Below are 72,089 nucleotides of genomic sequence, written 5' to 3'. Positions count from 1 at the left end.
CCTGCTGCACCGGGAGAAGCGGAACGAGGAGGTGTCGGACTCCCGGGCCGTGCAGGAGGAGGACGCGGACCTGGAGATAGAGATGGAGCCGGAGCTGGAGGTCGGGGACGACGGGCGCAACGTGTCCCGGGAGACTCCGATGGTTCCGTCCGACCACGACCCGTGGAACGTGTACACGGCCAGCCTAGGAAGCCCACGGAGCTCCGGGGTCATGGGCTGACGGTACCCGACCACAACCTCCCAGTCCCTCTTTTAGTGGGTCCAGTTTGCCACTGGTCCAACACCAGACTTCCCATTAGGAAGGTTTTCCTGATGCGGACTTTAAACTTCCATCATTAGAAATAGACTTGACTCACATTCCCTTTGCACAGAATCTGCTCCTAAAATCTTTTTAATCCACTTTTTAGGAAAAACTCACTGCACAAAAGGGAATAACTTAATTACAACTTCAGGGTTTATATGTGTTCTCCTTTTGGTTGTTCAAAGTGTAAAATATTATTTTCTTATTCTTTATTCGGGTTTTATACAGTTTGTAACTGTAAACGTAACTGTTTTGGAGATCATGAGCAACTATTGTAAATGCGCTTTAGTTTCAAATGTGTCACTCATCTGATATTGAACTGGAATTTAGGATCTTAAAGATACACAAACGTGACATCATCTTAATATCTAAACTTAGTGAGCTTTTTCCAGCTCAACTCTTTAAAAACCAGCCTGGAGAGTATTTATTTATTTAAATCCACATCTTTGTTGTTATTTATGGTATTTATGGATGTTACGCAGTAAAAAAATGTACATAAAGAAACAAAACAAGAGGATTGTCTATGAATGTACAGTATGTGCAGGAAGTCATTGCTTGAACTTGGGACCAAATAAAAGTGTAAATAGAAGAAGTTTCAGTGTTTGTATGTTAATAATCACCAACTGAAAAGGAGGCTTGGATCTCTTAATGTTTTATCTTGTAAAGACTTCAACTGATGGTGTTTTCAGACCATATGCTCCCTTAATGTGTACATGCTACATCTCTATATTTAATAACTAATATTTATTTTGGATATTGGAAACATGGGCACTTAAATTAAAACATTTAAAAGAAGTAAACGGTGCAGTAATTAGAGGGACAAAAAAAAACTTTTTTATATATATTTTTTAGGATCATTGAAGAAATCGAGGAGATTTGGGAGAAGTTGATGAGGAAGAATTTGTCTATTATTGTAAAAATGATCCATGTTTATCAACCCCAAAAAGTCAGGTCAGCTTAAAGACATTAGAAATGAATTATATCAACTAATTGAAGGCGCAGCAAGACAATAATAAGATAATTTAGTATTTTCATTCAGGCAGCACAGCATCGACTAATGTTTACTGGGATTATTATTCATTCCATCTTACCAACAACATCTAAAACATAAATTACTGTTAACCTACCACATAAATAACATTTTTTAAACTACATGATGGACAACTGAGTTTGGATTCATTTACTACATCAAAAACTCTGCGAAAGGGACATTTCTGCTGTTTTAATAGATCGAAACCCAAAAACCCAAAGTATAGATGAAGTGGCTTTTACGGAAACACTCGAAACACGCTGAAACTGAAGTGGTGTCATATTACGAGTCGAGGAAATCACTGACTTACTTGTTTGGTGAAGAAGAAAAAGAAATCATGATAAGAATGAAGTTAAAAAAAAAATCTCTTAAAAAAGCTTCTCCGGCATCTTTGCGTTCTTCTATGGGACTCCAACTCCCACAATGCAATGTGTGTGACTTTTCGTCAACAAACCCATTGATCTTGCGATGGAGTCATACTTTCAATTTCTACCTTCAGCTAGGCCTGGCCATTATATCAACATTCAAGATATACCGAGATTTCTTTTGGCAATATAGAAAATTTCAATATTGCATTTAATAATATATTTTTATATTATTGCTTATTTTGTATCAAAATACTTGTTTTAGGAGTCTCCACTGTAGTTACTTCTCAGAACAGCATAAAAATCACAGTTAGATGGATTTCTGAGTGCGACCTAAACCAAACCTACGCTAAATAAACTCACTAACACACGTTCCTTATAGGAGAACAAGAATAAACTGGCACATATTGTTCAGCTTCAGCAAATTGGACCCAAAATTGTCTTTCTGGTAAGATTTTATTGAGTAAAAAATATCGAAATCTATATCGTATATTGCCATTTTAAGAAAATATATTGAGACATGAGTTTTGGTTCATATTGTCCAGCCCTACCTTCAACATTTGTTTGCTGCATTTGTTCTGTATTTGGCATTATCTCTTCAAAGTTCTTAAAGAAATTACAACGCTGTGTCTATGAGCTAAAAGACAGAATCTCTGTTGTTAAACCCAACTTTGAAGTATAGTTTAACGCATTTATCGCACAGCATTTTGTAGACGACCACAATCTGTTAACATATGGTGAATTGACCCTCATTAGCTTCCATAGATTTGACTTTAATAGCAAACATTCAACGTTCACAATATTGAATTTTGAGTTCATTTTTTAAATTTAAACTATAATCTTGACATTTTGACTTTGATGATTTGCCCAAAATTATCGTCTCCATCAAATTTGGTCCCAATCCTTTTCCTTAGTTAAGTAAATTGGTATGCATCATCTTTTTCTGTCAAGAGACTGCAGATGAAATTGTATGATCTAATTAATTAAATAATATCTTTATAAAAGCAAGGAATCTCTCTCTGTGTGTGTGTGTGTGTGTTTTCCTCAAATATCTCTGCAGATCATGATCAGACTGACCTGAGAGTTTCAACATGGCTGCTGCTTGGTTCAAGGGTGTGAAACGTCAGATTTGTTTGGACGCCCCACCTCTTGAGTCGAAGGACTCAGTGATGATGTCATCAGTCCTACCTCTACAGTGATGATGTCATCAGTTAAAACATTAAAACATTGGTCCTACATCTACAGGGATGACATCATCAGTCCTACATCTACAGGGATGACATCATCAGTCCTACCTCTACAGCGATGACGTCATCAGTCCTACCTCTACAGCGATGACCTCAACAGTCCTACCTCTACAGCGATGACGTCATCAGTCCTACCTCTACAGCGATGACGTCATCAGTCCTACCTCTACAGCGATGACGTCATCAGTCCTACCGCTACAGCGATGACCTCAACAGTCCTACCTCTACAGCGATGACGTCATCAGTCCTACCTCTACAGTGATGAAGTCCCAACTTCAAACACAACCTCATTTGGCCTCCATGAAAAAGCTACTTACCCACCCACTTTTCTACAGCAATACATACCTCCTGCGGGCACTGCAATAGTTATATTAATAATAAAAACATAAAATCTCTAGAGGTGCAGCTCGTGTTTGACCTGATGTTGGTTTAGTGGAAAGGAGTGAGTTTGTAAAGCAGTTACAGGACAAAAAAGCAGGAACAGTTCAGGAATGTCCTGAGGAACAAAAACCAGTTTTAAGTATTGCCTCCGATCTCCTCCACTGCACCATCAGAGGTTAATAAATTTTATTTCAATGTTGACATGATGAAACATAAATAAAACCCTGTGACATGATCCAACCAATGACAGTTGGCTTTAAATCCAATCTAAACTCTACAGTCTCTGTGTTATATTGCACTGATCAAACAAGCAGCATCGCGGCTGTCATCAAACGTTTCAAGCTTTGGTTTGATGTGAAACAAACAGACGAAGGTTCTGACAGCAGGAAGGAGTTGGTACGATAAATACGAGTTAAAACGCCCGGCGTCTCACACTCAGGTTTCTGTGCTAGGTTTTCTATTCATTTCTTTAATGTTCCTGATCATGATTGAGGTTCTGTGGGATTTAAACTTCTTTCTCTGCGAGCTCTTCCAGGTGCTCCTTCCTGTTTGTAAACACACAGCGAGCGGCGGTGAGAGTGGCTCTGGACTCCGGTCCGCTGCGGCTGACGGTGAGGACGAAGCGGCTGATTCCCGTGTTGGGACACGGAGAGAAGAGCTGAGACGGCTTCAGCCCGGCAGGTAATGTGCACTTCAGGTCCTCCACCAGGTGTCTGACGGCCACGCGGATGTACGCGCCATGACTCACCACCAGGACGTGGATGGACGCGCCATGGAGGCCGTCATCAGGCGAGCCGGTGGCGGACGAGGAGTCGTCAAGTTTGGACGCATCGTGACTGTCCAACATCTGCTGGAAAAGGACTCTGAGGAACTGTTTGAAGCGGAGCCTCACCTGGAATCGAGGAAACAGCAAAGCCGAGCCGAGACGTTTAGACGACTCGTGCACTTCTACAGATCTCAGATCCTGAGTGAGTGTGCACGTGAAGGCCACAGTGAAGCCTACAGCTTCTGAAGTGGATTTACACCCTCATCTTTGTTTCACAAAGCCTTGACTTCAATAATCTCTTATCCTGTTCTAAAAGTCAATTGAAATTCAGCAAAAGAAAGTTGACCACATTGGATCAAATGTGTTCGCACTTACCGACAAAGTAACACTTTATTTTTTCTTAGTTGCATTAAATTATCTTTAAAAACGAAAAGCCTGAGTTCAGTGTTCACTCTTTTGAATAAAATGTATTGAATGGCTAAACCTTATACAGTGATTCTCAAACTTTTTTGCTCAAGTATATCTTTTCTCTTATTTCTTAATCCAAGTACCCCCATTTTGTCTGACTACAACATTTTTCTCAGAATAGAATGAATAACAGTGTTAACACACACTTAAAAAAATCCCATTATTTAAATAAGTGAAATAAAACAGCATTTAGTGCCTCCTGAATGGATTTATTTCTGTAGTTTTTGTCATTTCTGGACCTTGTATTTTCAGTTCATGTTCTAATCAAGACATTTTTCATCATCATTATTATAATTATCATTTTTAACTCAAAATAAACAATATAAAACCCATATTTTGAATGCTTTCAATTGTTAATTTCCCTCTCTCTCTCTCTAGTACCCCCTGTAGTGCCATCACATACTCCTAGTGGTACACATGGAGAGAAACTTTGATCTAACTCATTGGCAGTGGCTCTCAAACTTTTCAGCCCGCGACCCCCAAAATAAAGGTTCCAGAGAGTGGGACCCCCACTGTAGCTGAAGGTGGTTGAACACAGACATGAACATTGAAGAACAGTCATGTGGAGACAGGGCCATCTATAAGGGGGAATAAAGGGGAGAGATTTTTGGGGTCCATCCATAAAGTCAGCAAAAATGATGGTCCATTGTTCTATGAATCTGTGATAACCTCATTTATTTATTCATCTGAATAATATCCACTGTTATACAGGAAGTTTTTTAATATTTGTGCTCTATAGTATATATTCATTTTAAAGATGTAAATCCTTGTTTTAATCAGACTTAAAATGGGTTAAAAGTGACCAAAAATGGTGGAAACGGTGGTGAAATGAGACTTTAAAAACACAGAAACTGGTAAAAAGTAATAAAAAAGGGTTCAAAGTGTCAATATTGGAACAATAAGTTTAAACTGGCAAATGATGGGCATGAAAAAACGTGAATGTGGTTAAATTGGAAAAAATAACCATGAAATATGGTCAACATATGTGACATTAGGTGGAAAAGTGGTGGAAAGGGTTTATAAGTGCTGAAAACATCTTGAAGGTGGAAGAAAAGTGCAGAAAAGGCATTGAAATTTGATGGAGATATGGCAGAAATGGGAATAATGGAGAAAAAATGCATTAAAAGGAGCAAAAATATGGCAAGAAAAAGTGATGAAAATAGATTAAAATACGGCAAGTTTGGTGTAGTTGCAGAAAAAGGATAAAAATAAGCAAAAATTGTTCAAAAAATATTCTTAGTTTGTTAAACAGCATCTGGTGACCCCCTCCCAGTGTCTCATGACTCCAAATGGGGTCCTGACCCCAAGGTTGAGAAAGCCTGATCTAATAAACCTTTATTATTAGGGAATAGTAATATATGAATTAACCACTGAGTGGTGCTGTTCGACAGGATTCCAGCTGAATAGACTCCATGTGACTCACCTGGTCTAAGGTCTCCCCTCCTGGGGGTGTGTAGTCTCGACACGCCTGACCCGCAGCGTTGGCCATGTTCTTCAGATCCTCTTTGGGTCGACCCTCTGCCACACCAAACCCCTACAGGGTCAATAAGACCGCGTAAAGGATCAGATATTAGACTGTAGAGCCACAAACAGTGAAGGGGTGGAGTCTCACTCGTTCCCGTAGTAACGGCTCCAAAGCCATGTCCATGTGGGAGCAGTGAGCATTGTTCCTCAGGATGATTTCAGCCGTCTGAGCATGGAGGAGGTGAGAGAAGAACAAAATCCTTCAAAAGTCAGAGATCAAGACTGAGGACGGCTTTAAAACTGTTCTGACACAAAGAAACAGGAAGAGCTAAAACTAACAAAATAAAAGCACATGATTGACACAAGATTAGAATAAACAGCAGCGTTTAAACACTGACCTGAGGAACATGTGTATATAATGTTTTTGTATTTGTTATAACTGTTCCTTATCTCTGTTGATATTTATTTTAGATCCATAAGGACAACATAATCCTTAAAGGTTTAAACAAAAAACTAAATAAATACAAATAACAAACCTTTAACTTTATTATATGATAGGACACTGAAACATACAAAATTCTTGCCAAAATTAAGTACAATGCACAAATTATAGCACAATCTGCCCAGGAGTTATTGTTTATACATCATTAAACTAAGCAGACTGCAATGGTAAGGCTTTCAAAATAAAAATATAAAATGCACATAAACCCTGAAGACATACAGACGAAATTACATGTCTGTTTTTTAATTCACGTATGTTTATAAACTAAAAGAAAATCTAAATAAATCCCAAATAACTATATCTAAAATACTTTAAATAAATATACTATTCTTAAAAATCTACCATAGAAACTAGTTCAATAATCTGTTATAAAGATGAATATATAATGAAATTAACATTGAAAACCTTTGAATTATAAAAACAAGTGAAACTTGAGTTAAATTACAACCTGCCATGTTTTACCCGTTACAAAGATTTACTTTCATATACTAAGAATTTAGAGTAAAAATATCTTTAATCAAACCATTCGCAGAGCAGGAGAGATTAAACCATCAGCCCCTCCCCCATCTCACCTGTACAGCCCTCTGCAGGTTACTGACAAACACGTGACTGAAAGGAACGTCACTGAGACGCCGTCCAACCGCCTCACACTGATCTACGCCTGTGGGAGAGAGCAGAGTGTCCACGCCCTGACCTGAGAGCACAAAGTACACTCCACATTTAGATCAATAAATCATAGACAGATCAATAAATCACAGACAGATCAGTAAATCACGGGTAGCTCAATAAATAACTGATAGATCAGTAAAAATCAATAAATCACAACAGATAGATCAGTAAATCACACGTAGATCAATAAATAACAGATAGATCAGTAGAAATCAATAAATCACAACAGATAGATCAGTAAATCACAGACAGATCAATAAATCACAGATAGATCAGTAAATCACAGACAGATCAATAAATCACAGACAGATCAGTAAATCACAGATAGATCAGTAAATCACAGACAGATCAATAAATCACAGACAGATCAATAAATCACAGACAGATCAATAAATCACAGACAAATCAGTAAATCACAGACAGATCAGTAAATCACAGACAGATCAGTAAATCACAGACAGATCAATAAATCACAGACAGATCAATAAATCACAGACAGATCAGTAAATCACAGACAGATCAATAAATCACAGACAGATCAGTAAATCACAGACAGATCAATAAATCACAGACAGATCAATAAATCATAGACAGATCAATAAATCATAAACAGATCAATAAATCAGATGAGTCCAAAATGCTGAGGCTAAATGAATGAATCTGATTCATTAGTTTATGAGTGCTGCATACAGGAAACACCCACTTCTGCCTTAACTTTTCACAACAAAAGCCCAGAACTAAACACTAATAAACCTCGTAGAAAATGAGGACCAGAACCTACAATATATGACAAAGTTGTGATGTCACACAGACAGTGATCTGAGAATGAAATTTAAACTAATAATTGTATGTATATATTAGATTACAATTTTACTGAATTAAAGTTTCATACAAAAACCTGACATATATGCGTCTGTGTGTGTTACATAATATAATCAATTAGTTATAAAAAAAAAAAGTAGTATTAAAGATGGATTCATGTTATACTATGTTAAGAAACGTTATTTCTATGTAGATAATATTTATATATCCTTTGTTGTCAAACTGTGGGTCAGGACCCATTTTCCACAGGTCTTAGGCTAAAAAAACTACAAATATTCACAAATCTGACAGTGGAAGTTCAGTTTAACAAATTAATAAGAACAAAAATTGATTATACATTCTTCTCTTTGACTTTTTTTTTTTTTTTTTTTTTTAAATTTGAGATAAAAATCTGCCGTTTACTTATTAGATGTATTGCTTTTTTGGGGGGATGGGGTGTCATAGTTGTGAATCACAGCTTTATGTTGTTGTTGTCATCGTTTCTGCTTTTTGTTATTTCAGATGCATTTTTGAGATTGTTTTTATATATCAAGAAATATTATAATTAAATCATTCCAAGGCGAAAACTATTTATGGTTACGGCTCAACTTAAAGTCAAACGTTTATTAAATGTTGTGTGTCCACCTGAATATTTATTCTTCATTACTTTCAGTTTTATTTATGATGGGGATGTATTATAATTTATGAAACAACAAATATCAATATTTTATTTTATTTAATATTTTATTATTTTATAAGTACAATGAGATTGGAAACAACTGGAGTAAAAAAAAAATACACGATAACAACTTAGTGATCAACAGTATTTGTATATTACTGTTATAATGGCAGATAGATGACAGTAAACATGGAATATTAGTTAGCAGTAGTGTAATGTTGATGTTTACCTTGTAGCAGCTTGTCTCTGTTGTACTGCGTTTCTCCACTGAATGAAACACAAAGACACTGTGTCAGCAGCCATGACTTAACAAGCTAGTTTACCACCGGTTAAAATAGTAAAGTTAACATGCTCTTAACCGACAGCAGACATAAGGTCGAACCCTGTTTCAAAACACGACATTTAAACGCGAAAAAAGGTTCATTTTAAGGTTAAAATGTTGTAAAAACAGAAGGAAAAGATGCCATTAATGTAAACTTACTGTCGGACCAACGTTACACTGAACGTCAACATCTTCAATGACCGACACCGGGCACGAGCCACTTCCGCAAAGTGATGCAGCGTCATAGCCTGCGTCATATTTCAAAATAAGAGAATGAGCAAACGCACATAAAATAAAACATAACATAATTTCTCCTTGGAGTATTCATTGGTCATGATTTTTTTCTCAACAGAAGAGACTTCTTAAACCTGTTCCAGTGTAAATCCCAGATTAAAGGAAACAATTGATTCCTTTTATTTTGAAGAGGATTAGCATTATCAATCTGCGCCACAAACCTTCCTTTTTTTCCTCTCGGATCAAATCAATTTTTAGTATTAACCTTCTTTTTCTAACTTTGAATAAACACTGCTGTTCACATCAAGATAAATAAATTTTATAATAAATAAAATTTTAATAAAATATTTTCCAATGATCAATGATATCAAGTTTTATCCTTATATTAAGCCCTCCTGCAATATTCTGTAATATCTTACGTATGAACTGCAAACTGTGCGATGCTGTGTAATAAACAGAGATCAAACAAAAAAATACATTTTAACATTTAATTTGTAATGTAAATGCAGATTTTTTTTAATTATAGATAAGAAACAAAGAAATAAAACAATTCAAAGAATCTAATATCACAACAAAAATAAACCTCCGAAATATGGAGGAAAAAACCTACCAAATTTTTTTTTTTTTTTTTTAAAAAAAAAAAAATAAAAGTAAAGATTAAATCTTTGCATGTATGAAATATACAAAATAAAAATACATTATATTTGTATTTTCTTTTTTATTTATCAATCTATATTTATTTTTTGGACAATCTTTTTAATTTTTTTTAATGATGCACTTATATTTATTTTTATGTATTTAATTTTTTATTTTCCTTCTTTTTCACGTTTATTTATTCATTCATTTAAATTTAATTTTGGCAAGTTTGGTCCTCCATATACCAAACATGGGTGCAAATTGCCCTACATTATTGCCTGAAAGTATTATATGACGTGTGCTAATTACAGTACATAGTTGCAAAATATTGTACACCTCAAAATACCAGTAAGAGCTATTTAAAAAAAAAAAGTTTTTCTTTATCCTTGTTTTTGTCGCCGTCTGCTGGTAGGAAATGTAAGCACATTTCTAGAAAGAATAGAAAAGAAGCCACTTTTTGGTTTTAGCCAATTTATTGAAGACAATTTATTGAGGTACATTTTTCATTGTGGGGCACTGGGAAGTGAGAGAACAATCAACACATTCCTGTGGTTTAAACTGAATTATTGGTATCTCAAAAACAAGCAGTAATCCACCGTATTGGAAATGAACATGACAATGAAACTCCAGGTAGAAAAAAAACATTTTTTTTTTTTTTTTTGGTCTTTTCCACTGATGGATAACATACAATGAAGCACCAGACATGTAAAACATTTTTGAACCATGTTTCTGCAGTTTGAACTGTTTAATGCAAATCTGGAAGGAGAATTTATTTCAACAACTTCTCTCTAAAATATGTATTAAAAAATTTAAAAATTAACAAAAAAAATAAAAACTGAGACCCGTCCAACGAATTAAGAGTGAAAATGCAAAAGTCTGATGAGGTAACGATGATGTGGGCTCTCGCTCGATCCGTCCAAATTAACCTGAGGTACACGAACGTTACGAAGAAGCAGCAAGAATACGATAGGGAGTAATTAGGATACACGTGGAACGATTCAAAGAATAAAAAATAAAAAACATGCTAATCAAAGACGAGCACTTTCCAGTCTCGCACCAAAAACTGCTTCCCTCCAATACACACACACACATACACACTCACACACACATTAAAGAAGCAACAACTTGTTACAATACATACACAACATTTCATAATATAGCAGCACACAAGTGAATGACGATAAGGCATCTTTGTGTAAGACTAGAAGAGAAAAAGCTTCATAGCAGCAAGAGAACGACGTGGAGAATCTTTCCTACTTTGGAATAATAAACTTTTTCAAAAAACACTTTCAAAAGCACAAAAAAACCTTTTCTGTTTAAAGCATTTTTTTACTTTTCTAAAATAGGGAGAACAAAAAATGTGGCTTTCTGCACAGAAGCAAACGCAGAAAACGACAAGAATTCTGCTCAAACTGAATCTGCGCGCTCACCAGACTTCAGAGAGCACCGTGTGCTAAACAGGAGGACCCAGGACACTCTTTTAATAAGAACAACTACAGGGCAGCGGCGCGATGATACGTTCAAACAAATAATTCAAGTTCAGAGGTTTAAATACACGCGCTGAAGTCCACGCCGGACTTGGCTTGCAGTGAAACACCGCCGTCCCTCCTCCGCCCGCGTTGCTTTCTTTCAAGAAAACCCTGTGGGAATCCAGCCCCGGAAACTAAAACATTAAATAAAAATTCAAAAGGACTAAATGTTCAACGTTTGAGTTCGCCTCACCCGCCGCCCGCCTTTCCCTGTCTCAAGGAGTGTTTTTAAAAGTGCATCGATTGTGTCCCGCGTGGCCCCCGCCTTTAATAGTACAGGTTAATAATAATAATAATAACGGGGCCACCAATCGTCCGACCGCAGCAACATCATAAAGCATAAAGTCAAACTCCTCCTCACTCCGTTTAAACACTTTCTCTCAACTTTTCCGTCTGCACGAGTCTCTTCTCACGTCTTTTCGTCCCAAACCTTACAGTGACAGGCAGCAGCAAGCAGGAAGCTCGGGTATCAAAATAAAAGCTGTAAACAGCAACTAACGTCTCAAGTTTGAATCCAGATTTTATAAAAAGAGCGTTTGTCATGTTGTTTCTTTCTCTGACAAACAAAAAGTTTACCTTTGTATAAAAGTCAACAAAAAAAATATGGAAGTATAAAACGCTAAATATAACAACAATTTAACTCTTTTTTACTGTAGTATGGCCAACGTTTTATTTCATTTTTAGCTTTTTTTTTTCAGTTCATCTAAATGTTTTACACGTTTCATTGAAAAAATTAAAGAAAATAAATTCAACGTCAGTTTTTCCTGAAAAAGAAAAAATGTAAAATTAACGAGAATTTTAGACAAATCCTAAATCCTTAAGGTCTACAATTTTTTAGATGTTTTTTTCTTCTGAAAATAAAAATTCCATTTTAAAATGTCTTTTTTTCTGAAAAAGAAAAAAAATCTAATTTAATTTTAGTAGAAATTTTTGAAAATTTCAGTGACAAAACATATTACTTTGAAAAAAAAAAATGCTAAATTGTTTTTCCCCTAATTTTTTTTTAAAGGACCACAATTTAAAGATGTTTTTCTTTTGAAAAAAATTAAAAATTCCATTATAAAATGTTTTTTTTTTTTTTTTTTAAATTGACATGAATATTTGTTGAAAATTTAGAAACTTTCAGAGACAAATCCTAATATTTGTTCCAAAAATGTACTTTTTTTCTTTTGCAAAATTTCTTTTTTTTTCCTTAAAGTTTTGTTAAGGTCTACAGTTTTTAGAAGGCTTTTCTTTTGAGAAAAAAAAAAATCCATTTTAAAATGACATTTTTCCTGAAAAAGAAAAAACGTTTTTGAAAAATTAACAGAAATTTTAGTAGAAAAGTAAAATGCTTTTTTCTTTCGCAAAATGGCAATTTTTTTCAAAAAGGTCTACAATTTTTAGATGTTTTTTCTTTTGTATTTTTTTATTTAAACCAACTTTTTTAAATATTGAAACCCTTTAACATATTACATTTTTTTTTTTTTTTACAAAATATGACCACACCTAAAATAAAAAAAAATACACCCTATTTTTTTGCAAATTTATTTTAGACATTTTACAAATGTAAAAATTTGTAAATGTAAAAAAATATATATATATATATATTTTTTTAAGCTAAGTTGAAATTTATAATTGAATTTAGTTTGAAATCATTTGTGCTGGTTCCTGACATTGAAACCCAAGCGTCTTGCTGAACCGTGACACTCTGTCACACCAACGTTTCTAAAGTCTTTGTCTCCTCCCGTCGCGTGTCGATGGATTTACTAAAACGCTGAAATCCAAACTGACGCACTTCCTGCTGACAGCCTCCGTGAGCAGGCCCAGCCCACTCTAAACACCGCTGGACAGCAGACGCACCATTGGCACGTCTCCAGTCCAGGAAAATCCCATTAGAACTAGGTAATGGATAACTGTCAGAGTAACACAACTACATGCTAGCTAAATATGCATTAATTGTGTTTATTCCGTTCACTTTGTATCAAAAGAAAATACGTATCTATATAATTATGCTTTTTTTTCTCTTTTCAAGTATGAAAATATATTCTGGTTCCCGCTGCAGGAACCAAAGGCACTATCAAGTTTTCTAGAAGGTGTCTCTTTAAATATCTCGTTACTGGGTTACTGAAGCACACCTGTGACAGGTAGGGGCCGAGAAACGAAGAACTAGAAAAAAATTCTTAAAGCCTAAAAGTTCATGAATTGTGACACCAGCACCTACGGCAGGCTCCTCCTCCTCCGCCTGCTCCCCTCGCTCGCAGTTCATTGGTGGGGGCGGGTGCTGGTGTGAGTGCTGGTTCCATTTCATAGGTTGACATCGCGCACGTCTGTGGGTGTGCTGGACTGGTCCTGCTGCTCACGGGCCTTACTGCCCCCCCTGATGGAGCTGTCCTGTCCACACTGCCGGCCCTGCTGGAGGCTGGAGGCCAACACGCGCTCAATCTGCTCCTGACACGCTCGCAAACAGTCCTGGAACGAAAGGCAGCAACGGATCAATACACACACACACACACACACAAACACAACACTCTACAATAACTAACACTTTATATTCTCTAAAAAAATGACGTCAGTTTTGACGTTTCTGGTGTTGATGTTTTGCTTCTTGTTCTCTACAGCAGTGGTTCTCAGCCTTTTCAGACCATGGCCCCCAAAATAAAGGTCCCAGAGAGTGGAGACACCCACTGTAGCTGAAGGTGGTTGAACACAGACATGAACATTGAAGAACAGTCATGTGGAGACAGGACCATCTATAAGGGGGAATAAAGGGGAGAGATTTTTGGGGTCCATCCACAAAGTCTGCAAAATGATGGTCCATTGTTCTATGAATCTGTGATAACCACATTTATTTATTTATCTGAATAATATCCATTGTTTCACTATCCATGAAGCTTATTATGATTATTTGTGCCATAGTATAAAGTCATCTTAAAGATGTAAATCCTTGATTAAAATCAGAAATAAAATGGGTTAAAAGTGACCAAACATGGTGGTGAAATGGGATTTTAATAACCACAGAAATTGGTTTAAAGAGTGGCCACAAACACAGAGAAAAAGTGATAAAAAGGGTTCAAAGCATCAACATTGGAACATTTAGTAGGAAAATTAGTTTCAACTGACAAATAATGGCCATGACAAATCGTAAATGCGATTAAATGGGCAAAAATAAACATGAAATATGGAAAAAAAAAAAAAAAGATTCAAAGTGACAATAATGGGTCAACATATGCAACATTAGGTTGGAAAAGTAGTGGAAAGGGTTTGTAAGTGCCAAAAATGACTAAAGAAGCTGATGGACAGCAATGTTCCAAACTTTTCATTCATATTTGAGATAACTGCCTCATGTGCAGTTAAAGCAACAAGTTTGTATTATTTAATGATTGTTCACAATATTTTACAATAAAATAAGATTGGAACATTCAAGGTGTATGCTGTCAGTATTAAAATCGATCAATCCAAAATCGGAATCGGCAGGTCAGGCTTTTTCAAAAATCGGTGCACCCCGAGTCACAAGTCACACGATCACGAGTGGAACCCTAACACTTGTAACTGTAACTCCTACAACCTCTCTCCATGTGGAGTTTTCCTTGTGTAAAAAAAAAAACAAACTAAAGCGTAAGACAGAGGATCATATTTGTGTGCGTGTGTCAGATCACGCTGTTCATTCAGCGTGCACTCACACACTACATCTATGAACCCACACACAGGATAATACCAACACAAACACCACCAACACATCCCATTTCTGGCCAATCAAACAACAGCTGGACATTTAGTGACGTTGGTTTGTTGGAGACAGAACAAAGTCTTTTCTTCTTCTTTTCCTTCAGTTGATAGCGTGACGACCGCTGGCATTTCAGCCCATTTGACGAGCTGGTTAACAGCTTCAGTCACATGTGTGGCATTCCAGGAGGGAATTATGTGCGTCTGAGGTAGGTGGTCCATCTGACAGGAACAATGGGTGCCAGCACCCTCTGATACCCAAACAAAGCATGGGCGCAGGAGTCCAGTAAGAGTCCAGTAAGAGTCCAGTAAGAGTCCAGTGTTCGAGAGGCAGGGGGTGGGGGAGGTGGGGGGGGGCAGGGGGGTCTCCTCCTCCTCAGGGTTTACGGCTGGGTCAGGAGGAAATGGCTTTGACCTGTTGCACTGAGACCCTCCGGGTGGAAAAGTGGAAGTAGGACAGTGACACCGGATGTTTTCAGGCAACTTTTACATGTGGAAGTGTTAAAACTAGGCCACAGGGATGTTGATCTAACTTTCTTTTGCTCAATTTTTTTCTAGCCTAGCCCAGTTATAACTCCTGATCAGAATTATTTATTTAACGTTCTGAAAGTTTGAATTCATTCTTTTTTTAAAAAAAGAGGAAAGATATAGTTATATTTAAAAAAAAAAATAATAATAATATATCACTGGAGTTCATTGTACCTTCCTGACTTTAAATAATTTCACCATGACAAAAAAATTATGCCAACTAGGAAAAAAAATTCAGAATTTTTTTTTTTTTTGCCTCAAACTTGAAGAAAACCAACAAAAGCTTGAATTCAGAGCCAAGAGAAAGATTACAATATGATAAAAGATTATTATGGATTTTTGAAAAAATTAAGCAAAAAAAAAAAAAAAAACACAAACTGCAGCTTTAAGGAGGGGAGTAATTTAACAGTTACTGTCAGTGACGTGTGTGAGTGTGTGTGTGTCTGTGTGTGTAAAGTGTGGGAGGTCTCACACAGAGACCAGCATTCCTCTGAAATAACCAATAATTGGATCCCGATGGGCCTGTTGTGACGGCGGGGTCGCCGTGCACGGGTTGCCATGGCAACGCAGCCACAACGCAGGAGGCCGCCGTGGCATTTCTGTGGCCTTTGGAGATTTCAGCAGCGGCGGCGGCAAAGAAGAAAGTGCATCTGTGTGTGTGTGTGTGCGTAACCATGACGACATCAGCCACACTTACTGCGTTTTAAGAGAGTCTCTAGTCTACACTGTACAATGGTACATATTCCCTTTATGAATCACCTTAACATGGCAGACTCACTTCCTGTGTAACTGTAAACCTGACAGGCAGACCACACAGAGAACTGATTTTTACTGGAACAAACAGCACCATGAACGCATCGTGCACACACACACACGCACACGCACACACATCACATCAAGTCCTGCCTGGATTTAAATCAGCTCTGAGGACAAAAAAAGGCTAAAACAATGCCTACACTTACTTTTCTCAACATCTAACAAAAACAACACATTGACTGAGTAGTAGATCTCCATCTGTAACTTGGTGACTCTTCCCACCACTGTAACGTTTAACGAACTCACAACATATTTTGCAACTACTGCGATGGATCGGAAAAAGACGATCGACACAACCTCAGTCACTACAAAATCTTTTTTAGAGACAAACTGAAATCCCAGACTGGGGGGCACCGTTTTATCCATGTGTACGTAACACTTTGTGTGACGATCGCTACTTTCCGAGCTTTCATGAGAAATCTGATAGTGATACGCACTTATCAAAGTTAGTTGCAACACGCCAATAACCAAGAAAGAAGAAAAAGAAAAGACATAACATTTTAACAAGGGTTGCAAAATTCTGAGAATTTTCAAAGTCAGAAACTTTTCATGGGAATGAATGGGGGATATACAAAATGAAAAGTTTACGTTTAACAGGGATGTCAAATATAATTGTCTGAATCACCTAGTAACATGATTTAATTTGTAGTATTTTGATGATGACCTTTTGTTATGTCTTTTTTTAAAGTCACAGGTTGGAAATAATTCACTACTGAAATTATTATATTAAGGTAATTTAGAAAGCTTTAATTACTAAACTTGACTTGATTTGTTAGAAATATGTATTTTTTTAATTAAATTAAAAATTACAAAAGTCAATGCACTGCATTTTTTTAAATGGTTACTTAATAACTTCTAAACTGTAGGTAAAAACAAAAAAATAAATGAATAAAAGTGTCTCCTTCTACCTCTACGTGTATTTGTCCCAGTTGAACTTGGCTTGTTGCTTTTATTGTGAAAATCTCTCACCAGCAGCTAAAGCAGGAACTCACATCTGTTCTACCACAAATATGTGGGAGAAGGTTTGGGTTGAGCCGCGTCTCTTTATAGCTGCAGTCTGCTAAATAACTTCACCCACTGCTTAATGGGAGGCGCCGCCATGTTTAATATCAACACTGGAGTTTGGTACTAGTTTAGTACTAGTTTGGAACTAATTTGGTACCAGATTTGTACGAGTCTGGTACTAATTTGTTAAAGATTAAAGATTAAGATTAAATTGGGCTTTCGCCTTTAATTGGCCATGTAATGTTAGTACATTATTGGAATTTGTCTTCTGCACTTAACCCATCCCTGAGGAGCAGTCGGCAGCCATTTTGCGGCGCCTGGGGAGCAGTTCGGGGTTAAGGGACTTGCTCAACATCCCACAGTGACGGCCCCGGTGAGGCTTGAACTGGCAACCCTCCGATTACAAGCCCAGCGTCCTTAGCCACTAGGCCACCACTCCCCTACCAGTTTGGTACTAGTTTGGTATTACTTTGGTACCAGTTTGGTACCAGATTTGTACTACTTTGGTACTAGTTTGGTACTAGTTTGGTACCAGTTTGGTACTCACCACCTCCGTGTTGGTGATCTTGGCCAGCAGGTAGGTCAGGTTGTCCCGGTTCAGCCGTTGGTCACTGTGGTCCAGTTTCAGGCCACAGACGGCGGCTCCCATGCTGCCGGTGGCGATCATGGAGGGGGGGTTCATAGCGAGACGATCGTCTGATGGAGAAGAAACGTCAATTAGATTTGATTTTGAACCCTTTCTATTAGCTTCTCTGTCCGTTTTTGGCCACTCTAATGTGCAACTTTCAACCACTTTCTGTGGTTTTTAAAACCCCATTTCACTACCTTTTACACCATTTTTGGTCACTTTTAACCCATTTTATTTCTGACTGAAACAAGGATTTACTATATACTATGGAACAAATAATACAAAACTTCCTGGTAACAATGGATATTATTCAGATGAATAAATAAATGTGGTTATCACAGATTCATAGAACAATTGACCATCATTTTTCTGACTTCATGGATGGACCCCAAAAATCTCTCCCCTTCATTCCCCTTATAGATGGCCCTGTTTCCACATGTCTCCAATGTCTGTGCTCAACCACCTTCAGCTACAGTGGGGGTCCTCAGTCTCTGGAACCTTCATTTTGAGGGTTAAGGGCTGAAAAGGTTGAGAACCACTGCTTTAATCTCTTTTTAATAGTGCAAACTTGTCCACATCTTTGTCCGAGGACATTCAGACCTGACCAAACGAAACAGACCGTCCAGTTAAAGTAAACATGACAGAGCTGGTTAGCTAGCAGCACAAATCTAAACATCTAAATTGAAGTAGATTTTTCCCAGAGTCTGGTTTTCTACTGAGCTTTCGACTGTGGTTTCCTGCAGAGAAATTTCCACTTTTATGAGAATAGCAGAGAAATCCACCTACTCACGTAGAGAGGACTCCCAGATACTTCCCCCATAAGTCTTAAAGACTGAGCTGTCATTGTATTCATAATTAGGGAACAGCTGATGATCTGTCATACTTGCTCAGTCAGTGTGGGTGTTTGTATGATTAACAAACAACCTGCACTTTAAAAACTGTGTCTGATTGAGTTGCGATATGATGCAGAATATCCCCTCACGTGCAAGTTTATGGATGATATCACACATTTACACACAATATTTTATTGTAAATGGTCAAAAAAGAGAGAGAAATATAGAATCTCATCCAAAATGATGATATAAAATGGACTTCACCTCACCGACATTTTTTTTTTGGGACAATATCAAACATTTTCTTTTTTTTCCTCCAGTTAACCCAGTGGCTAAATGTCTAACAAGTGAAGCAAAAACAGACTGACTTGTCAAATCTTGCGCTCAGTAATCTCGTGTGATTTCAACATGTGGTTTTGGCTCAGAAATATGACATTAGGAACAATAATTACCGTAATTAATCATATTCAGCATGTTTGGCATAATTTTAAGAAGTTTATTAGCCAGGAAATTACATTGACTCAGGGAAAGCCGATGAAACAAACAAAATGGATAAACTAACACGGGAATTACACGGAAATGGGTAAACTCTAAAAAAGGGAGTGGGAAATCGGAAGATCTAATAAAGGTTCACTTTAATCAGTGATTAATTAATTATGTAATTAATCGCGAGCTAGTAATAGATAGTCTGCATTACTATCCACTGCCGGCTTCTTTGGGCTCAAATGTTAGCAGCAGCTCCGGAATACTGGAGGTTACCATGGAAACGCGCTCATATCTGAAAGAATAAAGTGCTTTAAAAGTGATTTTATTGTGTCACAGAGCTCATTGGTGGAGCCTCTGGCTTCAATAACTACAGCTCGTAAACAGGTGAATATAGGGCCGCTCTGACGTCAATGAGAGATTCATTCGCACTGAGGAAGAATTTATCTTGTTAAATTAGCTCAGCATTAGTTGAGAGCCCACCAAAGTCATATATAATGGGAATAAATAATACATATTGCAATAAGAGAGAGATTATATTAGATTATTTTAGGAACAGTCCATCAATATATAATGCACATCAGCAGAAATCAACTGCTGACCGGACTTAAATCCACGAGTTGCCGAGCGTCCAGAAATGTTGCCAGACACTCTAGTCTAAGATATTGAATGCAACACATGATGGAGGAGCAACCCACGCACACAGGGCCTCAGATTGCTTGTGATTACGGAAAATGGAGATTTTCACGACCATAGTTTGACCCTTGTGCTCATTGAATCAGACGCTTGTCACCAGCGTCGAAAGATGCTCGGGAAGAGTGTCCAAACAAGTTGGGAAGGGAGCGCATCGAGGGGAGGGGCTTCTCTGTTGCTGGTGGTGCTCATACAATAGATCAGGGGTCCCCAACTGGCGGACCGGGGTCCAGGTCCGGACCCCAAGACCTTTTTATCCGGACCTCCAAACATTTTTGTTTAAAAGTACTGAAATAATAATTAAAAAAATTTTTTTTTTACCGAAAGTTATTTTTGGACAGGCGTGCACAAGGGCAGCTATGTCTGTGTCGGGTCCTTTGGAAGAGCCGGGGTCCGGAGAGATCACAAACTTTGGCTTGTACACACATTACTATGAGATACGTGAATGAATTATGGCGTTGTCAAAAATTAGAAAAGTGGACTCTGAAAACCGCATCTTTCGAGATGAGTGGACTGAGGCGTATACTTTCATTTTGCCTTCATCGAGTTCTACACGACCCGTGTGTCTTATTTGTTCAGAGTCTGTTGTTGTTGTTGAAAGTGGAAACATCAAGCGGCATTTCAACAAAAATGACCCACCAGGATCACCCGCGAGGACGAGGAAAATTGGTGAGCTAAAAGGACAGTATGAGCGTTCAACACGGGTGATAGCACAGTCCCTTACAGCACAGCAACAAGCCTACGAGTGCTCACTTCGAGTACAATGGATTTTGGGCAAACATAAAAAGCCTTTTACTGACTCCGGAATGGTGAAAGAGTGTATGGAGGCGTTGGCAGACACGCTGTTTGAGGGCAAAGAAGGACAGCAGCTAAAACAAAAGGTTCGTCAGATTCCCTTATCATCCACAACAACAACTAGAAGAGCTGAGCTACTGTCGGAGGATGTGCAGTCCCAGCTTGACAGCGCCATCCAAAGTGCCCCGTGCATTGCGTTAGCTGCTGATGAATCAACTGACGTGAGTGACAACGCTCAGCTCTTGGTGTATGTCCGATTCTATCATCAAGAGACTAAAACATTTGTAGAGGACATTTTAGGCGTCACAGCTTTGAAAACGCACACCAGGGGAGAGGACATATATTTGGCCATAAAAGAAAATGCTAACAGAGGAGAATCGATGTAAAAAATGTTGTCTCCATCACCACTGACGGGGCACCGTCTATGATAGGAAAAGAAAAGGGTGCAGTCAGTCGACTGAAAGAGGACAACCCAGAGCTCTTGTCATATCACTGCATTATCCACACGTCTGTTCTCTGCTCCACATTTTCAGAGCATCATGCAGAAGCTATGAACACCATCACCAAACTAGTTAACTTTCTCAGGGCTTCATCAGCTCACCAGCATCGTCTGCTCAGGGAGTTCTTAGCAGAAGTAGATGCTCCTGCCAATGACCTACTCTTGCACTCCAATGTCAGATGGTTGAGTAAAGGAAAAGTGCTGGCACGCTTTTGGAAGATAAGAAATGAAATTAAAGATTTCCTTGCACAACAAAAGAGTCACAAGGCTCAGATATTTTTGCACTTTTTAGAAGAGGACAGTAACATGGACACACTGGCCTTTCTGGTTGACATCACAGGACACTTAAATGACCTCAATCTGAAGCTTCAAGGAAAAGACAATTCTGTGTGTGACTTGGTGGCTGCCGTCCAGTCTTTTCAGAGGAAACTGGACATTCTGAAAATGGATCTTGAGCAGGACTGTACACATTTTCCTTCACTGAAGGAGATACAGGAAAGCAATGTCACTGCTCATTCTGACTTTATCCAAAAGTTGATTGAAAACTTTAGGGCTCGTTTTGATGGCTTTACATTGGGAGATCAGCTGATGCTCTTTGTAAGGAGTCCATTTTTTTGTTAAGAATGTTACCTCTTTCTCTAAGGAGGCAATACATGTGTACAAATGGGCTAATGCACAGGCCCTTCAAATGGAGCTATTAGATTTACAGGCTGATGTAGTGTTAAGAGAGCAATGTGAATCCTCTGACCCTGTCACATTTTGGCTGCAGACTGTGCCAAAGGCCAAGTTTCCTGTACTTAACAAAGTGGCGGTGTACACATTAACAATGTTTGGCTCTACCTATAGCTGTGTCAGCCTTCTCTACGCTAAACATCATTAAGAATAAGTACTGCTCACCTAACCCTAACCCTAACCCTCTACTAGATTAAACTAGAATTTCTATCTTTTTGGGATGTTTAGTACATCGGTAATTACATAAAAGTATGGAAAAAGGAATCAAAGGAAAACAGGTTTACCCTGAAAAGGAATTTTAAAAAATGTGAAAAAAATCTGCCATTTTTACAATGTCTTCATCAATTCAAATAATTCAATAAAATTATAGAAAACTAAATTAAACTGATGATTTGCATAAAAAAATCTACTGTTAAGTTACGCCAGCACAAAAGGTTGCATGCTCGACCCTGGACCCCCCGACCCTCACAACCCTTCCCCGTGTGTTTACGTGCTATGTATTTGTTAGCCCAAATTAATTGATTTTTTCCATTAAAAACATGATTTAAAAAATGGATGTGGACATTTTTTGGATCAATACGAAAATCTTGCAGTGAAATATTGCGATATATTATACTGTACATTATAAAATAGCTTCAAACATAGAAAAATAAACTATATTTTGTAGAACAAACAATAAATAATAATAAGCCATTAATTAAGTGCTACTCCTGATTTCAGACAGGAAGTAGAGCCTGTAAATGTGTGTATAGTACATTAGCGCCCCCAGGAATATGTTGGCTAAATATGTGATGTACAGACAGCTTTGTACAGTGGAGAGGACCATCTGTAACTCAGTCCAGGATATCATCTCATTTCCTGCAGAGTTTATTTTGGACACTAGGAAACGTCCTTGCCCTCAACCACACAGAGCTTCATCTGCTCCAGATGCAATCGCTATCATGGAAGAAGACTCCGAACACGGGGCGGACAGCAGCTTTCTTAGGAAGCACAAAGGAAAGTGCAGGAGCACTCAAGAACAGCTTTTAGCAGATGTGAAGGAAACACACACCGAGGATAAGGCAGCCAATAGAGAAGAAAGAGGTCAGGGATGAGTCATGGTGAGGGAATGTGTGTGTGTGTGTGTGTGGGAATCTTCTTCTGTGTTACCTGTAGCACAGAGGGCGATGAACGTCTGCGTGTGTTTTCGGACCATGGCCAGCTTCTCTTTGGGAATGGGCAGCCTGCGTATGATGTGCTCGATGAAATCGTTGGGGGTGACCGACGCCATGTTCCACCTCAACTTCCCCAGCACAACCAGTTCCCAATCCTAAAAACACAAGAAACCACAGTTTTAACCCCGCCTCCTTAGATAAAGCGTGTCCACTAGAATGTTTCACAAGATAATGGTATAAAAAAGTTTGGCAAATTTTGCCAGATCGCATTTTGCCTTCTTCTTATTGATATTTTGAACATCAGTACCAAAAATTGGGGTAATATAACATCCGTAAAAGGTGGCACACTTTTTCACAATTTTTATTGCTCAACCAAAAAATGTGTAACTTTCACAGATATCAGAAACTTTAAAGGGAAGTATGGTCATTAATAGTTTCTCTATGTATTTATTAGGGATGTAACGATTCACTCAACTCCCGATTCGATTCACAATACGATTCTCTCACAATTTATTTTATGGCTGAAAAATATTCCTTTATTTTTAGAAAATACTGTACTATTTTTATTTTATTTTTCATAGTCAAAAGAATCCCTTGATAAACTATTCAAAACAATGCAATTAAACTAAAAATAAATCTTGAATGAAATAAATAAAGGAATAATACAAATGAAAAAAAAAAGCCTATTAATTTAAATTCTGGTTCTATAGTAAACAATGCAAAACTGCATAATAGCTATTCTTATTTTTAAAAGTGCAACTGAAAATGTATTTTGTGCCTTAACAATTGGACAATTGAAAAAAAACGTCATTGCACTGATTTAGGTGAGATATTTGTTTGGACCAGCAGAGGGCGCTGGTAACCCAGCAGTCGGTTGGCATGCAGAAATTCTTGCAGTGAAGAAGAGATGCTATGCTAGCTGACAGAGCTAATAGAAAAACGTGACTTTTACAGATATTCACGTAATATTACAGATATTCTTTCGGTGCTAAAGGGGTAAGGAATCATTTATTAACATGTTTAAGAGTAGAAGACGGCCAGAAAGAAAGTAGTAGCAGATTCCGCCCGCTGGTACACTGCTGGACAAGAGAAGGGATAAATATATAGTACTGCGATTCAATTTTCAAAGTACCGATGTGATACCTATGAATCGATTTTAAACTGCCTAACCATTAATCGTTACATCCTTAGTATTTATAGTAAATGATTTAGAACATTAGAACAGTTCAAACACTATTCATGAAAATAGAAAAAACTTGTGCTGCTTTTCCATTGCTCTAAAAACCAGGTCAAGTTAAATATGCCGATGTAAGCGTCTTTTGTTTACCGACAGAGAATAAAAACAGTCGTGAACCGATAAAAATCTGTGAATGCAGAGGGCGACAGTTTCAACTGCGGTTTCATAGTGGACAATGAAGCAGAGAAGAAGATCGTACCAAACATGCTCAACACAGGGTTAATGGAGTCAACTACTGTTACTATTCATTGTTTTTACATTTTATTTGTTTTAAACGATTTATTGAAACGAGATGGGTTACGCTGAAATCACACGAGATCACTTTGCGAGACCTTAACCACACTGCTAGACCCCCAGCCAACCGTTTAACGGGAAAGATTCCATGGAAATGTGTCCGATATGATTTCAAAATGCAGATTATGGGCAAAATTGTGCATATTTGTCCATTTGTCACACTTTCTAGATGTTTAGAATACGTTTTCTGGTGAAAAACAGTGTAAATTGGTGACGTAAGGCATTTATGGATTATGTGGGGGTCCAATTTTTATTATTTTTTTTTAAACGTGTGATTTATTTTTTCCTTTTCAAAATCAGCCCACCCTAAGGAAAGGTAAGAAGAACTTTATTAGAGGGAAGATATAAAAAGAAGGGCAGTGTTATTACTTGCTGAGGGGGAAAGGAACAGGGGAGAGTAAGTTAGGGTGGGACATCTGTTGAACTTAGATTAATTAATGCTAACGGTTAATTTTGTCTGTTTGAAATGTATCAAACAGACAAAAAACTCAAATCTTGCTCAAAATCCAGTTCTATAATCACTCGGCTGCTGGGAATTTTGTGACAAACATGAGGGTGATTCACTGGGTAACTGTAAATGAAGGTTTCACAATCATCAAATGGAAAATAAAATGAATCAATCCCTTTTTCACGGTATCTTCTTCTGAAAAACAACAGGTTGTGTAACGTGTCAAACTGCAGCCATGGTCGTCTTTGTTAAACATGCTAAAAACTGCCCATATAAACAGCTTCCCGTGTGCGTAGGAGCCGTTCAGAATGTTTTACAGTGTTTTTTAACTTCTACTTGCGCTCAGGTCTTCGTCAGAGCTGCAACTTTGATCATTTAAAGCATATAAATCATAAAATTAATAACCGTAGTTGAATTAATTAACCTTATTTACCATGTTTGGCACAATTTCAGAAGTTTAATAGGCAGTGAAGTCATAAAAGAAAAGTAAGATGGTAAAAAACAAAAAAAACAAAAAAAAAAAACACGAGACGGGTAGTGACAGCTGCTCTCCTGTAATGCAGGGGTTCTCAACCTTGGGGTCAGGACCCCATTTGAGGTCGCGAGACACTTGGAGGGGGGTCGCCAGATGTCTTCAAGAAACTCAGAATTTTCTTTGAACAATTTGAGCCAATTTTTGCTAATTTATTACATGTATTCTGCAACTGCACCAAACTTGCTGCATTTTAACAATATTTTTGCTCCTTTTAATGCATTTTTGCTACATTACTCCCATTTCTGACACTTCTCCCTCAAATTTCAATGCTTTTTCTGCACATTCTTTCTACTTTCAACACATTTTCAGCACTTATAAACCCTTTCCACCATGTTTTTCAACCTAATGTCACATAGTTTGACCCATTATTGTCACTTTTAACCTCTTTTCACCATATTTCATGCTTATTTTTGCCAATTCAACCACATTCACGATTTTTAATGCCAATTATTTGCCAGTTTAAACAATTTTTTCCAGCTAATGGTTCCAATATTGACACTTTGAACCCTTTTCACCACTTTTTCTGTCCGTTTTTGCCCACTCTAATTTGCAACTTTTACAGTGGGGGGTCCCCGCTCTCTGGAACCTGTATTTTGGGGGTCGTGGGCTGAAAAGGTTGAGAACCACTGCTGTAATGGACAAATCCAATCACTAAAAGTTGGACATTTCCTCAGCTGTGGCCCTCTCCCTGGTCAGGAGGTTGGATGGCGTGCTGCCATTCCTCCACGGACCATGAAACAGATCACAGCGTGTCCCACTTCCCAGAGGAAGTGTCTCAGTAACACCAGCAGCGTTGCTACATTTTATCTGATTATCTGCATGCCTTTCTCATTCCTCGCATCCTTTGTGTGCACATCACCGCCATGTGACCAGCTCGGTGGAGACGAGCGCCTTCCTTCCTCTCACCGGCTTCAGGCGCCTACAATGAAAGCTGCGGTGCGAGCGACGGCTGCTCAAACGGCGGTGGATGTTTGTTTTATCCACCAACAACACACCCTGTGGATGAGGAGACGCTCTTCTTAAGATTCTCCATCACAGGATCAAAGCAAAAAAACATATCAATGTTTACACGTTTACATGGGAGCGATAATTCCTCTTTAAAGTGGAATAAAAGTTAATTCCTCTTTAACCTGACCTTGTAAACACATAATTCCTAATGCTAATTTAATTCAGAATTAAAGTTAATTCCGAATTAGATAATTCCTCTTTCTTGTAAACACTTCACTTGGTTAAAGTGGCTTTAAGTTAATTTGGATCGTTTTGCGCATGTGCGACTTGCGGCAATGGCATAATCCAAGATGGCGGCGGCCAGGACTCCAGGCTAGACTTTTTGATAAGAGCCTTAAAAAACATGGATATAATGAAAAGAGTTGATGGACACGGGCACGGACCTCGGTAAACACGGTAAATGGAACAGGCTTCACCAGACGGCTGGCACTAGGACCCGGAGGCGGAATAAATGCGTCCCCGTACTGCATTCACAGGCTGTAATATCATAAGTTTATCATTTTACCAGTTATTAGAGCTACTATCTTTACCAGGGAGCAAATATTTATTCATGGTGACTGTTTTACAGAGTTTTACTGGGCTTTATTTACCAGTGATTAGTTCCTATCTTCTTCCGCTCCGCTGTCCAAACTGAAACCGTGTGTTATTGTCGAGCTGCTGCTTCAACACTACAATCAAAATAAAGGTGAAAACTGTTCTCATGTGTGGTCGTCTGTGTTACAGCCGACAATAAAAGGTTTGTTGTGTTTTTCCTGATAGACGTGATACGTCCAATCAGAGCCTTCCTAACCCCCAGACCTAAAGCGGAATTAACTAAAGCCGAACAAACTTGTTTTCCATATAAACCTCGTTTGGGAATTACCATTTCCATGTAAACACGAAGCAGAACACTTTAATTCCGAATGATTTAAATCGGAATAAATAATTCAGGATTAAAAAACGTCATGTAACCGTGACCAATGTTTTTATATTAAGATTTTATGAAACACATTATTGACTAAAACACTATCGTTTATAAGAGACAGGAAAATGGCGGTCCGGGGGCTCTGTGTGGCCCTCGATCTAATTTTAGGCAGCCACCAAAGTAAACGCACAAAATGATTTCCAAATCACACAAAATGACCAAAACATACACAAAACAACAGCAAAAATACACAAATTTACGACAAAAACATACAAGACAACTCAAAAAGTTATTCAAAAATAGCAGGAAAATAAACATAGCACAATAAAAATACAGAGATCGAATCTAAAAGCACATAAAATGAGGACAGAAATACACAAAATGAAAAAAAATATACAAAATCGTAACAAAAAATACAAAAAAAAAAAAAACACTTTCCTGTGTTGATGCTCAAATTGGTCACTATTCTAAATGTTGACACTAACCTAAATCACAGGTTTAAGGGGTGGGGGGGATACTTCAATTTACACAGAGAATACAATGACTCAATACAATGATCAAGCCTGATTATCCCCTAAGGCAACATGTTTTATAGCTAAAGTGACACAGTTTTTAGGATGAAAATCATGTGACTGTAGAATTAGTGACAAGGGCAGCTGGTGGAAGCACTAAACTCACTCAGATTTCCAGAGGCGGGAAGAAACACAGTAAAACTGACAAGGAAGACATATGTATTTTAAATTTGATATGCTTAAGAGGCCAGATTTGTGTGACATAGTCCCTAAATGTGGAAGTGAGGGTTTAGTCCGCATTGTAAAGCCATTTCAATTTCAATTTGCACCAAATCCTGCACGGATACATAACACAAGATTTTGAAAAAGATATAGACATTTTAGATGCTTTTATGGAAAAAAATAGCATGTGAATGCGGGATATTGTCTGAAAACATGCACATGGGGTATTTTTGTGTCAAATTGGGGCCTAATTTTAAACAAAAAGACAGTCATCAACATCTTCCGCCAGATTGGTTGTCATTATAACTCACAACCTTTCCTAAATGTCCTACATCTAAGATCTTAGATGTCTACATAATAAATTATTATTACATCAGAATATAAAAGTACAAACTATCTTAAACGGTTTCTAAGAAAAGCTGTCCCCTTTGATGATACCTTGAACGGAGTAAAAAAAACAACATAAGAATATTTGCACACTTCTCATTTCCAAACTCCATCAAGGTATTGATAGCCTGAAGCCACACACCAAATTTGGTTATCCTATCTTAAACAGTTTCTGAGAAAAGCTGTCTCCTTTAAAGGTGCAGTACGCAACTCTCAGATCCCTCCCTCCAAACGTTCCAAAGTCTCTCCCTCAGAGGAGCTAACAAGCTTACGTTAGTCCGACAGCAACATCACAGTAACATAACATGTTCTGTTAAAAGCACATTCTCTCTCTCTCAATGTGCACACACCTCAGCAGCAGCAACAACGCAGTGTTACCTACATCAGCCCAAACGGAGGCTGCTGCGCGCACACAAATAACACATGCACCAGAGTTCTAGTGTAACAATTACAAATCAAACATAATGTAAATCACGCTAGGTTCAAGACCCAGTGGCTGGATTTTATCTTTGCTGGTCAGAAACCAAGCAAAAATGTCTGAGTTGTGCCAGCTGAAGGCTCTAAAAAGTCGGTGTTTCCCTCTACCAGGGGTAACCTCGATCAATGGGAGTCGACGTCTAGAGCAGTGGTTCCCAACCAGCGGTACGTGGACCCTTAGGGGTACTTCGACACACCTCAGGGGGTACACAGAATCATTTGTCAATTTATTTTTCTAAAATTATGAGACAAATTTCTGCTTGCTCACAAACATTTTCCTTTTCTATCGCTAATACATTGTGGCACAACTCTTAAAAATACATTAAAAAAAGATGAAGATCAACTAGGAATGTGCGATATTTTATCGTTTTCGATTTTATTTATTCAACAACATTCTCACCGGTAAGAATTTGTCATACCATGATATAAACGATAACTTCCCATGTCAGAAATTAATGAGGGCCACGGGCCATTTGTCCCTCAATTTAGCTAAGAATGCCCCAAAAAAACCATGTTCCACGAACCAAAACTGCCCGTTTGTTGTCAACTTTTATTCTCTGGAGCGGAACGTTGTTTACGGAAGCTCTGACGTCCACCGCCATCTGTCTGTGTGAGTGAGGTGCTCGCCTCAGCTACCTGAAGCTACTATGCTGCCATAGAACACGGACCGCTACTCGGTTAAAACCAGATAACCATCCAACAAAGGGAACCGATTCATGTTCCTCCGTCAGATCCACCCAAAGTTCCACAAACACGGGGACAGAGATGATCCTGTAGCAACGACTATGAACTGGAAATCAAGATGTCAGGAGATCAAGGTGGATTTCCTGAGGAACAGTTGTCTGAATAAATGAAACCTTAACATATCGTTAAAAAAAAAGGCAAAAAGAATCTTAATGGAATTATAACTCGGAAGTAAAAAAAAAAAAAAAAAAAACATCAAAGCGATCAGCAGATGCCTCTGAAGAAGACAGGTCGAAACAGATCAGATCAAAGGAAGTTTCCTGAAAAATATGTGAAAAAATGAAACCTAGTTTTCAAAAAGAACTTGCTGGAATTATTACGCGGAAGTCAAGGATTTGGGAGGATTTTTTAATGGAAAATCAGAGCCTGAATGTGTCTGATATTCAGAAATTCAGGAGTACTTCATTTAATTTGTGATAAAAGCAATTAATAAACCAGGTCATTTACATTCACATTCACAGGCCAACAGTGTGTTTTTTTAAAGCAATTACATGTGGAGCGATCATTTCTGGCACTCATCGACCCGCAGAGAAAAGACCCGGCGTGTTCGCACACTAGGTAAAAGTAAAGCATGAGTGGGGCGTTCTGCCAGAGCTCATCACAAAGAAAAAGACGAGCTGCAGCGTCTCTGAGGCAAGGCTTGAACCTCCGGCTGCCGACATCCTGTGAGGAAATCCAGGAGTCGGGAGGTTTTACGACAAAATGGAGCGTCGAAACCAGGCGAGTCCTGATTTCTCTCAACAGCTGCAGGCGACGCAGGAGGGGAGGGGTATTTGGGGGGGGGGCTGAGACAACGTGTAAAGCTCACATTAGGCTTTAATTGTATTATTGTGCCAATCTGACCTGTAGGACACGCATTCCTGATTCCCTCAGTGAGTTAGAGACAAGATAAAACCTCTACATCTAGAGCAGAGGTGGGCAACTGTTATCACAGCAGGGTCACAAAAATGTGATTGTCAGATCTGAGGGGCCACACTATCAACATTAACGTCAGCATTTAGAATAATTACCGATCTGAGCATTAGTACAGGCAAGAACAATGAGTCTGTGTTGTCATTTCATGTGTTTTTGGTCGTTTTGTGTATTTTTTTCTCTCATTTTTCACTTTCTGTTGTCGTCTTGAGTGTTTATACTGTCGCTTTGTGTGTTTTGGAAGTAATTTAGTGTGTTTTTCTTTGTTTTATGAGCCAATTTGTTTATTTTTGTTGTAATTTTGAAGCTATTTTTGTGTATTCATTTTCTGTTATCGTTGTCGTTTTGTAATTTTCTTTAAATTTTATGTTGTTTTTTTGTCTGATCTGAAGGCCATGTTGTCAACATTCAGAATATTGACCAATCTGAGCATTAATACAAGCAAGAACAATGAGTTTGTGTTGGCATTTTATGTGTTTTTTGGTCATTTTGTGTATTTTTTCCTCTCATTTTGCACTTTCTGTTGATGTCTTCAGTGTTTTTACTGTTGCTTTGTGTGTTTTTGAAGTCATTTAGTGCAGCAATTCTCAACTGGTGGGTCGGGACCCAAAGGTGGGTCACAGACCTGTACTGGTTGGGTCGCAGACAGCTGGTCAAACATGAATAAATACTTAATGTCTCTCATGTTGGACTTGTTTTTTTATTTTGAAAGAAACTTTTCCTATGACAGGCATGCTGTGAAAAGGAAAATATATAGATTTATGTTTTTAAAAAGATGATATATGTGTGTTTTCAACAGCTATATTTTAAAAACTAGATTCGGTTGGTTGAATTCTAAAAAAAAGTGGGTTGTGATTTAATGACCATAGCAAAATGTGGGTCCCAGGGTGAGATCAGTTAAGAATTCCTGGTCTAGTCTATATTTTTGTGTGTTTTCTGAAGTCATTTTGTGCTTTTGCTTTCAGGTCCACTCAATATTAGAGCGACGGCCGCATGTGGCCCCCTAACCACCAATTGTCCATTTCTGATTTAGAGTTTTCCCTGCAAAAGGAAGATTGTTTTGGTGTCATTTTGGAAAATCCTGTTTTGACTTGAGACTTTGCAAAGACAAAAACTGTAAAAAACCATCTTGTTTACATTTTTCTAAGGCATTAAAGCTAAAGTATGCAGCCACAGTCCTTTTACTGCATTACTAGCACTAGGTGGCATCACATGCCTCCTCAGCTCTGACCACATGGATCCCAAAGAGAGGATGTGGCTGTTTGTGTGTGTGTGTGTGTGTGTGTATGGCTCCTTTTATGAGGAGAAAATGGAAAACTTCCTGTTGAAAACCCAACTCAGCCTTCAGCGATCATGAAATCATGAAATCATCCTAAAAAATGCCACGCCACATTTTCACGCAGCTCCGCGTGGGAATGAATCAGAATTAAAAAAAAAAAAAAAAAAAAAGCCGAGGGAAGGTTGTTTTTTGGGTTTTTTTTCTTTTCTTACCAGCAGTTCCCGTGGTGTGATGGAGTTTTCTGTGTACATGCAGAGTTTCTCAGCTGAAAGCGGCCTACAGTCCTTTAACTTGGAGGCCAGGAACATGCACACGGCCCCCAGGAGCTGCAGGTAGCTCTTTCTGGTGGGCATCACTGCTAGAAATCTGTCCAAGTAATTAATAGCAAGAGGGAACACGTCTTCATTGCTCTTCTCCTCTTCACACACCTGGAAAAACACAAGACAAAGGAATGGGAAAAAGTGTGTTAGATCACACAGAAAATGTGTGAAACTTGGGTTTAAAAATGCAAAATGAAAAAAGATGTCGCCTTTGTTTTATTGGTATTGTTAACTTTTAATAAACCTGAGTGGCTGCAGGAAAAAAAAAAAACTTTTGCAAAGTTTGCAAAACGCAGTTATTCTATGGATTTGTTATACAATGGTGCAAATTAAAATATTAATACAAATGAAAGGGTCTTTCTTCCTCTTCCCCAACCCTTCCATTGTCCTACCCTCACTCCCTCTTCCCTGTTCCCATCCCCCTCACCAAGGTGTGACACTGCTTGTGTCGGCTCCTGTGTCGACCGAAAGTAGAAATAGTTCATAAAGTTTTTTTTTTGTTTTTAACTTTTCAAAACTTTTTAGAAAGTTTGCAATTTAACACAGAAGTGTTTACACACTCTTCTATGGCCCTTGTTATACAATAATGCAAATTAAAATATTAATGTAAATTTAAGGCTCTTCCTTCTTCTTCCCCACCCTTTCCATTGTCCTACCCTGACTCCCTCTTCCCTGTTCCCTTCCCCCTAACCAAGGTGTAACTGTGCCCTCTCCTTTTATATATTCTCCCTTTAAAAATATTTTCCTTATGCATTTGAAATAACGCAAATTAAACTATTAATATAAATTAAAGGCTAATGAAATGTTGGGGTTTTTGAGCATGTAAATTAGGTTTAAGGGCTTCTGTGTCGACCTAAAGTGGAAATGCAACAGAAAGTTTTTTTGGTTTTTAACTTTTCAGAACTTTTTTAGAAAGTTTGCAAAAAGCACAGTTCTTCTATGGCTTTGTTATACAACGATGCAAATGAAAAACATTAATAGAAATTAAAGGGAAATGAAATGTTAGTGGGGTTTTTTTGTGTGTAAATGAAGTTTAGGGGCCTGTGTCGACCTAAAGTGGAATGCATCAGCAGTGTGTGTAACTTGGTTTAAAAAACGCAAAATGAAAAAAGATGTTGCCTTTGTTTCTTAGTATAAAAATGATATTCTTTTGGTTTTAATTTTTTTTTTAAAGTTTGCAAAATGCACAAACGTTTTTACACACTCTTCTATGACTTTGTTATACAATTGTGCACATTAAAATATCAATATAAACTAAAGGCTAATGAAATGTTGGGTGTTTTTCTTATTTGTGTGAGTAAATGAAGTTTAGGAGCTCCTATGTGTGTGTGTGTGTGTGTGTGTGTGTGTGTGTGTGTGTGTGTGTGTGTGTGTGTGTGTGTGCGTGTGTGTGCGCGTGTGTGTGTTCTTATTGCTGCAGAAAGAATTCCCGACTCTCCCACGCCTTTAGTGACTCAGTCTCTTTCTCATTCAATTGTTAAACAGGTTAATAACATCCATGTCAGCTCACCGGGGGGTGAAAACTGGGCCTTATTCTATAATAACGCATATTAAAGTGTAATAATCACATAATAAAATTGGTTGGGGGGGGGGGGGGGGGGGTGCTCGGGCCCCACGTTCACCAACCTCGTGCATCCAGCCTGCGACCACGCGCCTCATGTAGGGCTGGATGTCCTTCTGCACGCGCTGGAAGTAGCAGCACTGAGGTAGGAACCTGTCCTCGATGGTTAACAGACTCTGCAGAACCCGGTCGTCGTGGAGGATGTTTGGGTCCGGCAGGGCTAGCACGGCTGAGTCCGACTCCAGGCAGTAAAGCTCCATGTCTCCACCGCCTTCCTCACTCCTCTCCTGGCTCTCCTTTGGAGCTGTTTCTTCGCTGCAGAGTTGATAAAAGTTTAATGTAAATAAAGTTTAGGGTGTTTTTAAAACTGGGTGCAGCAGCAGCAGCAGGAGGAGGAGGAGGAGAAGTTCCCAGGACGAAGCATGAGGCTCAGAGTCAGACTGCAGGGAGCTGCTGCTGCTGCTGCTGCTCCACCACTGCTCCACAGCACCGCCTTCACAATAAAACACTGCTGCTGCTGCTGCTGCTCCACCACTGCCCCACAGCACCGCCTTCACAATAAAACACTGCTGCTGCTCCACCACTGCGCCACAGCACCGCCTTCACAATAAAACACTGCTGCTGCTGCTGCTCCACCACTGCTCCACTGCACCGCCTTCACAATAAAAGACTGCTGCTGCTGCTGCTGCTGCTGCTGCTCCACCACTGCTCCACAGCACCGCCTTCACAATAAAACACTGCTGCTGCTGCTGCACCCCCCAACCCCCTGCGCTGCCTTCAAAATAAAACACCACAGCTCACATCAGATCATTAATAATTGTTAATACACGATTTATAATATACCATATAATATCATTTATTATCATTAAAATAATATGACATGATATAATAACACTGTTATTATCCATCATCTAATATATATAGTTTGCCCCCTTTAAATAGTAAGTTTTTGAAATTATTCTATATACACCCTTTGAATCAGAAAAAAATTATTCGTCAAATATAGTTTAAAAACAATACAAGGAATTGAATTTGGTGGGGGGGGGGGGGGGGAGTGACCAAGAAAAGTTGGAACACCTAAAACGATTGTTTCTGTCGGTCTTGGCGCATTTCTAATCAAAGTCTAGAGCAATTAGGTACGCCGTGAATGCTACTGTTCTCGGAGCGGATTAAACACAGGAAGTGCATGGGATTGTGGGTGGTCAGGAGGGTGGGCAATAGGGATGGGCAATATGGATTAAAAAATGATCCCCATAATTTCTGGTATTTATCACGATAACAATAAACATCACAATAAATTAAAAAAAAAAAACTATAAACAAGTAAAACAATTTCCAACTTAAAGTGTAAACAGGTTCCTTACAATCACAAATATATACATTTGAATACATCAACACTAGACACATTTAAAAAGGCTACAATAGCTGCTGACTCAAAGAGCTCATGAGCTGATATTTTACGGAATATATTAGTGCATGTGGGTCTATTAGTGTTATTGTATGTAATTCATTTATTTTCTTATTATTTTCTAAAAAAAAAAAAAAAAACAAGCACATTAAAAACACGAATAACTTAATTAGTTATTTATCAACCATGACATAAAGTCATGATTGATAAATAACTCTCTGAAATAACTCGGAATTTAGCCCTCACTCATTTCTTACATGTGCATTTATCGCTTCTATCGTGGGATGACATATTCTTACCGGTGAGAATGTTTTTGACGATATATTGTGAACGACGATATATTTCACATTCTTAATGGGCAACGGTGCAAAATAGAGCATTAAATCCAACAAAAGCATGACAACTTGTTGCTGATCTATTGTTGAATGTTGTGAAAGAACAAATGGAGAAGGAATAAGTTTCTGTTCACTCTTAACACTCGCTTTGACACACTGATGAGAGCCTCTTCTTCAGGGTTAAGTTTCTCTGCTTAGTGAAGTCTGTACTCCAGTAACCACGCCCATAACTGGTTAGCTCATGCAACTGCACCAGAAGCTGTTTGGTGCGGATCAGAAGTTGCGCTCTGAACGCAAACCAAGGTGATATAATTATCACCTGTCCTCATCCCGTTCACACCGTGTCCAGGACTAAACCCTCAGTATGAATGCACTCTCAGTTTGGAGCCGACTGCTAGGTGGTGATCTAAGAAAAGCTAATAGTTCTGCTTGATAAAAATAAATTTCTACCAGAAACAGCATTGACTTGGGGATGGACAACAAGGTCAAGGCACTCCTGATTGTTTTGGGCGTGAATTAAGTTTAATGCGATTGTCGCGCACGACCGGAGCCACGTGTGCGTAGTAGCAGGAATTCAAAATGTGGTGGAAACACCAGCATCAACGGACCACAGTGTCATTCCACTGAGATAACGCCAACGAAGAACAAGTTCCATGACATTTTGGTGGAAAAGCAGCAACAGATATGATGACTGATCGAGAACTCGTGTGGCAGTCAGTGTGCCTTAACGCATGGCATCCTGTCTGATTTTGCTGATATCCGTGCATGCAATGCTGGCATGCATCCAGATAAAAGTAAGAGGATGTACATGCAAATCAGAGAAAAGTGCTTGTGGCCAGAAAGAAACATGTGTTCCCCAAGATAGAACAAAGGAAGTCAGATGGTTTTTTAAGCTTTATTTTTTACTTCTCTTACCTAAAGGCTGTTTTAGTTTTGTACATTTCCCCAATTAAGAAAACTGAAACTATCAGTAGATCCTATCATGGATCTGAGATTTCTGCTTTTGACTTTGTGATAAAGCTTTTGCATTCACTTCCAGTCATTCTCACAGGAACCACTTGACAAACTTCCTCCTTTCACAGATGTCACCAAACTGCTGAATGAGATACGGAGTTTCATTGAGAAAAAAAAGAGCACTGAGGAGCTATTGTGAGAGCCGACTGTGAAGTGAGAGTGGGAACTGTCTCAGAGGGAATGTCAAGGTTAGCAAGATTAGTTCTACTTCAAAGGTGGGGGTGTACGTTTGAGAGGATTCATATCTAAACTGAGGTTTCATGTCAGTGGTTTATCCTCCTGTCTGTGGATGAGGAGGCTGACAAATTCCTACACCAAGGTTTCATCTAAAGGGGATCTTGCTTTAGATGGGCAAATAAGCCAATCGTACTAGACGGTCCAAGCACTGCCACTTGAGGAAAACAGAGGTGTTAGGCCGATAAAGCCGCCTGCTGCTGTTCGTGCATGTGTCCAATGATAACACACGTCAGCTGCTATCACACAGAGGTAACAGAGAGCGCTCGGAGCCCTGGGAAAACGTGGAGGAGCGTGAAATCACCTTGATCCAAAGAATCCTGCCGCATACCAGTCCACTGAACCCCCCAGGGAATTGGGGCCGGAGATGGGAAGTCCGTTACATGTCCACAGAAAGAGTTAGACAAGGAAAGGGAGAAGAGGCAGATGCTGATAGTCAACAATTTTTAATCCGGCGGCTTGGTTTGAAGCTTTACATCATCTTGTGTGTTTCCTGTGCAAGATCAAGAGACTCTCTCCACGAGGGAGGCCTGGCTCGGGATGTAAACACAGGATTTACTTTTACCACTTTCAGGGCCGAGGTTGATTACAGGTTGCCCATGTGCTTAGACACAAGTGGGCTGTTTGGGGTTACAGACAGTAAAGTAGAGGATGCTATGGCAGGAATGCTGTGGTGTGAAGCTCCTCCCACTGCTGACAGATAACTGGTGAAGCTCAGCAAGCGGAGGCGATAAAGTCTTTCCTCTGTCACATGGTTCCGTCCTAGTTGCAGTTGCATCAACCAATTACGCCGCACCTCGAAGAATGGTAAAGTAATTTGTAACATGTATGTTCAGTTACATGCTCGCGTGCTTTTCCTAGTCATGCTTTCAGCAAAGCCATTCTTTTACTCCCACACTTTGAACAGTGACTGTTCGGGGGTTCTCAACAGGTCTAGACTGAAGACTAAACATCAAACCTTATTGGTTGTGGCTCACAAACCCAGCCATGTATAGTTTCTAGCTAACAAAATAGCTCCCATAAAATAAGTGTCAATCAGTACGACACTAACTTTTAAGATAAGACAAGATATAACTTTATTTCATCTCTGTGGGTGAAATTCAGAATTTTCATCAGCTCAACAGAGTATGGAAGACAACTAGAAAGTATACAATTAGCACAGTGTAGATACATGGAGTAAAAAAGAAGACATTTTACAATAAATAAAGAAAAAATAACTATTCCACACATATTCCTACTCCAGTGACAGGACAAAATCCCAACCTCTTATAAAAAACAGACACAATCCAAATCTCATGTGTAAATGAAAATAATGACATTGTAACAAATATTTTATACCGATTAGGGTTATAATAATAATAATAATAATAATAATAATAATAATAATAATAATACATTTGATAAATAGAAGAAAATGGACAAGTGGGAGGAATTTCCTCCACTTTATAAAGGGTTTTGTCAAGGGTACAAGTGGTATTATCCTCTATACACTAGATTGTTATGGTTTGTTTTCATTTTTTTATATTCCTATTGAGTTGAGAAGGTCACACCCAGAGGAAGTATGTAAGTATATGTCTAAAGTTAAAGTCAATCTTCTTTAATTTCTCTAAGCGCATAAATATCATGAGGAAAGTGGATCAACAGATATCATTGTGTCACAGTACGACTACATTAATTAGATGATATTTTATTGTGGTGAACATAAACTTACTCCTCACTAGATGTGGGCTGTGCACAAGTCTGTACTTGTACAATATAAACAACATTTTAGCAGCAGAATTACTAAAATCACAAAGTGCAGATAAAGTACTACAGGTACATGTGTTTTTCTGTGTGGTGAAATGAGGGTTTGAGCTACGCACTAAGTGCTAGCCAAGCCTTCACTTAGCCAATTGCAACAAAAGATAGCACTAGTATTTAGCCAGAGTACCCATAGTTGGCTCGTACACTTTTCATGCAGACAACCTAACTGTCCTTAGCTTAATGTGCCTTTTAAGTTAGCATATTGGTGCAAAATAGTTAGCTGCTATGTAAATATGCTAGTTCTGAAACGCTATAGGCTACAGACAGTGAAAAGCTAGCATGCTTTGGCTAAAGGCAGGCATACACTGTGCGATTTTTGGCCCGTTTTGAGCCAATTTTCAACTCGTGCGACTATTTTGTGGGATCGTGCGAGTCTCTGCTAGATCATGTGTCGTGCATCGTGCAGTATACATGGGGTCACGAAAAGCGATTAACACCTCACGACCAGCTCCCGATCAGCAATCGTAGGTTTTAATGATTTCAAACGATGTTTGAAATCCAGTCGCATTTCCGGAAACAAGAACCCGACATGTCGTGTATGAACGTACAGTGTGAGCAGTCAGATTGTGATAGAGTATCGGTCCGTACAGTGTGAGAACATGCATCGTGAGTTGCACACATTCGGGCTCTGCGTCTGAGTCTCACAGTTTGAGCTGGATTAATGATTATTCTGCCTTATCAAATAAGTGTGTAATATTAATTAGCTGATTCGCACTAATCACGTTTAGCCTAGAGTTAGCTGATTAATGTTTAGCAATTAGCTAGAGCAAATTTAATATGGTTGATTTTTTTAGTACACTGTTTTTATTGAAGTTCTCCACAATTACATTATTTAATGCAGCATCACAAGTCCAAAAAATATAATGTCCAGTTACACATTAAAGACCATGTTACATTGTTTTCTGGTTGATGTCGTGGTTGATTTTTTTTAATTAGTAAAAATTCTCCTCCTTAATTGTTCAATTTTTTCTTACTTCTAGAAATAATTATTTCTCTTTTGGCTCTAGGCATGTTAACATTTAAAAACCACACACTAACTGAGGCAGCAGGGGAGTTCCTAACTGTCTCAGGAATGTTTTGACTAAAATAAAAGCCGTCATTCAAACTCAAATGGCAACATTTGAGGAGACAATGAGGGGACAGATAACAGCATCCGGGCCTGGTCCGGGTCTCAAACACAAGGGGGTTTCTTTTCTTTCTGTCCAGGCCTTGTTCACTGCTGAATCTCCCTCTCCTCCTCCTAATTTTCCTGTTCCTTTCTCCTTTTTTATGACGACGGCAGCCTAAAAGCATGACGTCCAGCAGCTTGCATCCCTTAGCAGAGCCTCAGTGAATGTTGTCATGTTCTCAGAACGAGTTCAGGAGTGATAGAGGAAGAAAAAAAACACAAAAATCCTCATGGACGATGTTCCATGTAAGTGTAGCCCTACGGCAGACATGGGTAACTGGCGGCCCGGGGACCACATCTAATTTTGTGCGGCCCCCAAAATAAATCCCCAAAAATTGTATTTCAGAAGTTGGAAGGCATGTAAAGCCCCACAAAATAACTCCTAAAACAGCAAAATGCACAATGTACACAAAAAATTCCAAAAATACACAAAATGACAACAAAGACAGACACAACAATCACTTAAACAAACAAAATGACTCCAAAAACACAAAAACAACAACACTTTACCGAATAGCTACAGACACACAAACCTTCAATAAAATTGCACAGAAAAACACAGAAAACAACAACAAAAATACAGAAAGAGACCCCAAAAACACACAAATAGACAATAAAAATGCAGAAAATGACAGAAAAATACACAAAATAACAACAGGAACACACAAAAAACATACACGACTCCAAAAACAAACATAATGACTAACAATACTGCAGATGAAGACAAAAAAAAAGAGACAAAAACTCTTTTTTCCCCCTGTATTAATGCTCAGATTGGTCATTATTCTAATGCTAATATGAATATTGATAATGTGGCCCTCAGATCCAATATGATCACATTTTTGTGGTCCCCGCTATGATAGAGTTGCCCATCCCTGCCCTATAGTTTGAAGATACTAATCTCCCATTTCATGTGTTAGCAATAAACAAACAAAGATATTAGATAATTAGTGATTTAGATAGACGGTGAGGTCATTTTTATGAAATACTCTTTTGTACTCCTCGCCCTCCCAGCAGAGTTTTGCAGAAAGTCATAGTCAGAGGTCTCTTCTTTAAAACGCCCCGAGACTAATAAAATATCCAGTATTGTGATCTTTTAATAGATATTCTTGAAAAATGTGTCTCAGAAGTGAAAAATCTCATTGTTCAGTCAAGCGTTCAGTCACACGCTGCAAGCGACATAGACTGGATTTTAAATGGATGAGGTCACATCCTCTGCAGTTCACAGTGAAGCCTAGAAGGAATAACATTGATATCTGGATAAGACAAAAGCAGCATCTGTCCCGTCTCTCTCTGCATGTCAGACTGTAAAAGAGCAGACTTGCATGTACAGTAACATGCACAAGGCCTTAGCATGTGTCTGCAAAGTGGAGCAATGCTTTCTGTTATATGACTAGGCTGTGGGGGCCCCTCTTGTTCTGTTCCAGGAGTCAAATCTGAAGTCGTCACCCCAGTTTTTCAGCTCACAATGCACAGATGTCTGAGGGCAGCGAGAGGGGGCAGGGGTTTGGGGGGAGACCAAGGCTGGGCTCAGAGGCAGCAACTCTAATAAGTGTGTGAGGTCAGAGATTAGAGAAGGAAATGGACACACACAGTTCCTTAAGCAGGGGTCTCAAACTCTGTCTGTGGACCAATGGCAGCACTTGGTTCTTACCACATTTATAATAAAGAAAACTACAAAATCAGAGCATATACATTTCTTAGAATAATTCTTAAAAATACAAAAACCAAACAAAATTTTCTCGACATTTGTTCCGTCCACCAAGGATTTTTTCACCGGTTTTTATGTATTTGTTTGTTTGTTAACAGGATTATGTCAAAAGTACCTAATGTTCTTTGACAAAATTTTGACCAAAGATAGAACTTACACCATTGAAGATTCAAGTTCATTTTGGAGAGGATCTGGAGCAATTTACTGATTACCGATTAGTTTAAAAAAAAAAAACATTCTCATTATTTCATTTCTCATTATTGGCAAAATTTCAAAAAATCATATCTTGATCTTTATGAAATTTGACTCAGTTATGTTGGATTGGTTCCTCAATTACATCACAGAGTTTCCTCCAGATCAGATCGGATACAGCATTTTCATCGCGATTTTTCGGAAGAGGTGGGGGCCCATACATTTGGACCCACTGTAAGGTTATTAATGGAGATAGAAATGTCTTCCAACCCTTTAAAGTCTAATGATTATGGTAAAATGATCAGGATCAGTGATCGAAATAACTGTCAATATCTGGCAAAGAAGAGATTTGGAGCTTGGCAGAAGTTTGCACTCTTGTTTTTAGTTCCTGATACATGAAGACCATTTTTTTTTTTTACATTATTTAATACAATCAAAGACAAAGAGCTAGACAGATAGATAGAAACACATAATAACCAGAACAAAGACTGTTATGAACTCAAATGATGCCGTCTCTGTCATTACCTCAACCCTCTTACAGTATACGGGGCTGGTCTTTCTATTTGATTAGCTGCTGTCTGATACAAAGCCTATCATAGCTCGGGCGAAGGCTGGTAAATATGTCGTGTATCCTAGAACAGTGGTCTCCAACAACCAGGACCAGAGTCGCAGAGAAAGAATAAAGTTTTTTTTAAAATGGAAATACCTTCCAGGTATTTTGTTTTGAAAAATTGCCAATTCAATGCAGAGAGTGCTGAAGAGCTTTTTTTATTAAGGTACACTCATCCACAACACCCTCACTTCTATGAAAGTATGATAGCGGTATGTGGCACACAAAAATGTTGGGGACCATTGCCCTAAAAGAACCTGAGATATGTTACATTTAAAATCCTAAAAGGCCTCTTGGTTGTACGTTTCCTCTGCAGCTTCAATAATACTCTTACCCAATGAAAGACTCCCATTCCCACCTCAGCATTCTCCGGAATCGGTCAGATATCAGCACAAAAAGAAGCATGAGATTATATCAGCCTGCATCTAAGATATCTGATACAAGCCGTCCATTCCAGACTCTGTTACAGCATTTCTAATAAATGGGTCAGTTTGTCTCATACCTACTGTTGCTGAAAAATTGTTCTTTCCACAGTACAAAATAAGCAACAATGGTATGTATGAATCGTGCAGGTATCACATCGTATCGATATCGTAATCAGACAGCACGCAAGGTAGCAAAATCAGTATCATATCGGAAGTGAAAAAGTTGTACTAAATCAATACCTTTGACTGTCTTGATTAAGGGGAAGAACTTTTGTCAAGAGTTTAAATTTTGAAGGGGAGGGCTTTTGCAGAACCGGAGTCTTGGATGGAACATTCAGACTCAATGAGCGACCTTGGCTTAGGTGGTAAAGTCTTCTGATGGAGTGGTTGGATGATCCCAGTGTTATACATGTGTCGAAGTGTCGTTGGGCAAGGCACTGAACCCTAAGTTGCTCCCAATAGTCAACTAGCGCCTTGCAGGGCAGGTCAGTCCCATTGTTGTGTGAATAAGAGTCCATTTACCATAGGTGTTAAGATAATCTGTAGGCATGTTGGCAATGGCAAGTCTGGACATGGACAAATGTTTTTCATTTGATTATACTATTAAACTAAAATAATTGATGATTATTGAAGATATTTCATTGCAAAATGTATGTGGTTTTTTGGGACATAAAATAGGAGACGTTGGACTGGACGTTTGGAATCTCTGTTCTGGAGCAATGGTGGACAACTGGAGTGATGTGAAGACGTGTGGGTGGATCCTGGTAACAGCCGACTTCCTGTGAGTGATCCTTGAATGAGTGACAGCTCATCATAGACAGGATGTCCAATAGGAAGGCACTCCTGCAGCTGGCCACTCAATGACCTTGGATCAAACAAAAGTAAGTCCTTCTTCTTCCTGCTCTCAAGCACGCTCACTGTGCCTAGGGAAAAACGAGGCATTAATCAGCTGCAGAAGACCGAGCTATTTCCAGTAAATTGGCATATTCTGTGAATTTATTTTTAGGCCAACGGGCCTCAAAGCTCTACAAATAAAACCATTTTCTTCATCTGTTCACTTTCCTCCATCTTTGCAACATTTCCACTCCTGCACACTTACGTTTCCCTCCAGAGAGCCTGGAGGAAATGGGGGGCCTCGCAATGTGAACGAAAGCTCTTTGAAAGTGGCTCTTGCGCGGCTGTACGCTCCTTATAAACGGTGAGCGAAGAGGGACTCGGGGGGGGATGGGGGGGCAGACTGCTGTGGACGGGGCTGTCTGGGAGCTGCCTGGTGTTTTCCTGTGTGTGATGCATGCTAACGCTCCAGCCACAGAATAAAGAGGCCACTGTGAGGCTGACTCAGCTACAGTCTTAATTCACCTCGTCGTTCTCATTGCTTGATTAAATTCAGCAGTGAGGCTTTAAAGGGCAAACTAAAGACCATGCATTCATACAGCACAACAGAACTCAACCTTTTATACCAATAATACCAATATAGACAGAAGGTGCATTTCCACTACCAAAGTTATCCGGTTTTTAACCTCTGAGACCATTGTTCAAATATGGTTCCTGGGAAGATTTATCAGAACCAAGGGTTGTCTTGATTAAGGGAAATAACTTTTGTCAAGACCTTGGACTTTGAAGAGGTTGGGTTAACAGAACTGAAATCTGATTGGGTGGAACATTCAGGCTCAGCAATGTTTAAATGTGGCTGCTGAGTGGTGGATCTGGGGAAGGGGTGAGGATACGGGACCTACTTCTTTGTCCCTACACTGACTCCATAGTCTTGACTTAAAGGGATCCTCCACTGTTTTTACAAATGTGGCCTAAAACCTTTGAAATGTCCTTATTAGAAGATCTATGCTATGTCATTGATGACGCGAATCGCCTTTTAGCGTCATTGTAGCCCTATCATTCCGAGATTTTATATTGATGTACGATTAACACTCCTGCTCACTAGATGACCTAAACAAAGATTTATCCTCTTTTGGTGCTGAAATGTCACATTAAACGCAAATTATCTAGTTTTAATAACAACGTACAGTATAAGCCTGATGAATACTTGATTGGCAGAACAGCTCTGTCATTGGTCACTCAGCCACAAGGGAGGGGCAAGGGAACAACAAGCGGCTCCAGAGCCATAGGTTGCCAACCCCTGATATAGATGATGGAGAGAATTAAAATTAAAGTTTACCCCCACATTTTTGTATTTATCTCAAATATGCCACTGAAAACAGGTCCATGACCCACATTTAGGTCCCAACCCATGAGATGAGAACAAGCAGTAGATGATTGTCACTAGTAACAGTAAATGTCATGTTAGACAACTGTCTGTATTGTTTGATAGCCACTTCTCCAGGACTCTTATTGTCCCTCAATTGAAGCCATGAAGCAGCCTTGGCTGACTGTGGTTACACAGAACAGAGAACATTTAACACACTGTGCTAGAAGGACAAAGACTAAGTGTGTAAAAATACAGGAAACATTCTGCTTAACCATGATACAGTTTCAAAACGGGCAAATTGCTTCCACTATTGGGCATTGTTTGCTTCTTCTCAGGCTGCTGTTGAGTTTCCACAGTAAAGAAATCCGACATCTAAAATGTATACATAGTTTAGGTTATTATTCCTGGAAATAGAACGCCTTGCTGGTGAAGGTTGAATTAGTTTGATGACAAGTACAGGTCAACAAATTATGAATGACACAACTTTAACACCGGATTTCCACTGAATGCGTAACTGCTTCGTAACATCTCTGTGCTCTGCTCTCTGTCAATCCCCACCGGCTCATTCACGCGTAATAGAGCGATAAAGCAAGTTGTAGACAATATAAAGACAACCACAAAACCATATAAACCGCCTTTTGTGTCCTTGGAGAGAAGCAGAAAGAAATTGACTCAGTCCTGCCCTGTAGATCTTCTGCTTTTGTGGAGATTATTATGATTCAACCATGGATAAGGTCAATATTTGTATGTGCCTAACGCCTGAATAAAGCTGGATACAGTCAGAGCCGTTTAGAGAGAGAGTTGTGACAATAGAAGTTTAAATGCTTGACTGTCACATGATTCATGTAGACTGAATTTGTTCCCAGAAATTATTAGACATGCTGATATGTGACGCAGCGGATACGCAGCCGTTACGCATCCAGTGGAAATTGGGGGTAAGGAATAACTTTTTATGAATATAAATAATATAACTTTTGTGAATTTTTAAATTTTTAAATTTTAATTTTATTTTCACACATATAAATAGTCCATGTTTTACCCCATTGTGTGAATATTTATAAATGACATTATAAAATGCCACATTAAATGTCTTGCTTCTGCCATGACAAGTCACCAGCTATAATGATCACCAGTTGAACTGAAACACTCCAGCTTTGACATTAATTCTCTACAAACTGGCAGAACGTTTAGATGACTGTGTGCATCTGAAACATGAAAATGCTTCTTATAAAAATTGACGTATGTGGAAGGCATGTAGCGAGCTGTTTAAATGAGTTTCTCTCAGGGTGATGATGATGTGTGCATGCATGCAAGTAGTTTCCCACACATGAACCCAGTAACCTTTCAACTTCTACAGTCTGAGAACCACACTGGCATACGGTATGATGCACTTAACTTGTTTGGATGTTTGTGCAAAACTAAAATATTATGTTGTGACTTTTGGATTTCTACTACTCGTGAAAATTCCCTGAATTAGGTGCAAAAATGTCTGTTGGAATGGTTTTTCTTCTTAAATTAGTCTTTGTCAACTATTTTCTCATATCAGCCCCTCACACACCACTTTGGGTGCAGCCCATTTTAGGTCATAAAGCTCAAAATCCAGTAGAACAGGCTTGAGCTTTAATTTAGACACAGAAAGAGAGCAAAACGTACTTCCTCTAGAGACAAAACCGGCTGAAAGCAAAACCCGGCGATTAGTCTTAATCAAATAACAGGCTTACAGAACCAGATACCAGCGCTTTGTTATGCTGCTAAAAACACCCAGAGCTATGAGAGGTGGATCAGACTGATCATGATACAACATGCTACATGCAAAAAAAAAATCATTTCACACTCCTGGAAATGGGACATCTGATCCAGCTCAACATTCCCACAAGGACTGCCTTGTTTAGCAGCCTGGTAAGAATAGTTACCGCCCAGGAAAAAAAATCTTTCCCCCTTCAAGTCGAGTCAGAGAAACTCGTTTGCGCTTCCCACCGAAAGTCTGGGAGGAACAGAGCTAATCCGAGAGGTTGTTCATATGTCAGCCGCCGGCCCACGCTGGGAACGGAGGAGGCTCAGCCTGGAGCTGCAGTGGTCAGCTTGATCCTCGGCTACTGCTTCCCAGGACCGAGGTCTGATCCCACGGGAGAGCTGCACTCTGCATCCCAAGCACTGTCCGTAATCCCGATACACTGACCCCAATACAGTATTCATGCAAAAACTAGTACAGGATACAGCATGGACACCTGTGTGCTGCACGGATGGAAATAAACTGTGTGCTGACTGATCATCTTATAGCTGAAACATTACAGCCTGCTGCAGGAACAGGTCGTCAAATTCTGCAACAATCAAGATTTATGTCATTTAGGCATTTACTCGTACTACCTCTTTCTTATGGATTTTTATTTAAAGCTGACCGAAAAGGATAAAATATTTATATTTAATTTTTTATACAGTATCTATATTGAATTTTCTCAGATTTTTCAGTACATACAAGAGACAAGTAGCAAATAAAACGAAACAAACAAAGAACTAACACTTAAGATGATATACTACTGCATCGCTAGCAACCTAGAACCTTGTCCCAACGCAAGCATTTAAAAGAAAAAAGGAAGGACTATACACTCATATGTCCATAAATGCCATCAACTTCCTGTCCAAGAAACATTGCCACATGTTGGAAAATTTACCAAGACAGCCCATCATGCCATATTGGATGCTCTCCATGTGCAGTACACTGGTGAGGTCAGTAAGCCAGGTCATGAACTGAGGTACAGTGTCCAATTAAATATTTATATTTAAATAAACTATGAAACAGATCCACAAATACTAAAGGTTGGACGATATTACACTGTATGTGCAACAGGATATTGCAGTATTTAAACGTGTATCCTCTAGGATACAAGTGGTATCACAAGGGCGGTAGGGAGTTTGTTATGGTTTGTTTTGATTTGATTTATTATTATTATTGAGTAGAAAAGGTCATTCTCACTGTAAGTATGTCCAAAGTTCAAGTCAATGAATGGTTATTTTTTCTTTTCTTTTCCAAAAATACCATATCTTGTTATCGTCAATTATACAACAGTGAGTTCTGACAAAAGTAATTTGATTGGACAAGAGACAGGCCTTCAATGCTGATATAGAGAAACATATAAATACAGTATCATTCCATTGTTCAAGTGTTTCCCTTCCAGTTGTGGACCTACTTGTTTTGGCAGAGACAAATAAATGATTAAATAAACAAATCATAATCTCTTGTCACTTATAAATATGTCACTCATGGAAGTGCTGAATACGTATCAGCATTGGTGTAATTATCTACGAACTAAATCGCACCAGTCCTGATATTTTGGGAATAACACATAATCAAAGGAATGTACAGACTAAGCAGGTTTAATGGAGAAAATCAAAAAAATTCTGTCAAATGCTGAAAAACATGAAGTCAAATTGGACGCTCTGTGTCTGTTGACTCCCAAACCCCTATTCCAAATATCACAAATACCAAGAGCTTAAAGCTGACAGGCATTTAGACTTGTACATCACCAGATGTAATGCGTAGATCATAAGAATTAGAAAGCTGAAGAGGCCTTTGCTAAACAAAAATTTGATCCAGTTGGATTTTTCTTAGGAATACTAGGATAAATTCTACTTTTACCATTTGCATGGGAGGCATGTAACTCCTTTCAGCAATCTGTAGAGGTATGTTTCTCTCAGGATGCTGATAAATGTGTGGGTGAATCTTGTCGGTTCCGTCTGCAGCTTAGGAAGGCGTTTTATGTGCGAGCATCCTTTGAATCGTCCAGCGACACAATAAAACTTTCCTATCCTAATGGAAATTTCAAAGATCCGGATGCATCCCTCAGAACCTAGTGAGGATGTCTTTGTTTCCAGCCCTTATGTAATCATTGATAACAGGAAGCAGCGAGGCATGTGTTATGATTAGAGTCGTGGCAGAAGCTCAAACCCTTGGTCAGGGTTCCCACTGTCAGTGGGGAACTGAAAGCAAAGGGAGGCTATCTTTATGGTTAGCCCATGAAGACATAAATACTCACTGGGAGAAGCCAGACTTTCAATTCAGCTGCTGTAAAACTGATGACTGGGCAAAGTGGGGGATTGCACAAGATGAAATCTTTCCCAGAGAATAATCTCCAAAGAACCTGCACAAACACTGCACACTGACTCATGAGCACAATGCGCGGTTCGGACTTATTCGGTTGACCTGGAAAAGGCTAAACTAAAAAGCAAACATTATCGAGGAATGTGTGAAATGTGCAGCGTGGGAGGAGAAGGAGTTTGACACATGTGGCTGTTTGCTAGACGTGCAGACCTGCCAGAGCGTTCTCAAGGTGCGGCTCACCTTCTCCACCCTCTGCATCGCGTCTGTCAGATTGATATGTGTTCTCAGATGTGAGGGCGACTCAATATGTTTGCATTGTGCCGGGTTTCCTGGGTTCATGACTATGGCTTAAGCAAATACAGCGACGCTGGACCTACATCTTAAGAACAACTTCCATTCATAAAAGTGTTCAGCAAAGGCAAACACCAAACAATTGAGTTTGAGCAGCGATTGAACAAGCGAGGAGATGATGCAGCCTTGAAGAATGTCTAACACAAAAATGACCAATGGAGTACATACATGTACAATTGGCCTACTTTCATGAAATATTACCCAAAAATTATTGCAAAGGTTACATTTTTTTTATTACATACGCCGATTGTTCTGTCTCTTACCTGTTTCCTCAGGTATGCTTCCTGCCTTAAAGGTATAAAGAGTACTGATTAATCACTGAGGCTAAATATCACTGTTGATTCTCCACCTTTGGAAGTTCTGAAAGCATTTTAAGCAAGAAAGTGACCAAGTAGAATATCAGCATGTGCTCATTTGATCCATAAAACTCACGTAGACACATTTCATTTTGGAAATTTTTGGAGAACTGCCATTGTGCTACTGACTAAACTTTCGGTTAACTTCAAAACAAGAGCTCTATTTACTAAAGCATTAAAAAACTAATGGAAGACAAGAAGAGATGCTTTTTTTTTAAAAAAAAGGAGATGTTTGACTGTTACAAATTTACATTGCGCTCACAATGCATCATGGGGCGGTTGAATATGACTGTGTGTCCACCATGAATACCTATACTGAAAAAATGCCCCCGTATTGTATACATCCCGGTATTTCTCGCATACTCAATTTTTTCATTCTATCTAGTGCAAACGCACTACATACTAATTTTGATGTCAAACTTAGTATGAGTAGTACGTTAGTGTGACATTTCGAACAAGGCCCAGGTTAAAAAATCCAGCTAATATTACCCCAGCCTTTTTAGCAAAAGGCTAGCTAAGCTACAGTGTTTGAATGCTAATCAGTAAACAGTTAAGCAAACTTGAGTCATTATTTCATCACAATGGTAAATTCTGCCATTCAGATTGAAAAGTGATCTCTTTAAGTAGTAGTAAACCAAAGTGTTGCTAGCATTATAAGAGTTTAATTAGTCATTTTTAGCTGAATACATCTAGGTTATGATTTACAGAGCTTTTTTTTTATTTTTACCTTGGTTTAGTATTTTAATAATGAAAAACATAATAATAAAAGTTGACACCTCATATTTGTGATTAATAACCTTCAACAGAATATTTGATACATTTTAAATGAGGTAGAACAGTAATTCAGGAGAAGTGTCTGTTCTCATTCTATTGGATCTAAGTGCTGCATTTGACACTGTGGACCATAAAATTTTGTTGCACAGGTTGCAACCCTGGGTTGGACTAAAAGGAAAAGTAATGCAATGGTTTGATTCCTACTTGGAGGAGAGAAGTTATTTCGTAAGCATTGGAAATTTTGAATCTGACAGATTACCAATGTCCTGTGGGGTTCCTCAGGGATCTGTTCTTGGACCCCTTCTGTTTAACTAGAACAAAGACGTCCAGCCAATGTGAACATTTTTAAATCCAAGTTAAAGGCACTCTTTTTCTCTAATGTGTATGACTGAGAGGGAGATTTTTAATGTTTTTACTGCTGATCTAATGTTCTTATTGAATTTTAAACTGTCAAATGTTTTATGTTGCACTTTTTAATCATGTAAAGCACATTGAATTGCCTTGTGTATGAAATGTGCTATACAAATATATTTGCCTTGCCTTAGCTCGCAGGAGCTTGTGCTCGATGACAGGGGGTCATCTAGTTCAGTTCCTCTGCGGTGAAAGAAAGAAAGGATGAAGCACACGTTTTCAAGGCAAACAGACAGAATATGAAAGTGATCCAACAGGCTGTGAAGGACGTAGCAGATGAGTGACATGTTTGCAGACTACTGTGGTTCAACAGAGAGGAACAACAAAGCTATCAATGGACCACATCAGCTGGCTCTGCCTCTTCCGGACACCAGCGTTTTATGAATGGGGAACAGAGTATAGCCAACATGGCATACTGGGTTTCTTAACACGTGTCTAGATCTAGACTAATTCTTCTAACATGACATGTTGAGGTGTTTTATCCTCACATATTAGTAAAAGTATAGCCTATAAATATGTGACATTCAGCTGGTCGAGGAAAGCACAAGGAACAGATAATAACACATTCCCTTTGACTGCGATCATTTCCTCCCTTAGGTGTAGTTTCTGCCTCGACAGCAAACACAGCAGCTGAAAGGATGTTTTGGGAAATGTACATCGGAAACATATACATGTGAATCTCCGGCTTTGAGCAGCATTTTTTTTTCAGAGGTTTGAACATCACTTCCCCACTCAGAACAATCTCCATGTCCTTAGGAGGCTTATAATGAGAAGTGAAATTGCGACGTGTTTAATATCATTGGAACTGGTTTCACATCCTAATGCAAAGGGCAACGGTTATAGTGTGAGTTTTGTCACTTTGGCCAAAATTCATAAATCATTATTCCCTTCTAACCTGAACGCTACACAATGCTTAAAACAGTGATTCCCAAAATGTTCACAGTACCGTACCCCTTATTGCATTTAACCTGAAGCCATGTACCCCCTATTCCTGCAGACTTAGAAAAAAAAATGTAGTGTGAGATACAATGTATCCATACAGTCTCCCTGCATAAAAAAGAAATGTAAAAATGCAGTAGTCAAAAATACAGGAAATATTGAAACATTGTTTCCAATCTGTGACAAAAAGATTTAGAAAACCAAAACGGAAATTCATTTTTTAAGTCAGCTATTGAAAGTTTGTTTATTATTCCGCTCCATGTGAAGTACCTGCCGACCTCAATCATTATTTTTGCACTTTAGTTCCACGTTACATTTTGTTCACGGTCCATATCTAGGGTGCTTTCACACATACGTCTTTGGTCCACACCAGGCTTTGTTTCCTTGAATAGTGCAGTCCGTTTGCAGTGGTGTGAAAGCTCATTCTGTCTGGTGCGGACCAAACAAGTGATGCCTGGTCCTTCTACTCAACAGTTGCTCTACCAGTCTAACGGTGCAGCTGACCAAAGGCAGTGCCTGGAATTCATTTGCAACACGTCCGTGGTGTTGTCCGTAATCAAAGAAAGAAGGCGGGAGCTAATACAAAACACTGGCCGAGAAGCAACTGTTCTATGTCAAAATGGCCGCTTTATCCAGTGTTGCCAACTCCTCTGGGTGAAAAGTCACTATAGTCGGTTGTTTGATTGGTTGAAAGGTGGACAGTTGATGACAGGCGGGAGATAGAGACAGATAGAGGCATTTACGGCTCTGCTGGTGTTTCAGGTGATTAGTTACGGATGGTGCTAGAGAAGAAAGTTGCTAAGGGGGTTTGGAAAGTTGCTCATTTGTTTGCTAAATTGTTCAGAAAAGTAGGGTTTGTTTTACTTCTTATCAAGAATTTTTTCATAACAGAACCTTATCATAGACAGGATTAGTGATGTAAACAAAGAAAAGGGTGCAAAACATATTGTATGCATACATATAGCAGAATAAAGTGATAAACAGGACAGGGTCAGAAAATTACTTTTAAGGTGTTTTTTATTCAATATGCCTAAACGCCAATTCCATTTCCTTTGCATTTCATCAGCTTTTTGTGATTAGATGTTATTACTGTACATTAATAGTTGCAAAATCATCTCAAACATGCTTAATCATCATCTTATCCAGTAACTGTTGGTAATTATACTACAGTTCTATATTTCAGATTTGTAAAGGTAATGTCACTCAATGAGATTACGATGGGTGAGATTTTGCAAAAGGTTTTGGTCTGTTTTAGTCAATGTCACATGACACATTTCCATTTTAGGAGGTGAAGTCTGGCATATCATGAGATTATGTGCAAAACATGTATGTGAGGGTATCTATTTTGTCATGTCATTTCCACCTGATTTTGTTCAAATAAATTAAAACACATATCTATATATATATGTATATATATATATGTATGTATATATATATATATATATATATATATATATATATATATATATATATATATATATATATATATTTATATTTATTTATTTATTTCCTGTTGTAGGAAAAGAGTTCTGTGAGTTCCATCTGTTTTCCATGACAAATTCGATTACTTAAATGTGCACATCTTTTAGTTATTGGCAATACATAACAAATGACTAACATTCAATCATGACTTTTGCCTTTAAAAAAAAAAAAAAAAACTTGATTATGAGGGAATGGAAAAAATCAGAGACAATTCACAGATTCAGGTCACAACACTTCATTTTTGCTTAAAGGAGAACAACTTCTTGGAGTTGTTTTAGGAAAATTAACTTGCACGAATGTGTTATCTTTAGCCCACTATGAGGTTATACATCACATATCTGGCCCTTTAGAGCAGTGTTTCTCAAATGGGGGTACGCGATGGCCCCACAAAGGGGTACTTGAGAGAGAGAGAGTGTGTCAGTCTTGGTCCCATGCACCCCACATGTCAGATGACTGGAAATGATAAAAGCTAAATAAATCTATTCAGGAATCATTAAATCATTGTTTATCAACCTTGGGGTCGGGACCCCATGTGGGGTCGCCTGAAAACTTTGAAAGATTAAAACAGATTTTTAATTTTTCATTATTATTATTCTTTTTTTTTAATTATTAAAACAACACACAATTCTAAACAATATTTCTATACTTTCACTTTGTGAAATATAAATCTAGATCAACTAAAATGCAGTAAAAAATATATCTGAGCTCAAACATGATCAAAAACTAATTCTAGGAAGAACAAAAATTCTATGGGGTCGCCAGAAATTCTTGACATTAAAATGGGGTCATGATTCAAAAAAAGGTTGGGAACCATTGAAATAAATACTGTTTCTTTCCACTTATTTACAAAATGAGATTCTTTAAAATGTGTTATCACTCATTCATTCCATCATTATGTTCTATTGCTGTTTTTAAATAGTTTTCTAAGCAAAATGTTGTAGTCGGACAAAGGGGGTACTTCGATTCAGAAATAAGAGAAAGAGGGTACTTGAGCAAAAAAAGTTTGTAAACCAATGCTTTTGGTTGAGCCTAGGTTCCCAAAGTGGGGTACGAGTATCCCCAGCACATTTTCATCGGGGATATGTAAAAAAAACAAAAAAACAGCGTGACGACATTGGAAAATACTAGAATATAAATTGAGCAGCAGTCAGGAGCCTCCATTTGTTGCCACAAATTACACACATAGCCTCTGTAAGATTATCCTCTAGTGGTGACGGTGAAACTATCTAATCAAAAAAGTGCAAATATAACAAAAGCAACATTGCTTTCCACAATAAGGTCAAATTCAGGGACAAATTTCATTGTAGGGCTACATTGTATATGACATTACACTATTATGTTTTTAATTGTGCAAGAGTAGGGGGTTCAAGGCTTCAGGTTAAATGTCTGAAGGGGTACGGGACTGTAAAAAGTTTGGGAACCACTGCTTAGAGCATCCAATTGGGCCTGCAGTAGAAAGTTAAAATAACAGAAAAAAAAACACTGATTATTGTGTAAATTACCAAATAATTCGGTTGTAGATATCTCAGTCCTTTTAAATTCACAAAGTCAATTGTTTGTTTATCACAAATTGTGGAAAGAACTCACTTTAAAAAATAAAAAAAATCCCACATTCCATTAAATTCCCCATAAAATTCCTGTAAGTTCCACAAAACATGGACAAAAAATAAGTGAATATCTTGTATAAACTGAAACTTGAGATCAAACCGCTGTCATTCACACAAGAGCGTCCCTTCACAAAATGACACCCATTTATCTGTGGCTGATGTGGAGAAACAACAACGGGCAAAAGGCGAGCGGGCAGGCGGGCGCGTGCCAACACGCCGAGCACTGCACCCTCTTTAGACGCTGCGTGTTTTCCCACACTGCCTTTGTGATGCCAAACATGTTCTCACGGCTGCTCTTTGAGATGATAACAATGAGATTTATGTCATTCTCACATGCTGCAATCACAAGATCTGCACACAACCACGACATGGCAGGAAACATGGAGGCATGACTGAGCAGCTCCAATAAAAGATAATAAAACCAGAGTTTTATTATAGAGCAGAGGTGCTTGGCACCTCACGCTGGCCACATGTGTTGCTAGAAATTGGCCACAGGGGAGACGCGGGTCCCACTAACACATCCACTGCAAAGAATGACAACTCACTCAGATTGCCACATCAAATACATGCCTGAAAACAAACAAATGTAGTCTTTTTCATTGGTTACTGTCCCGCTGATGGGATTTAAACTCCAGGACTTAAATGTGAACCTCAAACAGGTTTAATCTTCTCTCCAGATGGTTCAACCTCTGCCCATTGTTCACATATGCCGAGAGTTTCCTTTAGAGTGATGCCTTGTGATTTACATTACATAACATAAAAGTCAATGGTTTTCAACTGACTTGGATTACAGACCCAACGTCCATCCAGTTACACAAAAAAAAAGGCAGTTACATGAAATTCATGTCTCATATCCCTGCCTATCTCATTTGTAGGTTTTATCCAGAGATCAGTGGTTCTCAATCTTGGGTCTGAGAATCTCCTTGGAGCTGTGAACTATGTATAAAATGACCCACTTTTGGGTCCCGGCCCACCAGTTGAGAACATGGCTGTCCATGCTTGGATCTATGCAGAGATCGTCCCAAATTTACAAAAAAGATGTTGGCAGTTGGCAGATCTGGGCAGTCCTTTAAATTATTAAAGTTTTAAATGTATGTTTCCAACTTTCCAAACATTTCCATTCTTCAAAGCTTCTGAAGTACAATTATAACACGCTGAGGCTAAATATCTCAGTTGGTTCTCATAAAGCATTCTAAGTGAGAAAGTGACCAAGTAGAATATCAGCATGTGCTCATTTGATCCATAAAACTCGTGGAAACAAATTTCATGCTAACATTTCAGAAATTTTCAGAGACCCACCATTGTGCTACAGACAAAACTTACAGTTAACTTCAAAACAAGAGCCCTATTTACAAAAGAGTTTAAAAAAAACTAAAGGAAAACAAGATGACATGCTTTTGTTTTGAAGAGTAGATGTTTGATTTTCAGCTTTGAAGTTTCGGCATGAAATGGGCTTTCCGCGAGTTTTATAAATCAAATGAGCACTTGTTGATATTCTACATGGTCACTTTCTCACTTAAAATGCTTTATGAGAACCAACTGAGATATTTAGCCACAGTGTGCTTCAAGAGAAACTTGGAAGTATATTTCAGTGGAAATGGTCATCATCCTAATCATGCTTATTGTATATAGTAGACAGTATGTACTCATTGAGTTTGTAGTGTTTAATACAGTGTGACATTTTGAACACAGCCACAGTATACTTTCCTCATGTGACACATTGATTAGTATTGTGCTGTAAAAGCCGCCTACGGGTGGATTACCGCCACCTATTGGAGACTGGAGAGCGATGACAGGATATCTACTCATCAGGGAGTGCTGGAGAAAATATTTGACCTCAGTATTACAGTCCCAATTACACTTTTTTTCAGAGGCTTCAAAGGCTAAAGCTGTATAACAAACAGTCACCGCCTGAGGCTCCGCTGCAGCCCAGAGGTGCAGCCCTTCACTGGGCCTGTAATGGAACAATGTGTGGGCTGACTCCAAGAACGAGTGCGCGAAAAAACCTTCTGCAGAGTCACATGAAGAAGCAGAATGGGCACAATTATCCGAGACAACTGCAGCGCCAGATTGTGCAGCAGATCAAAGTTCCTGTTAGCAGTGCTTCATATCAGGTTTCATTTGGAGCTGAGGCCCTTCATTCATTTCTGACATTTACAGTTGGTGCAGCTCAGCCCCTTTCTGGAGGCCTCTTGGCTCTATGTCTGCTCTGAGGCCCCATCAGCCATTCTGGAAAAACCCTGTGCCTGGCTCCACTTGTGTGTTCTGTTTGGCCCGTGCCGCTGAAGGAGGAGAGCGGGCCAATTAACAACCGCCGCTTGGAGACCAATATGATGTCATCCTCCCAGTTTGCCATAACAGGCTGCAGATGAAACAAGCTGGGCCTCTCAGCCGCCTCATTCACCTAACAAAGAGCAGGAGCGTATGAAGGAAGGAAAAAAAGGCAACTTTGAATATCCATGAATGCATGAACATTTTTTTCTTCTTCTAAACTCACAATCCATTTAAGTGGCCTCTAATGCATTGCAGGCTGCGGAGAGCGAGCAGCACCAGAGATGGCCACGATAATAGTTGACTGTTTGCCTTAGGAACCAGCACCTTGTTTGAATAAGACTGATAACAGCCCATGAGAAAACAGTGGGAATGCCTGTGCTCTGCATTTCACAGACACAGACGGAAGTGACATTTAAGAGCTGAGCCTTTATAGTGTGCCTCACCCGTAGGAGAAATCACCTGTGTGATACCGTCTGTCCTTTCGGTTAATGCGACACTCCCTCATTCCTGCAAAGGCAGCACACAGCAGCGCTACAAGAACTCACTCTGATTGTTTTTATGGGGTTAACATTCACTGCTTCAGCTTAGTGTTTCCCAAGCTATTGTGTGCATTTATCTTCTAAATTATAACTTAGACACGTCACATTCCCTTCATTAGAGTTGAGAAACAACGTGAGAGAAACGGAAATTGAATATGGTCAAAGGGTACTTTACTAGTTTTATGTATTACTAATGAACAAAAGACCGTTTTTATGAAAGTTCAATTTTATGAAAATTTTATTTCTTGAAACACAACCAGCTGGGATAAGTAATTTTCAGCTGGATGTGATGTCATACAGTTGTTATTGGCATTTCTAGCTATAGGCGGATGATGCAATTACACAGAGCCTCAGCTGAGGCCGTGCTTTAACTATGAAAAATGGAACATACCAGCCTTTATCTGTTATACGCTAAATGTATATCATACATTAGATATCATAAGCTGTGGCTAATGTCTTTGACGTGTGCTTTAGAGTCAAGATCATTCGACTGATGGGAATAATTGACAGATACCAATCATTCAGCAGGTCTTGGACCATTTCATGGATTAGCAATGTCTCAATGAAGTTATGCTAACAGGGGGCGCAAACATCATCTTGCATGGGGGGCGCCTCAAAGCTAGAAAGAGCGGAGCATCTTCTGGCAGCTGTAGGGCTACTGAACGAAGAAACTAGAGGAAACTTTCCACAAAAACCAACGATGGTGACTGTAAATCTGCACATTTTCACATCTGGAGCTGCTCTATAGATCCATTAACTCAATCTCTAATTTAGCATGTAGCTTTAGCATCTCCAACATAATGCCTTCTGTGTTTTAAATCCTTGCCTCTGACTTCTCAATTCGCCTCTCCATTTCATCCACTCTAGTGTTAACCTTTAGAAGTTGGTAGCTTGTTGCTTGTTAGCTTTAGCCCGTATCTGCTTGCCCTATTATTCTCGTTGTCTTCACCCACTTTTGCTTGCAGCTGGCATTTGCTATTCAGTATCTTAGTAGACTGCAATGCTATACCATGATCCTTTATCTTTCTATTCTATCAGGCAAGTATATTGGTTTGTACCTGGGTTCTTTGTTAAAGTTACAGGTTTCTCCAGGAGCCATCAATCAAGTGGCTATCTGCGTGGTGTTCCGACAAGAAGCCCAGCAGCAGACTCTGGTTTTCATTGAATGATTCAATATTTAATTCAACCCAAACTTGTAATTGGTCGAGTCTCAACACAGTCCAGATATATCTACTTAAAGCTAACCTGAATTCTTAATATCTTGTTTCAAATTAATGCTGGGCAATATATCAATATTTCAATTTATATCGATATATTTATAAGCATGATATCACACGGGACATTGTTGTTTATATCGATATAGTTCATTTGGTCTTAAAATAGCAATACATGTATTTTCATAGCCGCAAGTCCACACCTATTTCTCCTCTCCCTCTCCCGTGTCCATGTGTCACACACAGCCACTGTGCCCTACGAAAAAACGAGTGAAAACTGTGGTTTACCATATCATTAAAGACATGGTCCCCATATTAAGAAAGTCTATGACAGGCATAATGCTCAGTAAAACACTGAGTGTGTGTGTGCGTGCTGTAGAGATCCGGAGGTCTCCGCGGGTCGATAACGTTGTGAACAGGTTTCAAAACAACTCGTTAGCACGTTTATTATTTGCAGTGGAAGCTCAAACACTGCTTATATGTCTTTTCAGACGGGACGGTAACAGAAAAGTAACATAAAGCTCCGTCCATGCGCTCAGTACAACTCAGGAAGACGGTAGGTCTGACTCAACTCTGATCTTACGTTACCAGTACAGCGTGTGTGTGTGTCTGTGTGCGCGTGTTAGTAGTGGTAACTGTTTATGTATTCTGTATGCCACTTTGGATAATAGTATCTGATGAATCACAATTGTCAGTAATAATAAATAAATAAATAAATAATTGATAGCTAATTATAATAATGAAATAAAACTGTACAGCACTTTGATCGGCTGAAGTTGTTTTTAAAATGTGCACAAATGCACATAAATTGTTTTTTAAATGTTGATATTGTTCTCTACACTTCTGTTAATAAATGTCTCTGTGTGACATTTGGCATGTGGTTTTAACTGACTTACCTTGTTTTAAGGGTTTGCCAATAAAAAAAAGAAACTATTATCTATGCTATAATAGTTAGGAGAAACCCCAATTACATCACAGAGAAAACATCAATACTGTATATATTGAGTATTGCCATTCTGGTTTGATTGTATGCATCAAAGCATCATCTCAAGGCAAAGGCAAAATATTGAGATGTATGAAAATATTGCGATATTTTAAAAAGGCCATATCGTCCAGCCCTACATTGAGTCAGAGTTGAATGTTGCGAGGATCAGCAAACACTGGATCGTTCTCGTACTACACACGTACTTGTGAAACTTCTGAGACTACTTAAGTGCTATCTCAGAAGGCTCTACGTTTCCAAGGAAGTCTTGAACCCACATCAGAAAATCTGAAGGGGCCTGTGGCTTTCTGCAGATCTCCTCTCATTTCCCTGCATGCTCCCGATCCAACGCCCCAAAAACCACACACTACAAATAGACCCCAGGCCCGGCGATGCACCGCCTGGGCAGATAGCCGCTCCCAGAGTAAACACATGAGGGATTCAATTGTTGAGGTGAACAGGCGGGTGATTTAATCTGCGAGTGAAAAAATCAGACTGGGCCTTGGAAGAAGAATGGTTTATCAACAACTGTCAGAAAACTGTCGTTGTTGGTTGGTGTTTGGAGATTGACTTTGATTGCAGGTACTGCAGAATGCAAGGTCAGCGCAAAAACCACACGAATGTTCAGAAACAATAGGGAATCCTTCCTGTTTATTAACAAATCACCCATCGACTAGGGTTTTGTTAATATACATCTTTACGTTTCCACTTCCTCTGTACGTGATGCATTCACTGGCAGACAAAGACATTGAGCACTATAAACAGGCACAGGGTGTAATTTACATTTATACATTTTTGATTACAGCCCCTCTTTTAATTTAATACAACATAATATGCAGACCATTCTTTTCAGGTGTGTCAAACCTATTTAAATTCAGGGGGCAACTGTTTAATAGCAAGCAAATCCAAGCAGACACTGACTAGTTTGGAGTTTGGAGGATTTATACTGTGGCCTTGTTGTGTCGTAGTTCATATAAAACACTAGTACAAATTCCATGGTGTCATTCTGACTCAGGTAAATTAGTGTTAGCTTGTCAGTGGAGTGAACAGATGATGGGTTTATAGAGGAAATATTGTGTCTCAACCCCACATCTGTTCAAAGATTTACAAGAAAGCTTTTAACTCAAGGATGTGACACACGTTTCTTGGCAAATTTGATTATATTCCTTTTTAAAACTTAACAAAGTGAGGAGGGTGTGACAAATATCTTTAGACTGTTCATATAACAGTTCAGATTATTCCCACACGACCAAAGTTGAATATGGACAATGAAGCAATGTCAGCTCTCCAGCCTGGCCTCAAGGCCCTGAGGGTAATTACCTCAGTCGGCAATCAACAAATCTGCTTAAACATGAAAGCACCAAAGACTGGAGCTTCGAATGACCCAACCATCATTTAAAGTAAATTACACTCATCAGGCGGCTGCCTTCGCCCATCGCTGAAGAGTATCTGTCGGCATTTGTTGTGGGAGAGTGAAAAGGCTTCAGTGGTGAATTCCTCAGTAAATCTTCTCAAGGTGCGGTTCAGATATGGCTCAGGGGAGGGTGAGGGGTAAAGTCAGGTCAGGCATTTAACCTGCCATGCAGCAGTAAATGAACGGACCTCATACCTCGACAAATGGAATAATTAGTGGTTTGATACATGGTGATTTATGATCAAGGAGAGAAACTGATTGCTTAGTGTTACAATAATAAACCTCTATGACTTGTAATTATAACCTCTTCCTGAAGACTTGGAGACCTACAGGAATTGTAACTGTCTCTGTCCTTTGTGCATTATCTTGCTGAGAGGAGCTATTGGGATTGGCAGGAATGTGGGTTCCATGCAACGATGAAGTCCTACATAGTCTTCATAAGTGGACCCCTCTAATAGTTTCACACTAAACTTCACAGCCCTTTAAGTGACAGTATCTTACCTATAGGACCACATTGATTGATATTATTGACATTGTTTTGAAGACTAGTACAGGTATTCTTTAAGTTAATTTCTACTACTAGTCCTAGTAAAGGGTCCCTGGATCCAAAGAGTTTGTGAATCCCTGCATTAGATATAATAGATAGAGAAAAACTCTTTGAAGAAGCACAAAATCACTTCAGGAATGACACGTACGTATCTCCTTCAAAATAAAGTCACAAAATCCATAACCCACTTTTGGGTCCCAGCCCACCAATGCTTTCCAACAGCTAGTCCTGAATTTCCCAAACTGATATTATGTAGGCAGTTTATAAGTCCGTAACCTTGGACTAAAATTTCAAACGACTTTTTCCAGCTTTCCATACGATACGGAACAAGAAGACCCAACAAGCTTCTGAACACATCAACTTTAAGGATTGCCACAAATGATGCACCGAACCCATCGAGATCTGCCACTATCAAAATACAGATCGATCTAAATTCTTATGAAAGCTCAACACTGATTGATGTAGCAAACATCAGAACAGGTGTTTCGCACACTGAGATAAAAGTGCCAGTTTTTGTTTAAATTTTCAGTTTTCTTAGACTTTTTGCTTTTTAAATAATACATTTGATCTGATTTTGTTATATGATACGTTATTAGGCCTAACTAATTCATTAAATGTTAAAGACAGAGCACACGCACTTTGAGGTTGTTTGAGAATTGGTGTGCAATGTTGGCTGGAGTAGTTAAAAAATATTTTGTGCTTCGTGGCAAATGTTAAAAGCCAAATATTTCTTTTATCCTGTGCTCAGTTAATGGTGTCCGTTATCAGCTGGTAACATTCAATGCCCTAAAAACACTGTTCTAAGTCACCAAATAGATTGAAATTCATATTGAGTCCTGCGATACCTCAACAATGGTCATAATGGCTTTGCATGTTAGTGATGAATCTTTTATAATTTATTGAAGTCAGAAATCAGTGCTAATTTAAAGCAAACAATGTGAACAAAGCCAAAGTCTGAAGGTCAAACAGGTCAGTTTTACTGCACCTTTGTCTTCACAAAACAAGAATTAAACAACTTGGGTTTGGACCAAGCTCTCCGCCCACACGTTTCGTCAAAGCTTTATGACTCAGCTATCGTGTGTAATGAAGATAAATTGCAAGATTATTATCAAAAGTCCCATCACCCTCTTTCAAGACGGCTGTAAGGAGACCTCAGACTTGTCAATGCGTCTGTATCACAGAGACTGTGAGACCTGTGCCGCATCGCATTCCTCTGCCATCCAACCTCTGTCCAGGCAGGACTTTCCCACAGAACCCTAAACCCTGTGAATGAGTGTGGGTCTTTGTTTCAGGCATTTTTCATCCTGATCCCAGCAACTTCCTCATGGAGGAATGCAACAGGAATGCCAGAACCAGCTACCTGGCATTAGAGAGTCTTTGTGCGGAAATAGGAGAGGCTGGAGGAGCGAGCAGGTCAAAGAGCTTCTACAATGGATGGCTCACTTCTCAAGGTGCCCAACCCACCTCGCAAGAGAGTGGCAGGACATAGGTCGAGCCTGTTACCCTTTTATAGACGCTCATTAGAAAACATAATGTTTGAACTCTGGGATGGTTTCAAATGATAGAAAAAATGCTTTACGTCTCTCCTCAAGGATCCTGTCTATCTTCATTACTTAAACCCAAACAACATAAGTCCATACTTGCTAAACTTTAACCATTTTAATACAGATTATTTCATTTCCCATAAGGGTAGGTGAATGGGTGATCTATTTTGTTTGAAAAAGAATATTCTCAAATGAGACCAGCATTCAAAAACGGATTCTTTCATTATGGTTCGTATCTGGTATAAAATGTAGTCAAATCCTTTGACTGCATGGTTTGCAGAATGCCAAGATGGAATCAAGACTCTTTAATTGGGCAAGATTGGTGCGGAAGCTTCCAATAAAACATGGGGAATAGAATACGTCAACCGAGCTGCCTTCTGACATTTTTCTCTGACATTCTACGAGCCAAGTATTAATAATGTTTGTCTTTTTTGTAACATTTATTTCAATTCAATTCCAACATGATCTCACGGGGAAACATGATAATGTCATGGAAAGGAATGGTTTCTTTTGTCATCTGTGACAACACAACGACTTATTTGAACGTTTCATTCATGGTTTCGGTTTCGGTTCGGTTTTAGCCCTAGAAGCTAATCAACATTTTAATATTATTTATTATTTTTGCAGGTATTTTTATGCTGAAAATATTAGTTGCTTTGGCTAAAGACTGTAATTATACATCAATCACATGGATCACATGCTATAAATTTCAGTTTGCAAGCCAAGGGTTGTGAGTTTGTGTCCTGCTTAAGATTGATTCCCAGTCAACGGTTTTATCTTATTGTTGTTATTTTAGAGTCTTTAACTATCAGTACTTGTTTTGTGGTTCCCAAACTTTTCACAGTCCTGTTAGTCCGTCAGACATTTAACTTGAAGCCATGTACCTCATACTCCTGCACACTTAAAAAACATAATAATGTAATGTCATATACAATGCAGCCCTACAGCAAAATTTGTCATTTAAAAAAGAATAATAATCTGTAAGCACAGATTCTAATAGGAGCCTGTCTCTACATCTCTATCCAAAAACAAAAATTATGGAATTTATCAGCTGGTCTCTCAATGCAATGGACCATATTTTTTTTGACAAAAATAACAGGCAGAGGTGAGTCCGCCTGTCCGGACGGAACGTCTGGGGCGGGACACATGATGAAGGACGTGGAAGACGTCTACATAATTGGAAATATGGTAGCAGGTATGCTGCTGATTGGAGCTGGCAGTTTCTTAACCTATTGCAAAATCTGGATTATGTTGGCAGCTGTTTTGGGAAGGCTGCCAGTCATTTCTGATAGATTGTGCAGGGCTCTTTACACTCAGACTCATGCGATAAACATACTCAAAAGTAAGCAGGATGCTACTTTGGAACGTCTCGTGAATTGGAATCCAACTTGGAGAAGTTACACTGCTCAGCTTTTGAGATAAGGCCACCATACTGGATTTACTGCTTGAGAGATGGACCCAAAGGCTGAAGGAAATTTGTGCTTAGCTTGATCAAAAAACAAATCGTTATCTCATTTGACTCTCCAAGCCAGTCGTTCAAGGCCGGCTTATATAACTATTCTCCAAGATGTTTGCGTTGACTCACGCTCCGTCCCCCTTCTCCTCCTCCTTCTCCTCTTCCCCACCACCACCTGGAACTTTGTTTCTGAATCAGATCTACCCAAGGTCGTTTCACGTCATCTGCGACGAGCTAAACTGTAAAGAATGACGTGAACGAATCATGTTTCAAGGCCTTCTTTGATATGTCTTTGAATTTTGTTGTAATTGTGTCTTTTTGGCGCTTCTGTGTGTGATGTTTTCAAAGCTGAAAATCCACTTTCACGCAAGTACGTGGTGGCAATCAAGCACGTTTTGGCTAGTGCAAAGTAATGTTGTTCTCCTCATATTTGCACTTTTTGAACAATCTGTTGATAAGATAGATTCCCTGTCACCACCTCTTAAAGAGGTGCATGGAGGCTCCTGACAGCTGGTCTATTTATATTCTAATTTCCAAGATTGTCATGCAATTTTTATCCACGTACCCCCTATGACAATATTTGTATACCCCTGGGTGTACCCTTACCTAATTGATACTGTTAGGTAAAAATGCACATAACATTGGTAAGTTGATATATATACCAATTGTCCTTGGTAAAATGAGGGCTGTCACTTTAACGCGTTAATTGCAATTGATTAATTAATTAATTACAGGAAAAAATAACGCGCTAAGAAAATAACACCGCTAATCGCTTTTTTTTTTTTAGCACTCCAAACAGCACGGAACCTTTCTCATTTCAAGAGTTCCCGGTATACCCATAATGCTGATGCACAGACTACAATACAAGATGGGAGACTGCCAAGCTGCTCAGCTTCGTTTGTGTTAATTTTGGCTTTTAAAAACACCGGATGAAAAACTAAAGCCTAGTTTTGTGCTAATTGTGCAAGAAAGAGTTTGCCTTATCACAGGAGTGTTGCAGCCTTCGCTACTACCTCAATGTATTGGCTAGCATGGACAGCTAGCACGGACAGTGCTAACTGCTACATGCCGTGAGCACGCTGTGACTGACAAATGAACAAACTCACTGGATAAATATTATTATCTGAAGGAGAGAAAAAGCAACAAGTTCGGTGTCAGAAAAGTGTTTTTACTATTTATGATGTGCCAACTTATAACACTATATATGACATTATATTTCATTTCTATTTCCTGTTATTTGGAGATTGACAAAATTATACAGCAATATTACACGTAGCTTTTGGGACTAGTGTCAAATACAGCGGAATGTAAATGGCAACATCTGTTCTAGTCTGTTAAAAACAAACAATAAATGACTTTATGAAGCCACTTTGTTATATATCAGTGTTTTGATCTGCCACAATAACGTAATTTAAATGAGAATACCTCAAGTTGAGGGCATTTCTTAGCAATTTTTAGATGCAATTAAAAAAAGGGATTAATTAGATAAATTTATTACAGAGCATGATTAATTAATCGCACAATTCTTTCAATCTCTTGACAGCACTAGGTAAAATATCCCTAAAACCTTTACTCCACCAATGCTGTTAATGTTTGAACCTTCCTAAAAAGGCACCCGGGAATATTTCCCTTCATTTCCTCCAACAATAAATAAGTTAGTAAGTAAGTAAATATTTTTGCTGTAAATCCACTGATACCACCTCTCACAGTCATTTTCCTGATAAATTTATTAGCGGGAGCATCAACCAGCTGTCTGGTACTTGCGCGTTAACCAGTTTTTCTATAACTTCAACCTCTTGACTTTCCTCAGACACATTTATTATCTGGAGTGCTGATGTAGCAACTGATTGACATGCGTGCACAGGCTGAAGAGTGCAGCAGTTAACAGGTTGTTTGGAGGCTTATCGCAGCCAAGAAGCTGGAATGATGAGGCAACGGTTTGCCTCAAGGTGCAATTCCTTTCATTCCTGTACTTAAAAACACAAATGAAGGAGGATTTTTAATATCAGAGATGCCAGGTGATTGCATGAGTTATTTTGATATGTTTAATAATCCTGAGGTGCAGTTTTTTTTTCTGAAACATCAATGAGCCAGAACGAGAAGCTGTTTTATTTGGTAGTTTGTTGTATGGTAATAAACATAATTACTAAAGCACTTCTCAAGGTCGGTTTTACTTTGAAGAGAAACCTTTAGCGGCGGACACACAGACAGTACACCGGCTTGTCAGAAAAAGCCATTTCTGCTGCAACCTGAGCAGCGGGGGCTTCTGTGAGGACTGCTGATCCTGAGTCTGATGATAGGGCGCAGAGATAAGGCGCTCGCCGAAGGGTAACGACAGGTTTCTGAAGACAAGGGTGAGGCATTAGGGGCATATATCCCTGAATGTCAGGACCAAAATCACCAAGGGGCCTCCCATCACCTCCTGTGGCTGTTTTCAGACTCCCACGGCTCTGATTCAGGTAGACTCTGTCTGAACCGTAGATAATTCTAGTGAACCCACCCAGGTTCACAACAGTCTAAGCAGAACCAAAGTGGGAGGAAGATTCCAAACTAGAGTGTTGTGCTAGTTACTGAAAAATAGTTACTGCACTGTACTTTTAAGTTATTTTTTAAGTGTTTATTGTGTAGGTATTTGTCTTACTTTAGGGTTTCCTTTCATTTAGCATTCAAATTGTTTTTATTGCGTTACATTGTGGCATATGTTTTGCCAATCAAGTACCGTCTCGACATGCTATCATGCTCATTAGCCGCTCTTTAAAGCGACTCCACTGTCGAAACAGATGTCATGTTTTCTAACACATACCATGTCAAGCTGTCATTGGTTAACATTAAAATCCAGCTGCTGTTGCGGGGATGGAATGGCTAGCTCAAACCCCTTCATGCTGTATGTGTTCACTCGGTCCTCTTTAGCTTCTAGCTTAGCCACCTGTACTTCCCCAGATTAGAAATACTTTCTGGCAGTAAATAGGAACTTTGAGCCCAGAAACAGCTTTCGTTCAACTACAATGTTCCTGACTTTGCCCTCTAATAAGAAGATATACACACTTTATTTGTGAAAAGAAACACAAAATAAGACAATGAACTACACCAAAAAGAAACAAGTTTATCAATCTACGTAAATATAATAGTGACAACATTGGTAACATAGTTGATCCAACTCTTTTTAAATAGGACTAATGAGAATCTGTTTTTTCTTGAAACCCAGTACCACAACATGCTAGTTTAAAGCCACTTATACTTTATCACATTTAAAGGTCCTATAGATCCATTTTGTGTGACGTATGCATACTAAAATAGGTGTATGCGTGCGCAGGCTCGGTGCAAAACAATCGGAGAACTGCATTGTACTAGCATTGAAACACTTTTGTTTGCGTTGCTGATTGAAACAAATAGGAGTACAAACAATCCAGGACTTAAATTTTACATACCGGATGGTGTGCCGGTTTATGATAGAAATAAACAGCATAAAGTTCTCAAATAACAAAGTTAACGTTTGTTCCGAAGCGATCGTGTCAACGTAATCGCGACTGACGCGATGGTGCACGGGAGCGGAGAGAGCGCTATCTCAATCTGGATCCAGTAAAAAGTGACCTCAAAAAGCTGTAAATGGACTGATATACAGACATGGGACAGTGAGGAGGAGACTTAATGTAGAGATAAAAACTCATCCGTTGAAACTGATCAGAATATGCAGGAATACACGGAAACCTTCGGAAACAGGAGTACAGCAGCCCGACTATCTGCCTGTTCATATCAACTGTTATAAGCATCTATAGACTTAATGATTTTAGGTTTTCTTTCGTATATACACTGGGTTTTTCTATCAGATATGTATAAATGCCTGGCCATTGAACATCGGGCCAGGAGTGCACATCGGATGACCACTCGTTTTCGGGAATGCTGCATGGGTCCCGCAATCGTTCACCTGTACTTAAAGGGTCTATGCTAAGTTAAATCAATTTTTCTGTGCTTTAAACATCATAAAAGTGCTATTAGGGTTTCATACACATTCCCAAAGTGTTTTTTTCATTGATTACCTCAATCGTTAGTTACAGCGTGATTTGCTCCTTTCTTACTGCAGGGCGAGCCCAAACACCTCGCTACAATTTGATGACGCGTTCCCACTTTGATGAGGAATTTGAAGCGGCACTGAGCTGGAAAAGCCACGCCTCCAGGAAGCTCTCTGCTGTGATTGACATGTAAACAGACATTGCAATGAAGGTGAGCATTTTAGCATCCTTTGCTCAGTGCTATATGTATTTTGTACAGCCCCACGCTCTGTCTCGTGTTTATAAAGCAGCATGAGCTCAGCCACAAAGTGGGTGGGAGCAGGGCGGGCCAGAAAACATTTGGTTTTCATAAAATGAGACCTTTAAATGTCGTAGTTCCTGATCTTTTTCTTCGCGGTTGGCTGATTGATTGAGGGTCCATTCACGCCGACGGATCGTAGAGTGTTTAGAATTTGATAAGGGTCATTTGCTTGCATTGCCGGTCTTGGAGCATTTCTAATTAAGTGTGCTGTGTACGCATCTCTGATTAGGATGATTTTTGCTTAAACTAGTCAATTTCACAGGTACAGTAAGCAACAGGAATCTGGTGGAGAATGTTACAAAATAAAAGTTATCCCACAGTATGAACACTGCCCGCTTTAGGCTACACAAGTAAGGGATCTCTGAACTCATACAACTGGGATGATATTCATTCATTTACAACAATAAAAATGCTATAAAAACCTATTGTACATTAAAAGAATTGGATTTCTCAGGGACTAGAAACAAATACAAATACAAAAAAATACATGATGACTTGGTTTTGTTGCAAATCTAAATATTTGGGAACAGCGAGACTGTATGGGTTTGTATCTCCTTTTCAATGAACATCTGCTTTATAGTAGGTTTAAAAAAGCTGCGTAAATACAGAGCTTGAGTATTTCTGATTAGCTGCTAAGTACCAGTACCAAATGCTATTCTGAGCTAAATAGAAGACAAGGATCAAACACAGCACTGCTATAAACCAGATTTCAGAGGCCTGATTCTTTTTTTTTTTTTTTTTTTTTTAGCTGCAGCGTCCGATGAACTATTTCCTAGAAAACCCAGCAGATGTTGTATTTATTACACACAAATTGGCAAGAATCTCGGGGAGGACATGCAAACACGGGAAGGGAGAGATAAATGTTGAAAGGACTCCCCTTCTCACTCCTGAAAGAAAATTTTATGAACTCGCTGGGGATAGATAAGCTTTCATACAACACGAATCACTGCTGCTTCTTAAAGAAACTCACATACATTTACCTGTACAAGAAAATAAGACCCAGACTTTGAATAGCTTCAACCACCCAGGTTCTGCCTAGTCCACATCACTTCATCAAGTCAAGCAGCAGACTATGTCTTCAGTTTGTGTTTTCCTATTTACCAAAGTTCAACATCTACAGTGGTGACGCTTAAGGAAGTGTCTTTGTAACTGGAGGGTCGCTGGTTCAAATCCACTGTGGCCCATCAATGTGGAACATAGATCTGAAGACTAAAATAACTATTATTAACTACTACTACTAACTACAAATTCTAGATAAATGGAAAATAACTACAAATCTGATGTCAAAATGTACTCTCATCCATCATCAGAGCTTTCTGGTTGCCTGTGAAGTTTTGGCTAATGCTAATGCTAGTATCATGCTAAAATGATCAATAGCTGTTGCTCACTGGACACAAGCTAATGCTAAAAGTAATCCATGAATAAATAATTCAGTGAAATACAATAACAAGCGCTTACTTACCGTTTGCTGGTTGTAAATGAAGTGCGTTGCTCTAGCTTGAAATGAAAGCTAATGCTAACAATCAGTAAAGTAAAAAAACAGTAGGCCTAGGCCTGCAGCTGCCTCTACTTAGGTTCATTGATTTAAATAAATAACTGAAGGTAACTCAACGTAAATATAAGTTAAGTAGATCAATAAATAAAGGTGGTAAAACAGAGGCTACAGCACTGCTATAGCTAACAACAATAAACTCAGCCAGGGCACAGCCAATTTCATATTTAACCATGTAAAGCACATTTAGCTGCTCTGTGAATGAAAACTTCAGTTTACCTCAGTGGTTCTCAACCTTTTCAGCCTGTGACCCCCAAAATAAAGGTTCCAGAGAGTGGAGACCCCCCACTGTAGCTGAAGGTGGTTGAACACAGACATGAACATTGAAGAACAGTCATGTAGAGACAGGACCATCTATGAGGGGGATAAAAGGGAGAGATTTTCATTCATAAAGTCAGTAAAATGATGGTCCATTGTTCTATGAATCTGTGATAACCACATTTATTTATTCATCTGAATAATATCCACTGTTATCCAGGAAGTGTATTATTATTTGCACCATAGTATACAGTCATATTAAAGATTTCAATCCTGGTTTTAATCAGAAAAAAAAATGGGTCAAAAGTGACAAAAAATGGTGAAAAAGTTGGTGGAATGGGATTTTAAAAACCATAGAAATTGGTTAAAAGTTGCTAATAAGAGTGGCCAAATACAGACAGATAATGTGTCAACATATGTGAAATTAGGTAGAAAACGTGGGTGGAAAGGGTTTAGGGTTTTTTGTGCTGAAAAAGAATAAAAAAATGTGCAGAAACAACATTAAAATTTGATGGAGAAGTGTAATGTCGCAAAAATGCATTAAAAGGAAGAAAAGTATGGCAAGAAAAAGTGATGAAAATAGGTTAAAATCTGGCAAGTTTGGTGTAGTTGCAGAAAAAGGGTAAAAATAAGCAAAAAAGGGCTAAAATTGTAAAAAAAAAAAAAAAATTCTTATTTGGTTGAAGGTATCTGGTGACCCCATCTATTGACCCCCTATCAATCCTGATTATCTGCCTCTTCCTATCTGATTATCCATCCCTCCCTCCCATCC

At 38.8% G+C, this 72,089-nt stretch overlaps 3 protein-coding genes across 4 annotated transcripts in view; 1 reads left to right on the top strand and 2 right to left on the bottom strand.

Moving 5' to 3' along the window:
- Positions 1–863, top strand: part of fgf23 (fibroblast growth factor 23) — a 2,432-nt gene extending 1,569 nt beyond the window's left edge. Inside the window, exon 3 of the mRNA XM_028448758.1 lies at positions 1–863. This exon is cut by the window's left edge and continues 191 nt beyond it. Coding sequence (XP_028304559.1) covers positions 1–220 — 220 coding nt within the window. The 3' untranslated portion in view covers positions 221–863.
- Positions 864–3,454: 2,591 nt separating this feature from the next.
- Positions 3,455–9,238, bottom strand: tigarb (TP53 induced glycolysis regulatory phosphatase b). The gene is made up of 6 exons (XM_028448757.1): positions 9,155–9,238; positions 8,903–8,940; positions 7,097–7,218; positions 6,171–6,248; positions 5,982–6,092; positions 3,455–4,216 (listed from the first exon to the last, which is right to left on the bottom strand). Exons 1-6 carry the CDS (start codon positions 9,184–9,186, stop codon positions 3,830–3,832), a joined length of 768 nt encoding a protein of 255 aa, XP_028304558.1. The 5' UTR covers positions 9,187–9,238; the 3' UTR covers positions 3,455–3,829.
- A 3,669-nt stretch (positions 9,239–12,907) lies between these two features.
- Positions 12,908–71,065, bottom strand: LOC114466054 (G1/S-specific cyclin-D2-like). Of its 2 annotated transcripts, XM_028451495.1 has the most exons (6): positions 70,970–71,065; positions 34,171–34,420; positions 32,437–32,652; positions 23,261–23,420; positions 17,996–18,144; positions 12,908–13,845 (listed from the first exon to the last, which is right to left on the bottom strand). In XM_028451495.1, exons 2-6 carry the CDS (start codon positions 34,363–34,365, stop codon positions 13,681–13,683), a joined length of 885 nt encoding a protein of 294 aa, XP_028307296.1. In that variant the 5' UTR covers positions 34,366–34,420; positions 70,970–71,065; the 3' UTR covers positions 12,908–13,680. The 2 variants fall into 2 exon arrangements, with proteins under 2 accessions (XP_028307296.1, XP_028307295.1); XM_028451494.1 differs by lacking the exon at positions 70,970–71,065 and having other exon boundaries at positions 34,171–34,696.
- Positions 71,066–72,089: the final 1,024 nt, after the last annotated feature.

This window comes from Gouania willdenowi, chromosome 6 (assembly GCF_900634775.1).
Source record: "Gouania willdenowi chromosome 6, fGouWil2.1, whole genome shotgun sequence".
In the NCBI taxonomy this organism is placed as follows: Eukaryota; Metazoa; Chordata; class Actinopteri; order Blenniiformes; family Gobiesocidae; genus Gouania; species Gouania willdenowi.
Note: the sequence above shows the minus strand (reverse complement) of the source record. Positions and strands in the feature narration are given on the sequence as shown.

Bases quoted from the DNA above. Each gene is read 5' to 3' on its own strand.
- tigarb (XM_028448757.1), bottom strand. From the start codon at position 9,186: ATGTTGACGTTCAGTGTAACGTTGGTCCGACA. The intron at 7,219-8,902 runs GTAAACATCAAC...TTGTGCTCTCAG, and splicing joins CAGAGACAAGCTGCTACAAG to GTCAGGGCGTGGACACTCTG. The intron at 6,249-7,096 runs GTGAGATGGGGG...CTCCATGCTCAG, and splicing joins ACCTGCAGAGGGCTGTACAG to ACGGCTGAAATCATCCTGAG.
- LOC114466054 (XM_028451495.1), bottom strand. From the start codon at position 34,365: ATGGAGCTTTACTGCCTGGAGTCGGACTCAGCCGTGCTAGCCCTGCCG. The intron at 18,145-23,260 runs GTAACACAGAAG...CTTCTCCATCAG, and splicing joins CATCGCCCTCTGTGCTACAG to ACGATCGTCTCGCTATGAAC. The intron at 13,846-17,995 runs GTGAGTACCAAA...CTTTCGTTCCAG, and splicing joins AGATCACCAACACGGAGGTG to GACTGTTTGCGAGCGTGTCA.